Raw genomic sequence first — 72,089 nt, forward strand, 5'->3', positions numbered from 1 at the left:
ATTAATTCGAATTTAAATTCAAATATTATCTTTTAGAAAAGATATTATTTTTATTTTTAGATAATTAGATTTTAAATTAATTAGGATTAGTTATAAAAAGGGGAGACTTCTCTTCTATTAGGTACATTAGATTACATGAGAGGGATTCCATTAGGGAATTCTATACAAATTTACATTCTACATTCCATGAGCAACTAAACCTCCACTGTTAAGGTTAGGAGCTCTGTCTATTTTTATGGATTGATTTTATTACTTTTTCTATTTTAATTTATGTTTTGGATTTATATTTAAGAATTATTTTCGTTCTTTATCTTATGAATTTGGGGGAACGGAAGTATGACCCTCTTTCTATTTGAGTTCTTGTATAACTTGGAAAAACTCTATACTTGAACAACAGCTTGAAAACATATTCTCCTAAATTCTAATTATCTAGATTTAACGGGATACGTGACATATAATCCTTTTATTCTTTGGGTAATTAGAGTTTTTGTGGCATGCAAACTGGAATTTGATTATGTACCCTTTAATTGGAATTAATTGATCAAGGAATTGGCAGTTAATGAATTTTAGAGGAGACTAGGAAGGTTTAAGGAATTAGGGTCTAGTCACATATACTTTGCCATAAATTAAATCCTACATAATTAAATTAGTTAGTGATAAAAGTTAATCCGAAAAAATAGATAACTCTGAAGCTTTAATTGTTTTCTCAATATTTTATTCCCAATTTATTTAATTGTCTATACTTTTGATATTTTGCATTCAAACTTAAACCTTTTAAACATCTCAAAACCAATTTCTGCTTGCCTAACTAAGCCTATCAAATACTATTGTTGCTTAATCCATCAATTCTCGTGGGATCGACCCTTACTCACTAAGGTATTACTTGGTACGACCCGGTGCACTTGCTGGTTAGTAGTGTGGTTGTAAAATACCACACCAGTATGATCCAAGTTTACGACAAAAAACATGAAAGCACAAGGACTACGATATCACTGAAGTTAATGTAACCAGGAAATATAGGCACTACGATCCTTTTATCCTATCTAAAAATGCCCAACATGTGTACTATTTGTGTTATCTGGGTTCATACAAGTCTATTTAGGTGGTTGTATTTAAGACTAACCCAAGAGGTCGCATCGAGTCTGATGATAAGACAGATGGTCAGGAATCTTACCAAATTGATGACCCAACTCCCAAAAATGGTGGTTGATACTGGTGAGCCGATCACCCTTAGGTCGGCTGTTATGGATGATGACATCGTTGAACCTGTTCTACATGCCAACGCACTACAACCAAAGGACGACGATGTTCAAGAAGAAGACGGGGGTCGATGGCAATGAAAATGAGGAAGCCGATTGCAATGATCAGGAAACTACATCAGAAGAGGAGGATGGTGAACCAGAGGACAAAGATAATGAATCTGAATAGCACTAATGTAAATATAGTTCTATAATATGTATTTCTTTACCAAACTTTGAGAACTAACGTAATGTAATTAGCATCTTTTCAAATATTTTAATTACCATCATTCTGTATTTTTAATTTGTATGTTTGATATTTCACAGCAGGTTTAAAGTACTGTTTCAATTATTAATTATCAAGGTACATTACAGATGGATGAAAAGTTTGTAATAAATAAAAAAAGACTTCCGACAAAATACATTGACGGTAACCGCACAGCTAGTTTTTCTAAAAAAAAAATAGAAAACATTTCTGTCAACATTACCATCGGATTAATTCGACGGTAAAATAGCGCGGAGATATATCAAATGGCGCCAACATTATCATCGAAACTTTTTTGACGATAATGTTTAGCAAATCTCGTCTGCTTTCTAACTATATTTCGTCGCTAAATCCGACGACAATTACCGTCGGACAAAAAAATATGAGGATAATATGTTACCGGCAAAGTTTATTCCGTCGGATAAATACCGATACAAAATTCGACGGTAACAAGTATACTGCCGGATTTCATTTGATTTTTCAACGGTAAATCTGATGGTACTTAGCATTTTTCTTGTAGTGTTTTTCCTTGTTTAAGTTAATTTAGGATTTAGTTATTTGTTAATTTAGGATGTAGAGTTTGATTATTATATGCTAATTTAGGGTTTAAAGATACGTTAATTTAGGATTTAGGATTTGGTTATCATATGCTAATTTATGATTTATGATGGAGTTAATTTATGATTTAGGAATTAGTTATATGTTAATTTAAAATTTGATTATTATATGCTAATTTAGGGTTTAGGATTAAAATTAATTTAGGATTTAAGATTTAGTTATCATATGTTAATTTAGGATGAAGTTAATTTAGGAAGTAGGAATTAGTTATATATTAATTTAGGATCTAGAAAGAAGTGCAAGATGCTTGAATTTTGAAGTAGGAAATGTATCAAAAAAATGTTATAACCTTAAGTTAATATAATATAGTTAACTATATATACAGTGTTTAATAGTAGCAATAGTTAACTCTAAGGCTTGTAAAATTTGTAAGTTGAGTCTTTTTTTGCTTCTTATTCAATTTCAAGAACTAATTAACCTTGCTAACTAGATAGCTTATTTTTTCTTGAGGTAGGTTTATGTAAACATATTTTTATGTGTATAGTATAATGATGTCTACTATTTACTCTTGAAGTATAGACTTATTTCTTAAAGGTTAACTAATTTGAAAATATTTATATTTTGACCTAATTTTTTAATTAGATTTTTATTATTTAAAATTTTTTCATTGTCAATAATTTAAACTCTTTAATTGAATTGAATAAATTGTTGTGTTTGACATTGTAATATTATATGTATGACATTGTATATATGGTATGAATTCAAGTATAAAAATAAGTTAATATATTCTGCTATAAATATTGTGAATTTAATTGTGTTTTGACTGATGCTGTGGATTGATGTTGGTTGGATTCGTAAAAATCGTAAAAGTGGATATATATCCAATTTTAGGGGAGATTATGTCAATTTTTTTTGAAATAATCTAAATGTTAAATGATTTATGTAGTATATATGCTGATTAGTGCTAACAATATATTTTTTTCGCTACAAAAAAAACACTTAGTACCGTCGGATAGAATCGGACGGTATAAATCTCGTCGGTAAATGGTTACCATCAGATTTTGTCGTCCGACGGTAATTACTGTCAAATTCTTCAACGAAATACATAAATCCAGAAAATGAAATTGTATGCAACATACTGTCAAAATTTTTCGATGGAAAAGTTGTCGCGAAAAACTGCCATCTTACCGGCGGACTTATCTGACGATAATTTTGATGGAAACGGTTTTCTTTTTTTTAGGAAATTTAACTTGGTTGTTATTGTCAGTATATTCCATGGTAATTTCGACGGTAGTTTTTTTTATTTTTTGAAATAATCTCTTTATGTCCATCTATAATGTATTCTGATAATTAATAATTGAAACAATGTTTTAAATCTAATGTGAAATAAAATATACAATTTAAAAATATGGTATAATAATGGTAATCAGAATATTTAAAGCAATGCTAATCATATTACTTTCTTCTCAAAGTTTGGTAAAAAAAAAACGCATAAAACGATGCTAATCATATTACATTCTTTTCAAAGTTTGGTAAAAAAAACACATAAGATAGTACTATATGTACATTAACGTTATCTAGATTTATCATCTTCTTCCGAAGTAGTTTCATGATCATCAAACTCATCTTTCTTTTCATCGTCATTGATCCCATCTTCTTATTGAGACCATCGTCCTCTGATGGTAGTGCGGCATCATTTATTCCAATGTCAATGATATCATCATCCATAACAGCCGGCCTAAGGGTGATCGCATCACCGGTGTCAATGACCATTTTTGAAGGAGTTGGGTCGTCAATCTGGTAAGGTTCCTGACCCTCTGTCCCATTATCAGACTCAATATGGTCTCTTGGCTTAATCTTAACCACAACCACCCAACTAGACTTGCATGAATCCGGATAAGGCAAATAGTATATCTGTCATGCATTTTGCGGTAGAATAAAAGGATCGTAGTGCCTATATTTCCTGGTTATATTAACTTAAGTGATATCGTAGTCCTTATTCTTTCATATTTCTTGTCGTGAACTTAGATTATACCATTCACATTTAAACATGCACACCTTGTACAAAGTACGACAAAAATACTACAATTCAATTATGTTGTGCAACTCACCAAACCAATCAGAATGACCACCGCCTGAATCTCCATAAACCCAAACAGATGTTATTTATTTTCCTTCTAATCAACTATTGTAAAGAATGGAACTGATATCCATTAACGTTGTATATCGGGTAGCTAGTTACCTTATTCATTGGGCCCCAACTAAGTGGTACTAGTTCTCAATCTGTTATGTCAGTTAGATACACGCTGATGTATTCTTTGAACCAGTATAAAAAATTGTTCAATAATGTATCATGATTTACCTCTTGGAATAACCTATATGATAGAATAGAATAAAGAAGTTTGAATTAGATTACAAATTTAGTATCTTACTGTTTACAATATTAACGAAGACCTAAAAGTCTCATATGAGGTAGGATAAAATTTGGTCACAGTTAAGTAACACATACAGATGTGCAACATCGATCATTCTACTCTAATCAGTAGTTACTGCCCAAACTCATTGCAGCTCCTTCCAGAAAAAAGATTAGATATATTATTCCACTTGACGAGAATTCTCCCCTCTCGTCGTTCTTCCCACCCCTTGTTCTACGTGACTCAACATGAAGATGAAAATAGAATGAGTAAAATGCGGATGTTTTCCTAGTTATGAATGCTTCACAGATGTTGTCCTCAATTCGAGCTCTATTATTTATCGTGCGTTTGAATGACCCAATCATCCAGTCAAATAGGTACATCCACCTAAATTGGATCGACCCACATAGTATTGCTTGGTACGTTAGGTGTACTGCTAAGTTTTCCATAATGTCAAAGAAGAATGAAGGGAATATCCTCTCTAGCTTATAAAGTATGATGAGAATGTTTTTTGTCCATGACTATGAGATCATTAAGGTTAAGTTTCGTAGCACATAACTCCCTAAAGAACTCACTTATTTCTGTGAGGAGTTTCCAAATGTTGGTTGGAAGTTATCTGAACGCGACAGGAAGCAAAGACTCCATGAAGACGTGACAATCATGACTCTTCAATCTAGCAAGCCTACCCTTTGATACATTTGCACACCTGCTCAAGTTAGAGGTGTAACCATCAAGAAACCTCAATCCCATAATCCACATACACACATTTTATCACTGTTCCTTCGTTAGAGCGAACACCACCTTTGGTTTAGCCCACCACCCATTCTCAAGTCTCTTTAAGTTCAGATCTGGCCGCTTGAAAATGTCCACCAAGTCTAACCTAACCTTATCGTTATCCTTTGTTTGCACATCGTCCATTACTGTGCACATAATGCTATCAAACATGTTTTTCTCAATGCGCATCACGTCAAGACAATGTCGAACCAAGTTGTCTTTTCAATAAGACAACTCCTAAAATATACTCTATTTAATCTAATTATGCTCCATGCAATATTTCGGAGGTGTCACACTTGCCTCGTTATCGACAAGTCTTGGTATTTTACTAACATGTTCCCAAACTTGCCTACCACCCAACCTCGCGGCTGCCTCTACTTGTTTAGTTTTATTCTTTTTGAACGAGTCCTTGTTGCACCGAAAAAGATTATCCATGTCAAGGAATCTTCTATGGCAAACCACGAATTCTTACTGTCATTCGTAAATCAGAATGCCTTTGTATCCTCCATACAAATAGGACATGTCATTCTGCCCTAAGTTGATCAACCTGATAACAACTCATATGCAAAAAAGTCGTTAATAGTCTACATCAACACATCATGGAGTTTAAAGTTTGTCTTCGTCGAAATATCAAATATTTCTACACCATGGATCCATAATTTTTTTAACTTATCTACCAAGGACTGCAAGAAGGCATCTATTTTGGCTTTTGAATTGCTGAGATCAGGTATGATGCAAGTAAGAAACATGTATGGGTCCTTCATGCTCATTTTGGGACTCAACTTATAAGGTGTCACAATTACAGGCCAACAAGAGTACGCATTACCGAAATTAGAATTCAGTGCAAAACGTCATAGGACAAAACTAGTCTAACATTTTTAGGCTCGCTCGCAAATGTAGGATGCACCCTATCAAAATGCTTCCAAGCTTCTCCGTGTGATGGGTGCAGCATAATTCCATCTTCTCTTTTGTTGGTGCTATGCCAGGTCATCTGCGGTGCCAAACTAATCAATGCAAACAATCGTTTTAGCCTAGAAACTCTTTTTAACCATCATTTACTGACCTGTTCACTCTTAACATGAAACCTTGATGACTGACAAAATCTACATTCAGGTAGGTTTGCATCCCTCTTGTAATACAACATACAACTATTCTGACAACAATCAATTTTTACTGAATTTAGACTCAATTTTGAAACTAATTTTTTGCTTTATAGTGGTTTCGAGGGATGCCAATGGTCCCGACAATACCAGTTCATTGCAAATGGTGACCTACTTATAAAAAGAATCTTAGGTATGATTTGACTTAAACTTGATACTCGTCATTCTAACACATGCGGACAACTCCAAATGAACGGATCCCTCGAATAAAGGTTTCGACGTAGATTCTAACAGATGATAAAATCTCTTTACCTCCGGGTGTAGGCTCTTCTTCAACGTCTTCCAATTTCATAATACCTATTGCATCAAACACCATCTCGTTGAATCTCTCTTGGTTACCCTCTCAATTCATTTCTTCCATGTTTAGTTTCGCACCAACCGAACCCTCATTGTTTGACGATCAAAACTATTCACGTTTAAGGTAGACTAGTTAATTCCATGCTCGTCCATTTCTTTGTGCTCCGCCCATATTCAATACCCATTCTTGAACCCATTACGGTGGATGTGAAGCGTTATATTCGTAAGACCTGACCACTTAGTCAGTTGACACTTATGATACAGACACCTAGATACCACTTCAGACCTAAACGGTTTAATGTTGAAGATACGCAACAAACACGTCAACCCCCTCAAAGAGTTCAGGATTTAAACCCTCCGTCCACCGTTATTCCTATCATACATCCGTAGACGATGATTTGGAAGCATATTGCAACACACGTCCTAGAATCCAACCAACAACACCACTTATTAAGAATTTTAGAAAATTCACCAGAGTTTACCCTATAATTAGAACCTCACACCAAATACAATTATTATTTTCTGACAAACCAAACATGTTTTAAACAATTTAAACGATAATTCGACAGAACTTCTCCTTAATTCAGAGACATCCATCGAATAAATATAACAGTTTCATAGAGAAAACAACTGTAGACATAAATTATAACATACAGGCATTCAATAAAACATCAAATCCTAACTGTTCTAGTGTGCAACCTCTTATAACTCTACAATTATCCAGCAAACAAGGGTTTCGAGAAGGTGCTACTACGCGACCTTCTCCTGCTTCCATCCTAAAATTCTATCATAGAAAAAGTAAGGCAACATAAAATTTAAACAATTTATTATATTTAGAGATAGAAAATCAACCTGAAATATTATAGCACAGACAACAAAAGAAGAAAACTCTAATTGAATTTTAAAAAAATAGCACTGTCTTAAACAAAATGATAACTTATTAAATTCACAAGATGAAACTAATTCAAAAAATAATTTGAAAGAAAAGATACAACTCATTATTCCAATTAATTAAAACCTAATTCTTAATTCAACTAACAAATTAACACAACAACTCCTAATAATATACTTAATTAAATAACTATAACCATTGCTTTAACAAAAATCCTAACAAAATGTTAAACTCACAAAATAATCTAAAAAAAATATAATAACCATACCAACAAACCAATCTGATGATAAATGGTTGCAATTTCTCTTTAATATGGTGGTGATAGAGGCGGCGGTGACGGCGACGTAAATAACAGCCGCAACGAAAGATGTGACAGGGATAGCAACAGCACCAGAATCGACGACCACGTGCAGCGGCGATGATAATGGGTGCTCCACACGCAATGGCGATGACTACGGCCTATTCTAGTGGTGACGACGGTGAGAGCTGCACGGCAAGGGAGAGAGCGGATGAGAAGAGAGAGAGAGAGCAAGTAAAGAGAGAAAGACATCGCACAAGTGAGGGGGAAGAGATTTACGTTTGAATTCAGCCCTACATTTACCGTTTAATTTACCATAGGATTAATCCGACGATAAATTACCAAAACGACGCATTTCTCTAAACCGTGATATCGTCAAAATTTCTCAACGGTAGCATTGGTGCGCAAGACTTCTGTTTTTGCACCAATAATTACCATCAAATTTAGCGACAAAAAATCCGACGGTAATATTTTACGGCAACAAATTTCTTTTTCTTTCTGCCGTTGGTACAGGTTGACGTTAATTCTAACGGTAAATCTGATGGTACTCAGCATTTTTCTTATTGTGTTTGCAGACATGACGATAGGTAGTAAAGATAGATCGAGTGGGTCTTGTGGTCATGCTAGAGGAAGGATTTTTACCGAATCCCCAAGGACTATCGCTCAATCATCTCCCTCTACCCCGACTACTCTGTCGACCCCTGTAATGTTACAGGCGGGTCCAGCGGACCAGCAATTCATCATGATCTTAAACCCGAAGTATGTTCCTCCTTCTGCTACGTCTCCTATAGATCCAGCGATAGAGGCCACGGTGGGTGATTCTTCTAATGCGTCCCAGCAGGATGCCTCTCTACCACCGCCCGTTATCTGACTGAGGATTTGGCCTAATGGCATGTAGGCGAGTACATACTATTTTAATGTCTTTTATCCGCAATCTATTTTGAATTTATTAAGGTTTATATGTTTCTATGTGTTTGTTAATCTTAAGTTTTTTCATTGATAGGTTTGCACCAAACAATAATGCATGTACACAGGAGATCTTTGAGGTGATTAAGTCTATGTACGACTACATGTGGCTGAACTACACGAAGATCCCTGCTAAGACCATAGGGCAATGGTTTCAGAAGTGGGTAGTAAGAACCCAATGTTGTTAAATTAATCATATTTGAACTGTATTTTATTTTGACTAACTAATGTTGTTGAATCACTTTGTATAGTTGAAATTCATATGGGATACAGAACATAATCTCATGATCAAAAAGATCTATGACCACCGAGCAGCTAAACGACTTCATAGATGATGAGACTTTTGTCAGGGGCGCGACCACCTAACAACCTGAATCTGTCCATCTATCAAGAAGGAACTGGAAGCCCATTTTAGAAATGATGATGGGTTCAAGTGTCGCTATCTGACGAACGTCGCTAACAAGGCTTCTCCGAGGTCATCGAAGTATACGGGTGGGTAGGCGACCTTCATGAATACGAAGAGCGGACTAGTAAAAAGTTTTGGTAATGTTTGTTAATAGTTACTTGAATTTGTTATTTTTTATTTATTTTATTGTTTGATTTGAATATGTTTAGTCTAAGTCGTTAGATTGTGAGGCACCATCGTGAGGAGACACTGGCAGAGACCTTCAAGTATACCCATACTTTAAAGGCCAACAAGGAGAAGAGATTTGCTGACGAACGGTCTGCGGTCCATTATGTGAGTTTCAATTAATTCTAAGTTTTAAATTCATTTGGTTTGAAGTTAATTAACTGTTTTTCTAATCACAACGTGTGTGTTACAATAGGACTACACGCAAAGATTGGAGGCCATGACCTAGCAGTCTCAGCTTCCTAGTGGGAATGACGAAGTTGGCTCCGAGACCTCAGTGGTAGATCCTGATAGGGTTTGGCACCATACCGCCTCTGAATCCCACAAGAATTACCGCTTTGGGTTGGGGTCGTTCTTCGTTAGTGGCCTCCGCTCCTCCGCTTCCTCTACCGCTGCCTCTATCACCAGCCTTGCCGATCCCCATGAAGTTGTCGACTTGAGAGAGGAGATGCAGAAGCTGACACAGGAGGTTCACCAACAAGCGGAGCAGGATGGGCAGAGATACAACTACCTTCTTGCATGCGTGAGAGGAGTCGTTGCCATCAGCTCGGACCTGGCGGAGAAGCTGGAGCAACTAGATCATTTGCGAGAGCAAATGGAAGTATACAACGAGTAGATGCGCATTGGAGGGACTCGACATTAGCACCTACTCCGTCGCCTCAGCAGGGAAAAGACGATGACGACGACGATTATCAGGATATGTACAGTTTAGAAATTTAAATTTTTTATGCCTACTTCATTGTATTCTACTTTTGTGAAATTTTATTATATTCAGACCATTTATTTTTAATAAAATAATTTGTTGCTTCTGAAAATTTTGAATTTCTGCCCTAATTTGTTAACAAAAATTTTAATTTGACTACTAATTGCAGCTTAAGTGTGCCAAAAATAAAATTATCGTAGGATTTATTGACGGAGAAATCCGACGATAACTTGGTACCAAAATTACTGTCGGAATAATCTGACGGTTACCAGTAACTCATTCTTGACAAATTCATTGAAAAATTGACAAAAAGTTTGTCAATAATTTGTGTCAAACGAAATAGTCTGCTAGTAAACAATTTTCAACGTCGTTTATATCATCAACTTCAGGATGACGACGGTAAATTCGACGGTACTCAACGTTTTTCTTGTGGTGATTGATGGGTCAGATCAAATTTAATATATATATATATATATATATATATATATATATATATAAATTTTATATATTAAAATAATATTTTTTACAAAAAAATTAAATTTAACAAATGTTATATCATATTTATATCAAAATAAATTATTTTAAAATAAAAATAATATTGTATAATATAAAAAATCTTAATTAAAGTATAAAAATATAATATGAGTATATAATATTACTAATTTCATTCTAAAACATATATATTTTTATTGTAAAAAATTGCTTCAAAATAGATTAGGTGACTCAATATATATAATTCGAATCTGATCCAAAAATAACATCAAATAAAAACGACAAATTTAAATCCAACAAAATATACTATTCATTAAAAACAATGTCTAGGATATATTAGTAGCTTTTAATCTTTTCATTATTAGTTCTTTCTTATTTATTTATAGTTTACTTTTTTTGTTTATAAATATTTTTTTTATTTTGTTTAGCTAGTATTATCTAATTTACATTACATAATAAATATTTTTTATGATGAATAATAAATATTGTATCCATTGTATGTTGTTATCGGATTTCATTGACTAAATCAAACATAATAAATTTATTGATTTTGCTAATTAAATTGTTCTAAGAAGCATTGACCAAAAGTGCAAGCTTATAATTTTTTAGTCAAATTTATTTATTAAAGTATTTGAAAATTTTTATTAATAATAATCTTATCATACATTCTAAATTTTTTATTTAATATATTTAAAAAAACAATTCTTTTATAAAAAATTATTTTTAATAATCTTAACAGATTCGAATTTGTATATACTGTATATAATAGCTATTATATACACCTCACATTACAAACTTTATAGCGAAACTCGTCCTTATTTCACCTTTCAAACTGCTAAAATGATGATTTCTATTTCCTTTTAGATGAAAAAATAAAATAAAATAAATGTATTTAGCTAGCTAGTTTGGTATGTAGGAAGCGAATCTTTAATTATTAGGTTAGGGTAGCAATTGAATGGCGACCATTTCTTCATTAATTGAAAATATAATAATTAATTAAGTAATAATTTCATCTTCTGTCATTGTATTACGTTTCCATTTGAAATGTGAACCCATTATGTATTATAAATGTCTTATAATAACTTGACTTTTATATATATATAAATAACAGTCAATGCATGCTGCTTGTACTGATAGGTCATAATAATATTATATCACATATATATTACTTCTGATTAATTATGAAACTTTTTCTTATTATTTTTTGTATTATATATAGTATTTGGATAATAGCAAGTCAGCCAAGTCTAATGGATCACTTTCAAAAGGAGACTGAGCACCATAAGCTTACTAAACCGGTGTTTCACATTGACCATGGTAATTAATTAGATCAAGAAAAAAGAAGGTTGTATATATGTTCATATGTACCAACTTTTGCAAGCATTATTTCAGAATTACAAAAATTAAATTTGAATTTATAGTGACTTTAATCAGTCCCTTTAAATGGTTCTTTTGAATATAACACGGATTCCGATCCTTACTTGTTACATGCCCCACCACCAAAAGAAAGACACTAATATATATAGCTTCCTTTACTTACCTTCAATATGAATAAGAAAGAATGAATAATAAGAAGGAAGATATCTTAGGTTGTTCTTTCAATTTGAAACAGATGGAACTACACCATCAAAGTGTTGAATATGAAAGTGTCGTTGTCGGCTTAACATTGACTGTGCATTAAAATATGAGAAAATATTAAAGTCGACACTTTTATTAAAATTTGGTCAGAAATAATTTTATACTATTGAATATAATTTTACATTATTAAAAATATTGGTAATAACTAATTAATGATTATAAATCACAAAAACTTCGAGTGTTTACCATTCCTCTTAAAATATTATATTGTGATTGTATGGCGGTCCAGTATGTAAATCACCAAGAAAATATTATTGGTTTTCCCTAGCTAGTAAACCAAAAATCAAATACTATACCGCAAATGAATCACATGCACTTCTACCTAACTGGTGGCTTTGAGGTCTCATCTTAATAGAATGATATATATCCTCCAATTCACACGATAAGCACGACATTATTGAGGGAAATTGAACTTGTGTGTGTATGTTCAAACTTGCGGCGCCCTTAGAAAAGTTTGGAACAAATTGATGATCGATGGATGGTTATAAGGCTAAGAAAAGGGGCAAAACTCTGGTCTCCGTTCTCCGCAAGGAAGCCTATAAATAATTAGGGTTGAAAATTAAATAATATAAATTATAAACAGCAGTTTTATAACGTGGTTTCAACTTTTACGTTTCCTTCTGTTTCAGATTTCGCAGTTCAGGTGGCATTAGGGAGGTCAAAAGAAGCAAAACATTGTTCGAAGAAAGATCGTTATGACAAATCCTCCTAATAGTTTCGGATGGTTGAGTCGGTTGGAGTTTGAGTTGAGGATGGAATGGTATCCCTCCCAAGTCTACAAGGCATGACGTAGGAATTAATGGGAAGAAGAAATAGAAAGACCAATTCAGATAGAAACAAATAAGACGACGAATTGCATGACCGCAACGCGCCACCATTTCCTCACACTTTTCACACTGCATATATACACCGACTCTAAAGTCCAAATTAAATAATAGAAAAAATGATAAATAGATTTTTGATCTTTTGACTCACATACATCTAAGATCTAGAGGATTTGAAAGTATATTTAAGTTTTTGACTTTTTTAAAATTTAAATATATCGATTTCTTAGATTAATTTGGCCCATTTCAAAAACACTCCTACGTGTCCATCTGTATATCGGCCACGTCAATACAACGAAAGTCATTTAATTTTTTTACTGAGTCTAATAAATCCAAGTGAACACAGAGATAGATGGGTTTAGATTTTAAAAAAGTCAGAGAGTTAAATATATTTTTAAATTGTCGAAAACTTAAATGTTCATGAACCAAAAAGTTAAGGACCTATTTATCATTCTCTCTTAATAATAAGATGAATGTAAATATGTTTTTACCAAACAACTTATGTAAATTGAATGGTCAACTCATTCGTTCTTTTAAATAAATGTATGAAAGTTTAAACTTGTATATACAACAATTTATTAGTTAACGGCACTTTTATTGTAATTCTTAGAAAAAGTATAAGGAACCAAAAGCTTATCAGCAAAAAACTAAACAAAACTATATTAATTTATATCAATAATTAATTAATTTAAATTTTTTAAATTCAAAATTTAAAAAAATTTAAATTGATTAAGTAAACCTAATTAAAACCTATAAAAACCTTCCTCTTTTTTCTCACATTAATCTATCCACTTCTAACAATCACAAATTCGAAAAATATATAAAAGAACATCCATTTAATATGAAAAAGAAACATTCTAATATTTAGTAGAAAAAACATCCATATATATTAACTCGTAAAAATTTTAAATTCATCCAAAGATATTTGGCTGGGTTTTGACTGATATGCTTTTAGTTCCCTAGCTTTACTCTTCAGATTATGATAAATTAATCTTTAACCTTTTAAATTAAAAATTAATACCATAAAAAACAAAAAATATATCTTTGTGTAAGTATAATAATAATAATTAAAATACTGAAATATATTATATTAACTAATTTAATTAAATATATTATATTATATAGCAATTCATAATTATTATTTTTATATAAAAATATTTTTACTTAAATAATCACTAATCACTCTATCGATATCCCAATATATTTATCTTATTATTTTAATTTTGTATTTCGGCGAAATTTGTTTCGCTTCAAGGAAAATTTATTGTTGTAAGCTTTCATGAGTTAGTGATTGGATGAATGCAATGGTCCTCGATCGCTCTCTGCTGGTGCAAGTAGGATAGAACTATTGGGATCTTGGACCGTCAAATTTAACTAAAGCATTTTTTATATATATATACTTTGACCCTTTGATGATAAGGATTTATTTTTTAGAATCAAAACTTTTCTAACTATTAAAATTACTTTTCAAACCTTATTATTATTCCACAAGAGTGTCCACCAATGACAGCTTACATATATTCTGAGTTTAGACAAATTAATTTGTGGCAACCACAAAAAGTCGAGTCGTGGTGAATAGTCTCATTGGTAGGTTACATTATTGCTCACTTTCAACTCTACACAGCTTGCATGTTCTTATGGATCAAGCTCAAAATTATCGAAGAAAACAAGAGTTTCCTTTTCATTTATGTTTCAAAATTCAACATGCGTGTCTATGCATGTATTCAAAAGAACTTTGATGCCATTTCTATCAAGTGTTATGTGTATTGATCACACGCATTTTGACTAGCTACACCTCAATGCAATTTCTATATGTTTACTCTAGCGGTCTATCCAGGTTCTTGTGTAATGTGTCTCCATTTACAATGTCGACAAAGACGTGTGAACTTTTAGAAAAGTAGTTCTAAACGATAATGTATAATTTATAACCAAACAATTTCCTTTTACATCTATAAGGATAATTTCTATAAGAAAACAAACATATATAAGAACTAACAATTTTAAGATATATTGATTTGCAATCTAATACTTTTAGTATAGTAGTCTATCATAGTCATATTTATAGTCAATATTTTTAAATATTTTTTACAGATTGCTAATAAAAAATAATAAATTATATTGGTCTTGTAATATTGTTCTTTTTATAAATTTAAATGAATCTAATTTAAAAAAATATATATAGAAAAATTAAAATTGTTTTAAAGCTTATTATCAAGAACTTATAACTGTTTGGTTTATATTTTCTATTTTTAGAATTTTATAAAAATTATTAAAAATATAAACTATAAATTAATATTAATTAGAAAAATACCACATTGTTTTAATTTAAATAAGAAAAAATTCAAAACAAAACAAAAAATGTTAGAGAGATTGTTATTATTAAGAGAGTTTATAATTCCCTTTTTTTTGTCAGGTATAATTCCTTATTTAAGTTGTGATAAGTGATAACTGTTAGAAAATAATTTTTGGCCTTTTGTGGGTTGTTTTTTGGTAACCTTGGGGTTTTGGGTATTTATTGGTTTTATAAGTGTGGAGAGAGGTTTACACTGTTTTTTGTTATTAGGTATTTTGGACTGATATAGTTTTTTTTTGGATGGAGAATGTTTTGATTCAGCGCAAATTATAAAAAGATAAAATATATTAATCAAGTTGGATTGGTCTAGTGGTTAGCTTACTAGTTCTTAAGTAAGTGTGCATAATATTTTTTAGGTTTTAGAACTTACAATTTAGGTTTTATATTTGAAAAATTAGGGTTTAGGATTTAGAATTTAGAATTTAGAATTTAGAATTTAGAGTTTATAATACTTTTTAGGTTTTAGAACTTACAATTTAGGTTTTATATTTAAAAAATTAGGATTTAGAATTTAGGATTTAAAATTTAAAATTTAGAATTTATAATTTAGAGTTTAGAGTTTAAGATTTAGGATTTGTAGGTATTGGACGTTAAGACGTAAAATAATATAAGTTAAAATTTTTTCCATAATACTGTCTAAGTAAAATTTTTTTGAATAAAAGTGATATTTGATAATTTATAATTGGAGGATGATATTTTATATGAATAATCTTTTTTTATACGTTGCGCGTTATGTTTAATTTTTGAAAGATAGTGGAGTAGAGTAGCGTTTAACAAAAATGAATAATTGAACTTCAATTTAAATTTAAAATTGTAATTAATTATTTTTATTTTGGGGGAAGCAGTTTGCAACTGGTTGTGCTAAATGAAGTTTCATAAATTATATTATTGTTAATTAATTTACCTAATTACTAAAGGAACAACAGGCATTAGACATTTTGGTAATATGCAATAAGTGTGCAAATAAATGTAAACGTACTCATATAATTTAGTGATATTGATAATGATGTGTATTTGATTTTGAAAAAAAATGGTGATTTAAAATTTTCAAATTAAAAAAATTAGAAAATATTAATTTAAATTTCAGAAAAAATATAAAAAAAATTTGAATTTGTAAATTGAAAGAAAATAAAATACATTATATTAAGTTAGTTAAATTAATGATTTTTTGTTTTATTTAAAAAAATAAATTATTATTTTTACCTACAAAAATTTTAAATGCCAACAAATTTACTCACAAAAAAAATAAAATTACAATTATATTCTTAAAAGATGAGTTTTGTATGACAAAATTATCTAAATGTTAAAAAATCACTTAAAAATCCCTAATTACCAATTTTTTAACCCTAATCTCAACACTCCTCTTCCAAATCTCAACCCTCCCTTTATTCTTTTCGTGAATTTTACCACTTCCTTTACCAATATCACCACCACCGCCATCAACCGCCAGCCTCTTCTCATTCCTCCTTCTCCACTATCATAACAACAATAACAACAACAATGATGATCCTTTGTTTCCTATAACCTTTATTTTCTGCAACTGTTTCTCTGCTATATGCCTTGCGTTCTTCTCTTCTGCCAGCTCTGATGTGAAATGATACACATCTCTGTGGCTCTTTTCAATCTCCAATTCCATGAAATGAGCCCCCACCCTGATTCGAAAGGCGTTGACCTTCACAAACTGGACAACGGAGGAGTGAGTCGTCAACGCAGCAAAGCTGGTCCTAGTCGCGGTAAAAGAGTAAGTGTTGGTGCAGGTGATCGTCGAAATTGAATCGATCATTCCACAGTAAAGTAATTGTTTTTCTGCTTTGAAACTATGCAATCATTCTTTTTCGTGGTTCGAATAGCGCTTTCCTTGTCAGTTTCATCTTTTTAGAAGAAGATATCTGATCTTCTTTTCCATTTTCTTCGTCCTCTTCTTCCTTCTCTCTCTTTTCTTCTTCATCATCTGTAAATCCAATATGCAGAATTGGAACAAAAAAAAAATAGAGACAGTGTTGATAGTAGTGGCACAACTTGGTTCGATTGGAGGTCCTATCGCAATGCCTTTTTTCGTTTTCATAACTTCTTTTTTTTGAAAAAAAAATAGAATGCTTTTGTGATTTAATTACTTGCAGTTGTTTATGATTGTGATATTGGAGAATGAAAAAGGTGAAGCTGATTATTGGCGATGGTAGTGATGATGGTGGTGTTAGTAAAGGAGGTAATGAAATTAATGAAAAAAGATAAAAATAGAATTAAAATTTGGAAGAGGGGGTATTGAGATGTTAGGAAAAATATAATTTAAGATTTTTTAAATAATTTTTTAGCATTTAAATAATTTTATTGTACAAAATTTATTTTTTATGGATATAATTATATTTTTTGTTTTTGGTAAATAGATTTGTGTTTAAGATTTCTGTGAATAAAAATAATAGTTTATTTTTTAAAAAAATATTGATTTATTTAAAATCAAATAAGTAAAGAATGTTGTTAATATTTGGGAGTGGATACAGCGGCCAAATAAAATATTTGAGAGAGAGGTTGGAAAAAGCCAAAAATGCATTGGAGTTCTAGGTGGAAAAATATAGGGCAGGTGGCGGTGGGAAAAAGGCATTGGGAATTTGGGATTCACCACCGAATGAATCCTCTCTCTGCAATTTCTCCTTCAAACGGATGAACCCTACCACTTGCTTCTGTTTTCTTCTATTATTATTATTATTATTATTATTATTATTATTATTATTATTATCGGATCACCCAACAAAGACTAACGAAAGCTCCTGACACCATGCAACTCAGCCCATTCCATCTATTTTCCATTACTAAAAAATTACTGGAGATGCCAAAAAAGAAAACCATAAATTAATCATTACATTATGCTTTCAATTAATTCATGGTAATCAAAGAAAATTGACCGAGATTTCTATCACCTCTGCAATAACACCAGTTTATGTCTTGACCTTTGGAGATCATAACTACACGTATCTTCACTTGCTGCAGCCACGACATTTAAGCAGATCAGATGAGAAAGAAAATTGCACTCGTCATAATAGCATGACCCATAATTCAAAAGATTTGAATATTCTGTGATGATGACTCTAATGTTTGGTTAATGGTTAACAATTTATTTTTCGGAAGAGTTCTGAGTATTGTCTAAAGTCTAAACAGTTCATCAAATTTGGACCGTGTGATGTGTGGAAATCTTGAGACTTGCGTGCTCTTTGTTCTCTTTGGACTATATATCGTGTAAGAGTATTGAGATTCAATAATTTTTTCGGTATGTTTTGTCAGGCTTTGGGAATGATCGCTTATAAGCCAATATATACTCTTGTTTCCCGCTATTGGGCCGTACTTTACCCGGGGTATTACTAATGACGTTTACAGCACTCGTTAAATAAGTTGAATTTGTTTAGTAAATTCGATTTTATTTTATACATGCAATAATTTATTGGCCAATAACAAATTTTTAAATAAAATTTTGATCCGTAACAAATTAATTATTGACTATCGAATTAGAAGATATCGTAAGTAACAAAAATAATAAAAAAAAGTTTTACAAACGAATATTATATACAAGTAATACAACCAATATCATTGTAATAAAAATAATTTTTTTAACAAAAAAAATCACTTTTAATAATAAATGTTTAATGGATATAATATAACAATTATTTTATATACTTTATTTAATTTATATTTTTTTGGCAATTATATATTTTTCGTTACTAATATATATTATAATGATAATTATATATTTTTTGTGATAATTAAATTTTTTTTATTAAAAATTATATAATTATCATTAAAATTTTTTAGTAATAAAATATAAGATTATTAATATCTAATAGTTGATAAATATATTAACAGCTATTTTTATTATTGTTAAAAGTAAAATAAATGATGTTAAAAATAATTTTTCTAGTGAAAAATATTAAAAAGACAATAAAATTTATTATTTTTTATCAGCAGTTAGTCACTAATATTTAAAATATAATTTAAACATATATTATTAAATTATTAGTCTAAAAAAATTAAATTAATAACTAAAAGTGATTGCAAATAATATAAATATTCGAATATAAAATTCAATTAAAAGAAACATCTAAAATTCAAATTTAACAAAAACTCATTTTTAGTAAATCCCATATTAGACTTATTTGACAATCTGCTATAGTATTTACTATTAGCTAAAATTGGCTACTATAGTATTGATTTTCTAGTATTATTTTAACTTTCAATTTATTTAACAAAATAACTATTAAATATATTTTTTTAAGGAATACTAACTTTTAATTAAAATTAAATATTTATAGGTTCTTAATCATCTAAAAATGAGATATGTAAGTTTTTTTAACCTATATCTGTCTCATTTTTTAGTATTCAGGAATTTATCGGTTATTGTTAGAAACTTAAGCTTAGGTGCAAACAATGGTTTGGAACCTATTTAAGTTTTTCTCTTTATATAATGTATCAACTTCTTTTTTCCAATAATGTAATGTGTTAAAAGTTAAAACAAAAAAAATTAAGACAATTTTTAAATAAGTACTTTTAAAACACTTAGAAATGATGTATGAACACTGACATGAACATAGAATACGATACGATATGAGACACAAAAATACATGAATTTAAAATTTTTATAACTCGGAGACAGGTCATATATATAAAATATAAAGTATTTTTTAAATAATTTGTAATAATATTTTAGTATTTTATTAATATTAAAATATAAATTAATTTTTTAATTATTTTTATTTTTTATTATATAAAATATTTAAAATATATTTTGTTTTAATAATTAATAATATATACTATTTCGAAACTCATTTCAAGAATACATGTTAAGAATAAAATTTAACACGTTGACACGTGATGATATTTAGGTGTGTTCAAATGTGTCTGGAGAAGAATTTTTTATTTTTTATCAAGACACGGTTGGACACATCCAGAAGACATGCGTGTCGGAAAAATATTAATATATGTCGTACATGAAAGTGGATCCTCTCCAGTGAAAAAAAATAGATGGTGTCAATTGTGATCTCTCACCTTTCATTATTCTCTCTCATATTTATTTTTAGTCCCACTTATAAATTTAATGGTGAGAGATCACACTTCATTTCCTCAAGTGATAAAAAAACTGGAAGGGATCCATTTCCGTCGTACACGACGAATCAAGAAGAAAGTGTCGGTGCTTCGTAGTTTATGGAAAAAACTGTTTGAAAAGAGATCTGGCAGGTTCTTGAGAGAGAGAGAGAGGATATTTGTGATTGAATGCCCAATGAATTTTACACCAGAATTTGGTTTATATATAGCTGTGATAAACCTCTCTTTTACAACGGACTTGACTCTACTCCCAGCGTGACACTATTCACTAACAGACTTCTAACTTGTCTAACTAAATCCAACTTAACGCTTTTGACTATTACTTACTCTTTATACTTTCACCCCCCCTCAAACGAAGGCATTGAACATCTTCAATCCTGAGTTTGCTTCGAAAGTCAAGGAACTTTGTGGAGAAAACTGATTTAGTCATTATGTTTGTAATTTGAACATCACCAGGGATGTGTTTCACTGCAATTCTGCCAGCTGCAACATGATCACGAACAAATGCCAAGTTAACTTCAAAGTGCTTTGATCTAGAATGCCAAACCGGGTTGGCAGACATGAGCACAGCGCCAGAGTTGTCATAATATACTTTTAGAGTTGGACCTGTGATGTGAATTTCACACATAAGCTTTGTCAGCCATAACAATTCTGCTACAACAGCCGCAATACCTCTATATTCCGCCTGTGTGCTTGATCTAGAGACAGAGTGTTGTTCCTTAGAGGACCAAGAGACAAAATTCCTCCCCATATACACACAATAACCAGCAGTAGACTTCCTATCTTCAATATCTAAAGCGCAGTCTGAATCAGTGTACCCAGTTAGAGACAGGTCAGAGCATCTCTGTAAATACTGGCCCAAGGAAGCAGTTCCTTGTAGATACCTTAATATCCGTTTCACTGCCTTCCAATGTGATTCCCTTGGTTACTGCATAAACTGACACACTTTATACACCGAGAAAACCAATTCGAGTCTGGTGATAGTAACATATTGCAAACTCCCCACTCTAGAACGGTACAAGCCAGCGTCACCAAACAAGTTGCCATCTCCCGAGGTTAATTTCAAATTAGATGTCATGGGAGTAGGAGAAGGTTTACATCCATCCATTTTCACCCTCTTTAACAAATCATTGATGTACTTTGTCTGAGAAAGAACAAGACCACCAGTGATATTCTTGGTGACCTCGATTCCCAAGAAGTAAGATAGTTCACCCATGTCTTTAAGAGAAAACTTGCTATTAAGCATTGCTGTGACATCCCAAATTGTTACTGAAAAGGTTTCAATTATGATAATGTCGTCAACGTACACCAGTAAAAAGGTAGTGAAATCAGAAGAGTGCCTGACAAATAGCGATACATCAGACTTCGTGGAGGTGAATCCCAACCCATGCAGTGCACTAGAGAGCTTAGTGAACCAAGCTCTTGGCACTTGTTTGAGCCCATATAGTGATCTGGTGAGTCTACAAACCACATTTGAGCCTCTAATTTCAAATCCTTGAAGCTGCCTCATGTAAACTTCTTCATGAAGGTCGCAATTTAGGAACGCATTGTTGACATCAAGCTGCCTAATGCTCCAGTCTTTTGATAGTGCCAGTGTCAAAACCAGTCTTATTGTTGCCGGTTTAATCACTGGGCTAAAGATTTCTTTGAAATCAATTCCATCCCTCTGACTGCACCCTAAAGCAACCAGTCTTGCTTTATATTTGTTGATTGAGCCATCCGTATTATATTTGACTCGAAATACCCATTTTCTACCAATAGCATTTCGGTTCTGTGGCAATTCTTCAAGTCTCGATGTATTGTTTCTCATTAGTGCTGTATACTCTTCTGTCATTGCTTGCCTCCACTTGGGGTCACTCAATGCTTCTCTTGCTGATATCGGTTCAAGGCTCTTTTGAGTATTTGCTTGAAAGGCCTTCGAATTTTTTATTTCATTTTTCGATCTCGTAATCATGTGATGGCTACTTGATGGAGGTTCCTGTTAGTGTAAGGGTGAGGGGTCAATGCCAGATTGCATTAAGGATTGAGAGTGGTCAATGGATAAACTAGTGTTAAGTGATGGTGACGGTGAGGGAGTAGGGTGGGTAATAAGAGAGTTGGGAGCAAAGTTTGTTGGTTGGGAAGGTGGAAGGCACACAGTGGAAGGTGGTGGCTGGTTTGGAAGAACAGGAATGAAAGGCAATAGGTGTGGGTAGGAGATTTCTCCTTTAGTGGTGGAGATGGTAGTGAACTCATGGGATCCGTCTTTGAAAGGGAATAAATCTTTTTAGAACTGTACATTTCTTGTAACAAGAACCTTTCCTGTTTTTGTTAAGCATTTAAATCCTTTATGATGAATTGCTGGACCAAGATACATACAGGACTAAGATTTGAACTGTAATTTATGAGTGTTGTAGGGTCTGATGTGGGGATAGCAGAGGCAACCAAATACTCTGAGCATGAACAAAGAGGGACTCTTTTTAAATAGTTTTTCAAAAAGAGACCTGAACTGCAAAATTGGTGTGGGAAGCAAGTTTATAAGCTGAGTAGCTATGGTGAAAGCATATCCCCAATACTTGATAGGAACACTGACTTCAGCTAGTAACGATAAACCCATTGTAGCAATGTGTTTATGTTTTTTTTAGGCAGCATTATTCTATTAATAAATATGTGGACAAAAAAAACGATACAAGATACCTTCTTGTTTGAAGTAATTAGACAAAGCAATATACTCCTTTGCATTATCCGATTGTATACATTTGATCTTTGCATTAAGTTGGAGCTCAACCATTTTCTTAAATTCTTAAGTAGTGAATGTGTGCAGGAAGCTTATGGTGAAAAATATTTGATGAGGGATCCTTTGAAGTGTTCCTTGTGTTGCAAGAAACTTAAATAAAGCAAGAAAAGACAACTAACTAAAGAAAAGAGTAGTCTACTGAAAAAAGCAACACAACCAGCATCATATATTATTTTGTTGACTACTGCTTTTGATATTCAGGAAGTAATCCAAGTAATTGTCCCATGCCAAATTCCCATGTTCATCAATTCATTCTCTAATGAAAACAACAATGTTACTATAATTACTATTCCTACTAGTATTCAATATTCATCACTTGTGACACTGCTAGCTATCTCTGCAGGCACATGCCGGAGTGTTCTTTCACTATGAGTGACAGTTCTTGCTGTTCTTATTCTCCTAAAGCAACTGATCCTTGAGGCTGATGCTCAAGTATTGTACTAGTTACACTAGTTTTTATTGGAGAAATCTTGGTTCCCCTCAGCCTTATGATGGTGTTCCTCAATATGGAATCAGAATCGATTTTGATATTCCGGTAACTAAAGGGTATCTTGTCACGATCTATTCAAAGGAGGTGGAACTTGTGGATTTGATACACAGACAGAGAATTTCATGTGCTTTTGTGAGAATTTTGTCTGATATATAATTCTCTTTTTAAAAAAAATTACGTTGTTAATATATAAATTCTTTATCTTATTATAATGTATAAAATTTGTTATATTTTTGGAGATAATTTTGACAATTCATATTTTAGTACGGTAGACAACACCTTATATTATACGCTTATATATTTGTTTACGCTTTAATTTTCCGTACCACCTTTATGTATGCATTTGACGATCACAAATACATTGAATGAAAAAGGACTTTGGTATACGAATCGTTACAATTTTTATCCATTTTCTTGATATCTAGTTACAAATACAGGCCTCAAAAGGAGGAAATGTTAATGAAACTAATTAACATGCTCGGCCAACAACACAACTTAAGGGACCTGCATTGAGAGTTATTGTTGGCACCATGTACGCTCGGACAGCACTAAAAGATTGAGTATTTGAATAATTTGGGGCACAATTCCCATATCCAGATGGTACAAAATATGCACCATTCACGAATACATCCTTGGAAGATCTCCATTTCCAGTTCTTCCAGTTTTGCTTCGCTTCTCTCTTTGTAATCTGTCATCCAATGACCAATAATATAATACTACTCATCAGTTAATATATTTATTGGGTTTTGGATTTCATGGTAATGCTTAATTCGTTTGCTACCTGTTTTGCGTTATCGTTATTTGGTGCTATATAAACGTTTCCTTCGCTTAAAATGGTTGGATTAGAACTCCCTCCTATGGCATACATTTTCCACTCATCATATTGGTTGTTGACCACATGGGCGTAACCAAATCTTACCCTGCATATATGTATATTCATCAACACGTCAATATATATAGTATTTGGAATTTAACATGCTGACTATACTTAAACGAAGATGATAACTAAAAAATCGATTGATAATTTGACATGTTTTACTAAATTATTTAACATAATATATGTTAATATTTTAACTATTATTTTTTTTAAAAAGACATCTTCGCATAGTCACCATTTGAAATTTCTTTCATAGTATATATAAAAATTAACGATTATACTAAGTGTACATTAAAATTAACTAGCAAAGTTGTTATCGGTATAAAATATATATTTAAATATAAATACACTTTAAAAATAAAATAAATTACATATGTATTTATACACAAATACATTAGTGATTAATTTTAGTGTATAAATAATATTTTTTTAAAAATAGTTATTCTCATCATCCATCACCTTGGCATTCTTTCAGTTAGGCCACTAGCAAACCGGTTGAAGGCTATTGTTACCTTCATTATTTTATCTGCCGTGTATTCATCATTGTGTCCTAGTAGCATAACCTTCAATAATAAGCACCTTATTGTTAGAAAAATTATTAAAGAGAAAAATGTAGGTAGATTTGTTGGGTTTTTCTCTCCTTTGTGAGGCCCAAGCCCAACATTTTGGGGGTGTATTCTTTCACCCTAGTGTCACAACCCTAATTTAGTTTTTTGAGGTTTTTTGAGAGAGAGAGAATAGCCACCAAGTGAGAGAGAAGAGGGAAAAACAGAATTCCCGGTTTTGCCCAAAGCAGTAAATTTCAAATGGCAGTTTCTCAGTTGTTCACCGTTGGATCGGCTTGAAATTTAAACTGCATATTCCTATCATCTTGTTCTTCATTCTGATCGGTGGAGATGTTGATTGGAGGCTTGCAGTAGGAGAAATTGGTTTCGCAAGAGAGAAATTAGGTTTCCCGTTTTTACACAGAGAAGAAATTTTGGAACAGCAGTTTCTCATTCTTTCACCATTGGATCGACGTGAAATTTGAACTGTAGATTTTTCACATCTTGTTCTTCATTCTGAACGGTGGAGATTTTAATTGGAGGTCTGCAGAGGGAGAAATTGGCTTCGACATCAGATCTGTTTTTTGGGTATATTTCATCTTCTTGCCTATTATTTGTGAGCTTTGGTGCATTGATGTTTTGGCTGGTTATTTGCACATTTTTTTGTGCTTTGTTTGAGACTCTCTTGTACCTCATTTGATTATAGTGGAGTTATTTCATTGGTCTGGACGACCCGTGGTTTTTACCTCTCACGTTGAGGGGGTTTTCCACGTTAAAATCTCGGTGTGTTCTTCTTATTGCTTTACTTGCTATATTTGCTTGTTATAGTTGCTGCCATATTGTGTTGTGAGTGCTTCCATATTGTTTTTGTGTTGGACATTTGTGTCGTTTCCGCTGCTAGGCTCTTTCATACTGGTATCAGAGCTTGTTGGTATTTTTCTGGGCTTGTGAGTTTGTGAACAATGGAAGCTAATACTAATACTAGTAGGATGATCACTCTTAATGGTCCTAATTATGATTTGTGGAAGTCAAAAATGGAAGATTTGCTTTATGTCAAGAATTTTTATCAACCAGTTTTTGGTACAGAGAAGCCTAATGATAAATCTGATGATGATTGGACTTTGTTGCATAGACAAGTCTGTGGATATATTAGGCAGTGGGTTGACGATAATGTGTTGAACCATATTATTGGAGAGACACATGCTCGGACTCTTTGGATTAAGCTTGAACAGTTGTATGCTCGAAAAACTGGGAATAACAAGATGTTTTTGATTAAGCAGTTGTTGGCTTTGAAGTATACAGATGGGACATCAATGACAGATCACTTGAATAATTTCCAAGGAATTATGAATCAGTTATCTTCCATGGGTATCAAGTTTGATGAAGAGGTTCAAGGATTGTTACTTCTTGGCTCCTTACCAGACTCGTGGGAAATTCTCAGAATGTCATTGTCCAATTCTGCTCCTGATGGTGTAATCTCTATGGATCTTGCCAAGAGCAGTGTTTTGAATGAAGAGATGAGAAGAAAGTCACAAGGTACATCGACTACACATTCAGATGTTCTTGTTTCTGAGTCTAGGGGGAGAAGCAAAAGTCGAGGTCCTAAAGGTAGAGATCAAAGTAGAAGCAAGTCTCGAGGAAAGTATAAGAATATTGAGTGTCATCATTGTGGTCAAAAGGGACATGTGAAGAAATTTTGTTGGCAGCTAAAGAAGGAGAAAGCCAAGGCAAGTAAAGATAAGAGCACAAATAAAGATGATGGTAGCAAGGAAGACAAGGTTAATGTAACTCATGATGATTTTCTTGTTGTTGAAGAGTTTGAATCTGTTAACCTTGTTGATAATAGCACTAGTTGGGTGATTGATAGCGGTGCTTCTATTCATGTTACATCTAGGAGGGATTTGTTTACGTCCTATACTCCTGGTGATTTTGGTGATGTAAAAATGGCTCATCAAGGTGTTGCAAAATGTGTCGGTGTTGGACAGGTTTGCTTGGAAACCTCCAACGGTACCAAGTTGACTTTGAAGCGTGTGAAGCATGTTCCAGATATTCGGTTGAACTTACTTTCTGTTGGTAAGTTGTGTGATGAAGACTTGGATAGCTCATTCTCTCGTGATAGTTGGAAGCTCACCAAGGGTTCCATGGTTGTTGCTAGAGGTACTCGACACTCTACTCTTTATTTAACTCAAGCAAAGATTGTGAAAGATGTTGTTAATGCTGCTGAGTTTGTTGATGAAACTGATTTATGGCATAAGAGATTATGTCATATGAGTGAGAAGGGCATGAATATGTTATCCAAGAGGAATCTTTTATCTGGTTGTAAGGTTGCTTTGCAAAAGTGCAATCATTGTTTTGCTGGAAAACAAAACAGGGTCTCTTTTAAGAGCCATCCACCTTCAAGGAAGCCGGAGATACTTGATTTGGTGCATTCTGATGTATGTGGGCCGATGAAGACAAGAACACTTGGAGGGTCTATCTATTTTGTAACCTTTATTGATGATCATTCCAGGAAATTATGGGTTTACACTTTGAAGACCAAAGATCAAGTTTTGAATGTGTTCAAGCAATTTCAAGCTTCTGTTGAAAGAGAAACTGGGAAGAAGTTGAAATGCATTCGTACTGACAATGGTGGTGAGTACTCAGGTCCATTTGATGCTTATTGTAAAGAGCATGGTATAAGACATCAGAAGACTCCTCCAAAGACTCCTCAGTTGAATGGCTTGGCTGAAAGGATGAATAGAACACTGGTTGAAAGAGTTAGGTGCTTGTTGTCACAATCTGGATTGGCAAAATCCTTTTGGGGTGAAGCTTTGAGCACTGTTGTTCATGTCTTGAACCGGACACCATGTGTTCCCTTGCAATTTGAAGTGCCAGAGAAGGTATGGTCAGGTAATGATGTTTCTTATGATCATTTAAGAGTCTTTGGATGTAAAGTTTTTGTTCATATTCCTAAAGATGAGAGATCTAAACTTGATGTAAAGACTAGGCAGTGTATTTTTATTGGCTATGGTATGGATGAGTTTGGTTACAGGTTTTATGATCCTGTTAACAAGAAGGTGATTCGGAGTAGAGATGTTGTCTTTGTTGAAGACCAAACATTGAAGGATGTTGATAATGCGGAAAAGCCAATGGTTCAGCCTAGTGATGATTTTTCTGACTTGGATATTACTCCCTCTATGCCTATGGTAGAAGATGGTAGAGTTGAAGCTCAAAATAATGAGCATGATACAAGTGCAGGTGAAGATGGAACAGTTGATCCAATACTTGATGAAGTTGGTGATGATGATCAAGATGAAGAACCAGCTTTAGAAATTCCTGCAAATGCACTTAGAAGGTCTACAAGAGAGAGAAAGCCTTCGTCAAGGTATTCTCCACATGAGTTTGTTTTGTTGACTGATGGGGGAGAACCTGAATGCTTTGGAGAGGCTGTTGAAGATGAAAGCAAAGCTCAATGGCTTGAAGCTATGCAAGAAGAAATGAAGTCCTTGCTTGAGAATGATACCTATGAGTTGGTGAAGCTATCGAAGGGTATGCGAGTTTTGAAGAACAAATGGGTATTCAGAATCAAGAATGAAGAACACAATTCTAAGCCTCGGTATAAGGCTAGATTGGTTGTTAGAGGCTTTAGCCAGAGAAAAGGTGTTGATTATGAGGAGATCTTTTCTCCTGTTGTGAGGATGTCATCCATTCGTGCTGTGCTTGGATTAGCAGCGTCTCTTGATTTGGAGATTGAGCAAATGGATGTGAAGACAGCTTTTCTTCATGGTGATTTAGACAAGGAGATCTACATGGAGCAACCGGAGGGCTTTGTTGTTAAAGGAAAGGAAGATTTTGTGTGCAAGCTTAAGAAGAGTCTTTATGGGTTGAAGCAAGCTCCAAGACAGTGGTACAAGAAGTTTGAATCTGTTATGGGGAAGCATGGTTACCGTAAGACAACTTCAGATCATTGTGTATTTGTGCAAAAATTTTCTGATGATGATTTTATCATTCTTTTGCTTTATGTGGATGATATTTTGATTGTGGGCAAGAATGCTTTGAGGATTAATGAGTTGAAGAAACAGTTGAGTAAGTTCTTTGCTATGAAGGACTTGGGTCCTGCCAAACGGATTTTGGGCATGACTATTACTCGTTATAGAGATTCCAAGAAGCTTTATTTGTCACAGGAGAAGTACATAAAGAAGGTGCTTCAAAGGTTTGGCATGAATGATGCCAAATGTGTTGCTAGTTCTTTTGCTCCTCATTTTAAGTTGAGTACCAAGCAGTGTCCAACCACTGATGAGGAGAAACAAGCAATGGATGAAATTCCTTATGCCTCAGCTGTTGGAAGCTTGATGTATGCTATGGTGTGTACTAGACCAGACATTGCTCATGCAGTTGGTACTGTGAGTCGTTTTCTCTCTAATCCAGGTAAAGAACATTGGAATGCTGTTAAATGGATTATGAGATATCTCAAAGGTACAACTAACTTGAGTTTGAGTTTTGGTGGTGAGAAACCTTTGCTAGTTGGCTTTACTGATGCAGACATGGCAGGAGATATTGATTCTCGAAAGTCTACTTCAGGTTATTTGGTCAAGTTTGCAGGGGGAGCTATTTCATGGCAGTCAAGGCTACAAAAGTGTGTTGCACTTTCTACCACAGAGGCAGAGTTTATTGCAGCAACTGAAGCATGTAAAGAGTTGTTGTGGATGAAGAAGTTTCTTGCAGCACTTGGTTTTAAGCAAGACCGTTATGTCTTGTTGTGTGATAGCCAAAGTGCTATTCATCTTGCCAAGAATTCTACTTTTCATCCAAGATCTAAACATATCGATGTTAGGTATCACTGGATACGGGATGTGTTAGATTCTAAGTTGTTGGAACTTGAGAAAGTTCACACTGATGACAATGGTGCTGATATGATGACAAAAGCATTGTCAAGAGAAAAGTTTGAAACATGTTGTTTGATCGCCGGAATGGCGAGGGCCTCCACCTAGTCGAGAAGGGGGAGATTTGTTGGGTTTTTCTCTCCTTTGTGAGGCCCAAGCCCAACATTTTGGGGGTGTATTCTTTCACCCTAGTGTCACAACCCTAATTTAGTTTTTTGAGGTTTTTTGAGAGAGAGAGAATAGCCACCAAGTGAGAGAGAAGAGGGAAAAACAGAATTCCCGGTTTTGCCCAAAGCAGTAAATTTCAAATGGCAGTTTCTCAGTTGTTCACCGTTGGATCGGCTTGAAATTTAAACTGCATATTCCTATCATCTTGTTCTTCATTCTGATCGGTGGAGATGTTGATTGGAGGCTTGCAGTAGGAGAAATTGGTTTCGCAAGAGAGAAATTAGGTTTCCCGTTTTTACACAGAGAAGAAATTTTGGAACAGCAGTTTCTCATTCTTTCACCATTGGATCGACGTGAAATTTGAACTGTAGATTTTTCACATCTTGTTCTTCATTCTGAACGGTGGAGATTTTAATTGGAGGTCTGCAGAGGGAGAAATTGGCTTCGACATCAGATCTGTTTTTTGGGTATATTTCATCTTCTTGCCTATTATTTGTGAGCTTTGGTGCATTGATGTTTTGGCTGGTTATTTGCACATTTTTTTGTGCTTTGTTTGAGACTCTCTTGTACCTCATTTGATTATAGTGGAGTTATTTCATTGGTCTGGACGACCCGTGGTTTTTACCTCTCACGTTGAGGGGGTTTTCCACGTTAAAATCTCGGTGTGTTCTTCTTATTGCTTTACTTGCTATATTTGCTTGTTATAGTTGCTGCCATATTGTGTTGTGAGTGCTTCCATATTGTTTTTGTGTTGGACATTTGTGTCGTTTCCGCTGCTAGGCTCTTTCAAGAATTATTTTTATTTAACTAAAATTATTTAATAATTTTTAATTATAAACTTCACGTGAGTTGTAACCATTGAATATGATGAGAATAAGTAACTAGGTTGTAGTGTTGTTTTGTGCTTACTTTGTCATGCTGGGTGAAATAATTGTTAGAAATGGTAATGGAAGTTGAAGCATGAATAATATCAATTAAGCCATCAGCAGAACGTGCGAAGAAGCAATGATCAACCCAAATATTGGATGATGAAAATATGCTGATGGCGTCGCCGTCGGAGCCTCGACGGTGGCCAACATGGTCAGGGCTACTTCTGACGAGGCCAACCGTACCCGGTTGACAATCATGGATGCTAATGCCATGAATAATCACGTTGCTAACACCTTGTATTGTAATGCATGGCCCGTTTGATATCTCAACTTTGGCTCCTCTTCCATCAATGGTCTTGTAGCTATTCACTATGAGCTCATTCTCAAGCCTAATAACCATGTCTTTCTCGAACATTATCCATAGTGGCTCCATTTGAATTGCACCATAACGAAGCGTGCCTTTTGTTGGATTCACAGCATCATCTGAAGGATCGGTTACAATGTATAAGTTGCCATGTTTGCCTCCAATGGCGCCTTGGCCGAAACCAATAGCGCAATCGGCCAAGGCGTGTGGATTGGAGGCCCAGTTTGTTTGGGCTAGGCGGCAAGAGTCTATGGTGTTGAGGAATGGTTTATTCTTGGGAGGGTTGTGGATATAGTTTGAGAAAATTTGGGTTGTGTTGTATGTTGAATATGCATTAACAAAGGTTAAGAGGATTGAAGAAACTAAGAGGAAGGTTAAGGTGGCCATGCTCTTGTGATCTAAGGTGTTGAGGTAACAAAGGGAATGAATGTCTTTGATTTTAATAGGTGAAGGGAAGGTTGTGCACACACTTTAAGACCCTTACACTTCAAATATTAATTCTTTTTTATTTTAGTTAACCAAAACGTGCGGCCACGAGCTTGGCTTGTTGCCTTCATTGACTCGCAAATAATAATAAACTTCTACTTAATTAGAGATGATATAATCATTAATCAAAGCTTCGGATTTCAGTAGTATATGATGATTCAATAGACATGCTATGTGAGGATTTCAGTAGTTGACAATGTTCATGAGAAAATCCAATGTTTTGGACGGCTTTATAGTGCCGATGAAGCACGCTTTATCTTCAATAGACATGCCTAGGACTCAACATATATTTAATCAAGTCAAAAACTAATTAAGTATGCTAATTCGGGATCAAATACTACTTTAAGTGGAGTTGTAGTACCTATAATTATAATAACTACGATGGTTATACACTTATATTATTTTAACAATATATTCTAAATTCTAAATATAGTTAAAATTAAAGTTTTATTTTTTTAATTTAAAAATATTATTAAACAATAAAAAATTATTATTTTAATTTTAGTATTAATTTTTAAATATCGTTAAAATTATATAATCACCGTAACTATTATAATCATATATACCATAAACTACTTTATTTTTATGTTACATGCATTACAAGTTTGTCTAGTTGTTACTTTGTAAGCTCTGCTGTGAAGCACTCAGGTTTAGGATGAGGGAAAGTACTTGATTTAATTTGTGAATGATAGAAGTTCAAATTGAAAATAAGTCGAGGACATTTCTTGTTTCTAGTTCTAAATTCTATCAACTAGCTTAAACTAAGTTATTCCTTAATACGATTAAATCATATCTAGTGCTTCAACACCTAATATTATTTAGAATAAAATACCTTATAATTCTACGGCTAAACCCATTGTTAAACAAACTTCGTTTTATTTGAAGTTTTAGAAGGCCCATACATTTTAACCAAAGATGGGCCACACAACAACGCTTTTTTGGTTTGGGACCAATGTTTCTGTTCCTAAGTTCGAAACTCACGGAGCTCAAATTCGTGACGGATTAGTCTTTAATCTGTCGAATTAGGGAATACCATAAAAAATTAAAAAAATATTTTAGAGATTGAAACAATTTAAGTTGATCTAGTGGTTAACTTACTAGTCCATTTAAGTAAGTATGAATCAGAAATTCGAATTCTGCCTTGTATATATATAATAACTTATTGGCCAATAACAAATTCTTAATAAAACTTTGATGAATTAGTTCTTAGTTCGCTAAATTAAAAAATATCGTGAAAAAAAATATTTTTAGAAATTGCTTTGCCTTTCGGCTTAATTTGATAAGATCCCACACTTTGGAAGTAATTAAGAGGACACTGTTACGGAGAAACCGTTTGATTGGGAAAGGAAATGTTGATTAGCACATTAATCATGCCATAAATGTGCCTCCCCTCAGCACGTGCTGTGATCTAAATATCTAATAACTTGCATAGTAAACAAGTGATCAGATAAAGGTCCACGAAGTGCGTCTATACCAACAGATAAAAAAATTCGGCTATTGAATCCTCATATGATAGCAGAGTATCATTAAATGATTTGATATGATTGGCAAAACTACTTGACATAGCACATATACACATCTCAGCTATTATTTTATTTTCAGGTGAATACAATTTGATGTAAGTAACCACCAATTTGCATTGATAGTTTAATAAGATGTTTGAATTCGCTTTCATTGTAATTCCATGTTGGAGCATATGAATTTGTATGCTAACCAATTGTTGATAACTATAAGGACATATCAGAATTATTCAGAGCATCCAGAATAATATCATATTATTCCACAGAAATATATATATAAACAGCAGGAAAAAGCAAATTTAGAATAAGAATCAGAATTGAAATATTGATGTTACTATTAATAATTATGCATAGTTGCACATTCCATAAGCACAATACTCTCCCTTCCTGCACTTCTTGTAGCAGCCACCACAGTTTCTTTTGTCATAATATATATTGACACATTTGCCCTTGCAGCAAACCTCAGTGTACTTGCACCTATATCCACACATTCCACAGTTGAAACGGTCACTCTTCACATTCACACATTTCTTCTTGCAGCAGTCAGGGCCAGGGCTGTTCTTCATCCTGCAAACACTTGGATACTTGTTGCATGTCATGTATGCCGTCCAGTAGTGTGGCGCAAGGAACCGGCTGAATCCCCTTAAAGATGATTCACTCTCTTCTTCAATTTTAGATGATGCATCAGCCAAAGAAGATGTAACTATGGCCAATGCTATTGTAGCTGCAGAGAGCATAAATAATGCATTGAAGAGCTTCATGGCTATAGTTAGTAAGACAATGAATTGAATGGTGGTAGTGGTGGTGGTGGAGGAGGAATTGTTATAGGAAGTGTTTTTATACAGAAAAAAAGAGGTTGAAATGGAAGTGGAAGTGGAAGAGGCGTTGACAAGAGGAAACTGAAGTCATAAGTCTTGCTTTTTCTCATTGCTCTAAGTTCAAAATACTGCATAGAAATTAATGTAAACCAGTTAAGGAAAAAGAGAGAGAAAAAATCTTTTGATTGCTTTTAAAGAAAAGGTAGCTCTCCAAAGGAATCTATTACTCCAGTTTGAAGCTAACCATGCAAATGCAATGAATTAGACCACATAATATGTAATAACTGTGGAGTACTCAGAATTAAGAATTATCCTAGTTAAATTGGTGCTACCATTTGAAGTTTAACATTGCTAGAGCATGGAGGGAAAATAGAAAGGTTCATTGAAACTTGAAAGTGGAAGGTTTAACTTAAGAGAGGAATAATATCCGATTGTGTTATTGTGATTGAAGCAAGTCAGATATTATTCCTTTTAGTTTTCATAAGGAAAGCATATATTCTTGCAAGTACCACTTAAAAAATTGAAGGTCATGGTGTCTTTTCCTAATGATATCTCTAATTAAGTGATTAAATTTAATGGTATTTCTTTTAAACTAGAGAAGTAAGGAACTGTTTGCCTAAATTAAATCTTGGGGATCACATTTATTGATGTGTTAGCAAGTTGTGTGTGTGAGGAAAGAGCTAGCATTTTGGATGTTACAATCACTTCACTTTTGTTTCACAAAGTTGAGAAAGTGACATTAAGACATTGATATTGACATATATATGCTATGGCAATATCAACCTGTAGCCTTATTCTTGTAGGTATATTTGTTCCCTACCTCCCTATCTATGCTCAAGTTCAAAGTCAAAGTCAAAGAACAATTCTCTCTGATCTTGACACCAAAATCAATGAAGTGGAGGTTCAGATGAATGCCCTTCATCTACAAAGGCCAGAAACTGCTGAAACAACATATGAAATATCACACAATAATGGCCATGCTCCCCCACATCATCATAAACGCCACCTCCAAAATGTAAGGTCACATATATTCCCTTTCTTTGTTTTTATCAGTCTAAGCTTGTACATCTTTAAATTAATGTATCTAAATTGAAAGAAGAATTCATAGGTTACCATTTAAGATTAATTGTCAATTGATATACTATACTATACTGACTTGTGTGAACATTATCATAGGTTTATGGGATTCTAGTCCTGCTAGGGTGGGGTATTTTGCTACCCATAGGGGTGGTCATAGCAAGGTATTGCAGAACATATCCTTTGAAGTTTAATGAATGGTACTATTGTCACATAATGTGCCAGATTCTAGGATATATCCTAGGTTTATTGGGATGGAGCTTTGGTCTTTGGCTTGAAAAATCATCAAAAGAGTTTGTGCCTAAAACACAACATACTCTAAGCATCATTGCTTTCATATTCATAAACATACAAGTGAGTGGTCTCAAGTTTCTTAAATATACTCTAATGTTCTAATGTTGAAAAGGTCTTAACATTTTTTCTCTTACTGGGATGCTATTGATGATGTTATTCAGATGCTTTCCATTTGTATAAGACCAAACAAAGAAGCTGGGTATTGTAAGTGCTGGAACATATGCCACCATGTTCTGGGGTATGCCATAATTGGAATTGTTGTAGCAGACATATTTGAAGGGCTAAACAATAATCAGAGTCATGCTGAAAAGTTGAAATGGGGTTATGTTGGAGTGCTTGGAGTTTTAGCTCTCATAGTTGTACCAATGGAAATATTCAGATGCAAGTCTATGATAATGCATCTCTCTTTGCATTTCACTCGCAGCAAGTTTACTAATTCACCTGAAATTAGTTAGACTGAAAAAATGGATTGAAAACTTAGATTAAGTTACACTTTCAACAAGTTACTCGTTTAAAAAGTTAAAAATAAAATCAGAAAGTAAACTATAAAGAAAAGGGAGGAATTCTAATAAGAAAGAGATAGCTGTCAATCCCTTTGCTTTGGCTTTGGTTAATAACAAGGAACAAACCTTGATACCCACTTAAAGGGGAAAATAATGATTAGTTTGAGGGTCTGTCTCTGACATGTTTATCATGCTCTAATTATTATTTTAATTAATCTCTTTAATTAGTGGTGGTTGGCACGAAATTAATCAAATTATTGTAGCATTTTTTTTGTTACTGCTCTGTGCTTAGAGAATTTGTAATCTGTGTAGTTGTCTCGAGGGAACTGTATACATTATACAACAGTTGATGATGTTACTATTTACAAAAGCATAAACCAAATTGAATTGAACTTCCTTCACAAGAGGAGCACATGTTTTTAGACACGTGACACGTTCATGATTTTGAGCCTTGACTCCTGTATTTGGACTCACTTCTCATGATGGTGTAATTGATAAGGTAAATAAAAAATTATATATACACCTTAAAAATTCAGTTATCAAATTTATTATATATTTATTTATAAATATATGTGTTATTTAATTTATTTTTAATATATATTTTATATTTTAATATATCATATATTTATAATTAATTTAATAATTGATTTTTTTAATACACTTAACATAATTAAAAATAAATAAATGCATCAATAACTCGTAATATATTAACCTTTTTTTAAAGGTATATTGCTTATTAATCAGAATTTTATAATCGCACATTAGATTCTTCTATTATCAATTCAGTTAATAATAGAATATTATTACTCATTCGCAATGTCACTAAACTGAACAAATAAATATTCTATTAAGTTAATGACAAGAAAATATACTCTCTCAAATTTTTTAATTATTTTATTAAGTATAATTTTTTATTATATATTTTTTAAATAAAATTAAAAAAATATATAAAAAATATTAAATAATAAAATATTATATTTGATAAAATAATTGAAGAAATTTTTTTTTATCTTAATCCTTAACTATTATTTAAAAGATTTGACACTCCCTAACCATTATAAAATAATAACGCGATTTTTATTTACTTATTATGTGTGATCAAAAGGCAAAAGTCCCTATAGTAGCTCTTCCGTCAAATAGTAACCAAAAAATTTTACGTGTAAAAGTAACTCTCTTATGTGGACTCAAACCATTTGATGAGATAATTAGGTTTCTGCACAATCATAAAAATATGGTGTTTGTTACGGTATGATAATAAATTTATACGTACTGATACGTTTAAAATATGGATAAATAATAATAAAATAAGTGGAATTTATTTTCCACGTCAGTATTTAATTTTTTTCTTTTTTAAATATATAGTATATCACAATTTTTACTAAAACACCCTTTTAATTAAATAAAAATAAAAAATATTTATTTATTTAATTTTATAAAAAGACTTAAACGTACTTCCTTTATTTGATTAGACAAAAATACCCTTTTAAATTAATCAAATTTTAGAATTCAATTAATCCTAATTCTATAGTTTTAAATAATTGAAACAATAAAACAAAAACATATTAAAAAAATAAAAAATCAAAATTATTTTTCATATATGTTAAACATATTAAAAAAACAAAAAAATTAAAACTGTTCTTCATCCAGGTTCAGAAACCTTCTCTTCTCTCTGCTCCTCGATCTGTCTCATCTGTCTCACTGTGCGTCGCACAAAGCCATCGTTTTGGTTCCTGCACGGATGACCTTTCCTTCCCCTTACCTTCAGTCTTCATTCTAAACCCCTGTCTTAACAGCTTCTCCCCAAATCAAAAAAGGAAGTTGAAACAGGAAACCCTAACTTTTCTACCACCGCCGCAAGAACTGCCGCCGTCCGTCGCTCTCAGGCACTACCATCGTCGTCTGGTCGTCCGTGCTTCTTCCTCCTTCAAGAATTGTAGCTTCTTCTTCCTCGAGCTCGGCGCGTCAGTTCCTGGTATATCATCTGCTCCATCGCGCTCCTGCCGCCGTCCGTCAGGCGCTCAGTCACCATCGTCTTCGTCTGGTCGTCGCAGATTCTTCCAACCCACCACCGTCTTCTGAGTTGTGTTCGTCGCCTGGCCTTTGTCTCCGTCGCGATTCTGCCCCCCTCTTCTCAGACTGCTCAGAAGAAAAACCCATCTCCATTCCAGTTTCCTTCTTTCGAGTTCAGAGAGCAGAAGCCCAACCAAGAAAAAAACCTTAGACTTCGACGGTCAGTTCACTATTGATTTATCTAATTTTTTGAATTATTTTCCACATCCAATCAATTTTAGCATATAAGTTTATCGAAGTGATTTAGAGCCACGCGCTTCTTCTTCTTTCCCGCGCGCTTGTTTCAAATTCAGGCATACGTATTTCTTCTTCTTTCCTCGCACTCAAATTCACACATGCATTCTTCTTTTCTTATTCTTCATCTCTGATGCTACATCTTCTTTTTCTTCTCCTCCTTTTTTTTATTATTTTTCACTTTCGTTATCGTTATCACCACCACCATCACCACCTCTTCCTCCTCCTCCTCCTCCTCTTCTTTTCTTGGTTGGGCTTCTGCTCTCTGAATTCGAAAGAAGGAAACTGGAATGGAGATGGGTTTTTCTTCTGAGCAGTCTGAGAAGAGGGGGGCAGAATCGTGACAGAGACAGAGGCCAGGCGACGAACACAACTCAGAAGACGGTGGTGGGTTGGAAGAATCTGCGACGACCAGACGAAGACGATGGTGACTGAGCGCCCGACGGACGGCGGCAGGAGCGCGATGGAGCAGATGATATACCAGGAACTGACGTGCCGAGCTCGAGGAAGAAGAAGCTGTGATTCTTGAAGGAGGAAGAAGCACGGACGACCAGACGACGATGGTAGTGCCTGAGAGCAACGGACGGCGGCAGTTCTTGCGGCGGTGGTGGAGAAGTTAGAGTTTTCTGTTTCAACTTCTTTTTTTGATTTGGGGAGAAGCTGTTAAGATAGGGGTTTAGAATGAAAATTGAAGGTAAGGGGAAGGAAAGGTCATCCGTGCGGGAACCAAAACGATGGCGTTGTGCGACGCACAGTGAAACAGATGAGACAGATCGAGGAGCAGAGAGACGAGAAGGTTTCTGAACCTGGATGAAGAATAGTTTTAATTTTTTGTTTTTTTAATATGTTTAACACAGATGAAGAACAATCTTGATTTTTTGTTTTTTTAATATGTTTTTATTTTGTTGTTTCAATTATTTAAAATTATAGAATTATGATTAATTGAATTCTAAAATTTGATTAATTTAAAAGGGTATTTTTATCTAATCAAATAAAGGAAGGATGTTTAAGTCTTTTTATGAAATTAAATAAATAAATGTTTTTATTTTTATTTAATTAAAATGGTGTTTTAATAAAAGTGGTGATATACTATATATTTTAAAAAAATAAATACTGACGTGAAAAATAAATTTCACTTATCTTATTGTTATTTGTCCATATTTTAAATGTATCGGTACGTATGAATTTATCATCGTATCGTAGCAAACACAAAAAAATATTGTCATTTTGATACACCTTCAAACCAACTTTTAAAAGAGACTTCTTATTCTCTCTCTAACACATAAAACACTCTCACACTTTGCCCTCATTTCACACAAACACTTACCTTAAGCCTTAGAGGTTAGTTTCTATTCTTCAACCATAACAGTGTAGTCCTTCGTTTATTTATTTGAAGTATTTTTGTTGTGAACCACCATAAAGTATAATATATGTATTTTTTTGGACACTTGTGAAAAACGATCACTTTCATTAGGGTTGACTTCTTAAAGGAGAGATTTTTTTGCTCCATTTCAAGTATATTGATCTCTGGTAGTTATAATTTATTTGTGCTGTAATAAGTATACTTTTATATTTTACAGATGTCCTATAAAATTATTCCAATATTTCACCATGGAGGGTGGTTTGAGAGAGACAGCAATGGAGTGCTCTGCTACCTTATGGTAAGGTGCATAGATTCACGAAGTTGGATATTGACTTGGTTAATTTTAAGGATTAAAAGGAGATGTTTAAAGGTCTCGGATATACAAAATACAAGACTATGTATTGGTAAGACCTCATTGTTCCCAATCTAGACTATGGCCTCCATATTCTGAAAGATGACAAAGAGATTAACCTAACAAGATGGCAAATTTAAAAACTAATGAGTTGTATTTATATTTTAATCTTTCTGTGAGTCGGCTAGTTGTGGAGTTAAGGGATATTTTTGTAGAGTTGAGTGACTCTTTCATTAATGATGGCTATGAGAGTGCTAAGGACAAGGCTTATAAGCCTCCTCCACCTGGTTATAAGATACTCAATAGCAATAATAGTGAGAGTTGAGAGCAAAAAGCAGGGCTAAAAATAAGAATAAGAAGGAGACATCTAAAAAGAAGACAATGACACTTAGGAAGAAGACAACAATACTTAAGAAGAAGAGTGTGACACCTATAACCAAAAAAGTTAATGATAATGATGGCTTATCTCCTAAAACTAAGAAGACAAAAAATAAAAGATATATAGGGATGACAAAAAGGCATATATTTTAGAAAAGGATGAAGTTGTGAATGGGTCAAGGTAGGGACAACATGCTAGGACAAAGATCCAAATTATGATGACACTATGGATGAGATTAAAAGCCCAAATAAAGTGCCTGAAGCAAGGCCCAATGCTGAGCCCATAGTAGAAGAAGTGGATTTTCATATTGCAAGTCATATCAATATGAGTTGGAAGCATTCAACTCTCTAATTTCATCTTATGATGAGGATAGGAAGTCTAGATTTCACAAATTTGATGGTGATATTGGTTATGGTGAAGTAGATTTTTAGGTTGGAGAAATATTTAACACTATAGCACAATTCAAGCAAGCATTGAAGGACATGTTTGTTTTTGAAGAGGAGTTAGAGTATATAAAAAATGAAAAACATAAGGTGAGGGCAAAGTGTGCTAAAAAGGATTTTCCTTGGCTAATCATAACTTCCTAGAACAGTCAAGAACTATGATTTTAAATTAGAACATATGTCAAAGAGCACACTTGTGAAAGGAATTTTACAAACAACACAACAAGTAGATCTTAGGTTACTAACAAGCTAGTGAAGAGGCTGGTGGCATAACCACTATTATCACCTAAAGAAGCTTTGGAGCATATGAAAGAGGACTGTAATGTCTATATACACCCGAAGATGATTAGCAAAGCTTTGAAGGAAGCTAAAGAGTAGGTTATAGAAAATGAAAAGGAGCAATTTGGTAAGATTAGAGATTACTTGGGTAAGCTTTATAGGAATTTTGGCAAGCATCATATACTCTTAGGCCAGTGGCACCTGCCATTAAGAGACTAGCTAGTCGTCCAAGAAAAAAAAAAACTATTGGTCTTGTATCTGAGAATCAATTAATAGAGAACAAAGTTTCCAAGTGACATATAGCAAGTGCAAAAAAAAAATGTCACTACTATAAGACATGCAAGGAAATTTTAAGGGACTAATTGACAACCAAAAAAGAAGAAGGTAAGACAAGTATAGGTATAATAGGTTTAGATGTCTTATATGCGTGTATTGAAAGAGTTTATGTGTCTTATAAATAGTTTAACGAAGGATTTATGTGTCTTAAATTTTAATGAGAATTTTGTTGTCAAAATTTCATTATTGTTTACAGGTGATAAATCAGTTAATATTGCATCTAAATTTGGTGCTACTCCATTTGAATTTTTAAAGTATTAGATTCTATGATTAGTTCATCACTCATTTCTGTTGTGAAATTATAAGGTGACTTAAAAGTAGGATCCATAACACACTGCAAAAATTATAGACTAAAGCAAAGAAGTATAAGAAGAGATACCAAAAATTGTTACACCAATGACAATTCTACAAATAAGAGAAGAGATTTCATTGTCTCAGTCTACTTCTACAAATGAGGTAATATGCATAAGCTTAACATTTTATTGTGAAAGAATTTGTGTCAAGTTCAAATTGTAATTCACATTATGTTTCATCAAAAAGGAGGCTTAAGATGTCAATGGAAATAGCAACGAAAATGGCAATGTCAATGCCAATAGATCAGTTGCACTAAACCTAGCCACACCAAATCTAGCTGCACCAAGCCCATCCATACCAAATCCAACCGCACCAAACCCAGCCACAGCTGCAAGCGAGCATGTATTGCAAAATATGATTAATGGTCCACGGATTTCACTTCAATTCAGGAAGAAGCAGCCTATTCGTAGGCCATTCACACCTGAAATACATGGCCCCATTCTTCCACCCACTGTACCCACTACCCACAAAGTCACAAACCAAGCACCATCAACCCAATCAAACATTGCTACAAGATCAACAAGACCCATTGGAATATCTCCTGAGACCTAAGTAGCAATTAGTGTTAGCACAACAGTTAGGATGTTCCAATTCATCCTAACAACATGACTCAAACAAGGAATCAAGGGATCAGACTTTGGAGTACCACTAGGTTTTAAAAAACTAGGCTCCACTGCACCACCTTTCAAAGCTCTTAAGGAAAAAATGAAGACTTCGGATAGTTATGGATAGTATTTTGTGGTTTTATCTTAATGCAAACTATGCATAGTATTGGTTAAGTATTTTGCAACTTCTAAGAGTTGAACACTATATTATTTGTGTTGTTTAGTTATTAGGGGACAATATACATAGGCATGTAGGTGTTGCCTTTGCCTTTGTGAGATATTATTACATGCCTTAAGTATTTTGTAACTTTCTATATATTAAAGCTTAAATATTTGTATTTCTTGTTAATATCGGTAATTTTTCTTGATAAATTGTTACTTCATGTCACTAGAAGACCTAAATTACATTCTTAGTTGCAATTTAACTCACAACAATCTTTTTAGCATCAAAATCAAACAATTTTTACATTTGAGTCACCATCTCTAAGATGTATCTAACTCACAGCAGTAATATCTAAAATCTAAAATAAGTTATAATTTTTTACATCTTATTCATATGCAATACAGTAAAAAAGAATCCAAGAGCAATGACAACGAAGAATGCCATGATCATACATCCATTTTGTGTTATGTATCTTTTCCTTTGAACTCCATTATATAGCTTAATCTCCATTTTTTTAATTTTGTCCTCTAATTTTTTTAATCTATCATGAACTCTCATCTTCTGTACTCCCGAGTTATGAACTCATCCAACCACTTAAAATACTTGCAATGTGTTGAAGGAGTCTGTAATTATGGACAATTATTTTTTAATCAACCTAATTATAGAAAAGATCATAAGATAGAGTGAATACTAATATATCTTGAAGTAACTGAAACCAAAGAATAATCTATTTGGGTTATGTGATGTGATAGGTTCAAAAAGAATCCCATAAGCTCCACAATTGCATATTAGGTGTTTGACCTTCTTATTAGGTGTTTGACCTTCTTCTTCGCCATGCCAACGTTACTAAAGTTGTTGCTTGCAAATCCCACCGACTTCTTCATTGACTAACTGATGATTGCTCTGCCATATTCATCACTTCAAATAGGGTTCGAGATTTAGGGTTGACAAAAGATTAGCATATATATATATAATATATATATATATATATATATATATATATATATATATATATATATATATATATATATATATATATATATATATATATATATATACTCTTTTTACCAACAGTGTGCATCAAAACGGCAACATTTTTTATAACTTTGCAAGGACCTCTTTGTCCCATCAAATGGATTAAGCACGTAGAAGAGTTACTGATACACGCTGGATTTTTTGGTTACACGAAGTGAATGGATAAGAGTAATGTCATTTTTTAATGGTCAGGAATGCCTTGTCCTTTAAATAAATGGTTAAGGACCGGAGTGGGATTTTACTTGAAAAAAAAATTGAAAAGATTTATTCTCAGTAACCAACTATTATAAAACTAAGTAACCAAATCAATTATCGAATAAAAATTTTCGGACAAAATCGAGGTTTTATGTATGTAACCTTTTGTATAAAATTTTTTTTGGTTAACATGTTAAAAACTCTCACCTACATCAATGAAATGCTATATATGTTGTCTTATTAATGACTCGCTTGGTTTTCTACAATGTTACTGAATTGACTCATTTGATCTAGTATACATGTAATCACAAATAAATAGAAAAGAAATTACTCTGATTTTCCATCTCACGGATGCAGGGCAGTTAAGTTCTGAGCCCACGACAAGCAGTTAGTTGCAGAGTAAATGCAGCAAGAGGAATGGGAATTCCGAGGTTGAATGTTGCTTACCGCAGATGAAAGTAGGCTACTTACTACTGGACAGCAACCTTTGTGTTTTTCCGGTCCAAAACAACGTTCAATATCTTGCCAGGAACGTATATTCTTTTTCTAACAGATTGACCATCTAAATACTTGGATAGCTTTTCATCCCTACATGCTAACCCAAAAGCTTCCTCCTCTGAACATGTTTCTTCCACTTGAATGGTACCCCTCGTCTTGCCATTAATCTGAACCGGTAGTACTATCGTTGAGTCCTTCAGGTAAGCAGGATTTGCCTGCAGTTGCAAAGTACAACAGACATGAACAATTCTTAGTGTATAATAAGAATATTTAATTTGGAACACATAATTAAAACCAAGTTCAAAAAGCAATGGATAAAAGTAATGAAGGGGCAGAGGACTTGATAAGCCTTAAAGGTCTAGGAATGTTTGGATATGGACCCAACTTCATACCTCAGGGAAAGGCTCATAGGCTAAGGATTTTGTGTGGCCAAGCCTAGACCACAGCTCTTCGGCCATGTGCGGTGCATAGGGTGAAAGCAGTAAAACAAATGCCTCAATGATTGACCTTGGATGTTTATCCCACTGAAAATATAATGCCAAGAAAACAAATGCTTCAAATTTGATTGACATGGATGGATTTATTTTTCTCTCATCCAAATCAAATCAACCCAATTATACCCCAAAACAGATATTGTAGTGAGGTGATAAAACAACGAAAGCAGTAAACAAGAGGATACCTTATATGCCGCATTAAGGAACTCCATCATTGCTGAAATTCCGGTGTTGAACCTTGTGCCTTCAATTTCCTCTGTTACCTGAATACTGAAATTTAACCCTCAACCCAAATGTCCAAGCCAAATCTTCTTATAAGCCAAATCTTCCTATAAAATCATAAGAAGGTAACTATAAAAGGCTATTAAGAATTGAAACAATTGACCTTAGCAATGCATTTATGAAGAGTACGAAGTTGGTCTATGGTAGGCTCCTCATCAACTGATATGGTTCTTTCCTTAAATGTTCCATCAGACAACGGTGAACCAACAATCAGCCTCCAAGTTCTTCCTAAAAACCGATATACACCTTCAATGCCGCTAGTACTCCATGTTTTTGAGTCTCTGGTAGGTATTTGAAAAAATGAAGGATAAAATGGGCATGAAGTCCATATTAGAACAACATCCAAAATGTAATCACACCGTGTCATCCCTAGCCCAAACAATGAAAAGATAAAAGGGGATAAAATAAAAACAAAAAGCAGTTTGATTAAGGATCAACCGCTGCCACACGCCATTACAATTAATATTGTGATCAAACACATACCTCAATGGTCCCATGAACATTTCATATAAACGAAGAGAATCTGCACCGTACTCTGCAATAACATCATCAGGGTTAACAACGTTTCCCCTACTTTTACTCATTTTGTAAGCGCGAGCAACTAATCGTATGTCAGGATTTTCTTTCAGGACAAAAGAATCCCCGGATTTCATGACCTACACACCAGGAAAAGGGAATGAACTGTCAAAAGAAAAGGAGGCTTGGGCTCATTACATTAAGTCTGACAAGACAATCAATTAATGGATTGAGAGAGTGGGAGCATAATTCAGAAACCTTTTCCTCTGGAATTTTTTCTAGATTATGTTCATTTGAAATATCAGCAACATCAGCAGATATCAGATTGCCATCTTGATCCCTATAAGCCATATATTGAACCTGCCACTCAATCCATTAGAAACTTATCATGATAAATTTAATTTTCGCCCTCAATTTTCAAGAACTGAATTTACCTCCCCAAGGATAATACCCTGGTTAATGACACATTGGAAGGGCTCCTTGGTGGATACAACACCGATGTCATAGAGGACCTGAAATAGAAAACTTGAATTAATTATCCACAAATGTTGCAGCAACACTGAAAATATGTCAGGTTGTCAGGGTATTCAAAACTCTGTTTAACTCGATTCCAGTCCCTAATTGTAATTGGTGGGGTTCACAACCCTATCTTACAGTGTTGAGGTTTAGATTCATTCGGTTAAGAGTGATACAAATCACAAATCAATATAAACCAGATTGAGGCAAAAGTCTAATAGTAAATACAGACCTTGTGCCAGAATCTGGCATATAGTAAATGGAGAACCGCATGCTCGGCACCCCCAACGTACACATCAACAGGGCCCCAGTATCTGCAGATGAAGAATGGTTTTAAAGTTACGAATTGACTAATTTAGAAGCTTCAAACAGAAAATGGATATATCTACACAATGTTAGACAATGTCGAAGAGTTATACCTTTCTTTGGTCTTATCAACCAACTCTTTGGAATTTGTTGGGTCCATAAATCTCAAATAATACCTGGGAAATAAAAAAGAAATGTGAAACAGAACAGAATTTAATTTTTGAAATGCATAAATGCATGAAAACTCCTGAATCAATTCTACTAAAGACTTGACCACAAGAACGCCACTTGGTGCTTGCTAATAAATCTATAATAGAACTTAAGATCATTCCCAATGCCTTACCAGCATGAACCAGCCCACTGTGGCATGGTATTTGTTTCCCGAGTGGCTGGTCTTCCGGATAAACTATCTGTGGTTTTAACCTAAAAAGTTATACAAAATGAGATATTAAAATAAACCACAAGAAAAACTACAAAAAGCCAAACAGAAAACTCTGAATTATATAAGTAATATGAATTAGGCCATGGCCATCGATGGAAAATTTAAAATTTACGAATTATATAAAAAGTCAATGTCAACGTAAGTTCAAATTAGTAATAAAATGCCATGATATTTAAAATGATGAAAGCAAAGCATTTATGATGGTAAACTTACCCAAGACACTGCCTTGGACAGTGGAGGCTCCCCTGTTCCAGTGGGAGAAAAATTATCCAATTCAGGTAGTATAAGGGGAAGTTCATTCTCATTCAGTGGGACAGTCTCACCACTGTCATCCAATATGACAACAGGGATGGGCTCACCCCAGTAGCGTTGTCGAGCAAAAAGCCAATCCCTTAACTTGTAGTTCACCTGAAGGATTATAAGAAATATGTTCAATATTAAGTACTCCGTAAGAAACCGCATTCTAGAAAAGCATACAAACTTATTCTAATTTGAAATATGAACCTTCTGCTTTCCATTTCCACTTTTTTCAGCCCATTCAATGACTTCTAGAGCAGCTTCTTTGCTAGACAAGCCATTTATGTCAAGCCCCACAAATAAATTTGATGAATTTATTATGACACCTTCACCTGGGAAAGCCTTTCCAGATTCATTGATACTTTTGTCATTGGGCATCACAACCCAATTAACAGGAATGTCATATTTCAAAGCAAATTCATAATCACGAGAGTCGTGTGCAGGCACCGCCATGATAGCTCCTGTTCCATAACTGCATGAGTAATACATAATATTCTGGTGTCATGTGAACTTTTGAAATATCATTCACAACTCAAAGGATTCAATATCAATAGCATTTGAGCAAATAATAAATGCACTCTGCATACTAAAAGATACTTTGTGTATACACACCTTCCCAAAACATAATCTGCCACCCATATTGGAATAGCTTCCCCATTTGCAGGATTTTTTGCATAACAACCAGTGAAGACCCCAGTCTTTTCCTTCTGAAGCTCAGTCCTTTCGAGGTCACTCTTCCTTGAGGCAAGTTCTACATAATCCTCCACCTAAGACCAAAGATTAACCATCTCCTTATTATCAGCACGCTCAAGAGCTTTGTAGGACTATTAAACATGGAAACAGCATGACAACTTACATGTTTGCTCTGGGCAGTGGAAACCAATGATGACAATAATGGGTACTCTGGGGCGACAACTAAGTAGCTGATAAAACAACCAAAGTAAATAGGAGGTTTATAAGAGTTGCTTTTAAAATGGTTCTGATTCATAAAATTTATGAAACATGTAAGAAAGTTGTATGGACAATACGTTGCTCCAAAGATCGTGTCAGGCCTTGTAGTATACACAATAATCTTTACATCTCTCTCCTTTCCATCACTGTCAAGGACACAAAATTCCATCTCAGCCCCTTCTGACCTCCCTATCCAATTTCTCTGCATTTCTTTGACACTTTCTGGCCAGTCAAGGCCATCTAAATCCTCAAGAAGACGGTCAGCATATGCAGTGATCTTGAGCATCCATTGCCTCATCGGCTGCTTGGTAATAAACAACGACACTGTAAAGATTATGAAAACATAAAGAAAATATAAGAGAAAAACCAAATCTGTCAAATCCTGTTTTTCAAACCAGAAAATATAGTTGCTTCCAACTTGCATATCTCTCACCACAAGGCCTCAACTACCTAAATTTCAGATTGGAGACTCTTAACTCACCTGCTATGCATTGGTTGCAACCAAGACAGCCCTGGCAGCCCATTTTCTTTCCTATCTTAAAAATATTAAACGATCTCGAAATCGCACAAATCTTATATTCACGTGACCATCTCGGACTAGGCTTTCCAACAAACTAAAGATCATAATTTTCTGACCACTCTAGTTCCAATGAAGGGAAAAACGAGGGTCCCTTTTCTATCTGCAGCACTACACCTTGTTTCCTTACAAAGTTTCTAAACGACGCGTAACGAACGCGCACTAGCCTGTTTCTTTGATATAGGTATCCGAAGGACACTAAGCTTCGTTTTGGTTTTGGTCCCACATAAATCCAAGCCTTGTAGAAGTCATTACAAATTTTCAAAGTATTGTCCTGTTTCTAAAACCATATCAAGAAAACCAGTGAGACAACCCATATTCAATAATTAGTACTAAATTCTACAATTATCAAAACCACCTAAAATTTTGTACCATAACACTAGACACAGCCATCTTTCACTCCCTTTTGATCCCACTAAATTCTAAGTTGAATTGAATTTTATGGGATTTTTTCAAAAAGAGGCTGCCACTGCACTCTCCTGACAGCAAAACAGCTACCTGTACCCTCATTCCAAAAATCCAACTCAAATCATCTAGCCATAAAATTTGGTGAGACTAATTTAGATGTATTTCTCTTCCAAGCCTAACTGGTTTCAGATCCATTGCTGTCCTCAGGTGGGAGACATGGACTTTGAAAGTTGAGTAAAAATCTGTCAAATTCTGTTTTTCAAACCAGCAAATATGGTTGCTTCCAACTTGCAAAACTCTCACCACAAGGCCTCAACTAACCCAAATTTTGAACAGGAGACTCTTAATTCACCTATCAACAACTATCCGTTGGTTGCAACCCAAAAGCTATTCAGTTCTAGGAGTTATGAGTACTGGAAGTTACTGCAATAAGTGCTGAAAACTGATTTTCCCTGTCTTAGATTTTCAAAAATTCATATCTTCTAATCCTCAACTCCTAAAAATCTGAAATTCTAGGGCAATGAACTAGGTTGAGCAAACTTTTAATTTCATTCCAAAACTCAATTTGTGGAGGTCACAGAGAACAACACGAGTTGCTGCATCAATACAGAATTCTGCAGCAAACTTGTTATTGCCCAACTCACAACCTATCATGCTAAATCATGGTTTACGCCATTTTAAATGCTCAAACCTCTTCCATCAACCTTATTTTTCCTATTGAAAGTTGTGTCAAGGGTCAAATTGGTTGGCTCCGAGTCAATAAAATGAATATTTTTGAGCCTTTAATTTATTGGTGGCTTGTATTGCAAGCTCAATTGTCAAATAAATGTCTCGGGGCATTCTGACCCTTCCAACAAGTTTCAATATGTAATTGGAGGTTGCCTAACTCTATTGGAGAGGTCAATTGAGCTTGTAGCCTAATTTAGCCTCTAAACCCCCACTTCCCAAACTAGACAGCAACACTTCCTAACTTTACAAGCTAACCAATTCAATTTTTCTATAACTTTAATCTATTCCCAATTAAACACCAGCCAATACATTCATCAATACCAGCAAACACACAACCTAATAATCACAAATAACCAGAGTTTCAAGCAGTGTACCACATGCATCCCTCTAATAATCAAAGAATCGACATCAATTTTTCTTACAACTCCACTAATTATAAAAAATTATTGAAACTGAATTAATCCAAGATTCAAGAAAGATAATCAAACTATTAGACAATCATTAACTCACGTGCTTATTTACTAAAACTTCTTAAGGCATTCATATATTTGAAAAAACTGATGTAGTAACTTGTGCACTTCACTACTACCTCCAAAAATTGAGTAAAAATAATAAAAAAAAAAAACACATACCTTCCTTATTACAGGATGACCACCCCGTTCACTGACACCATCAACCACCTCCTCATTGGCCAACACAGTGCCAAGCGCGGGACACCAATTGACTGGAACTTCAGCCTTAACATTTTATAAGTACACAATAAAATCTTCAATACTAAGGAGTTAACTGAAATAAGCAAAACTTTGAAGCAGTTATTACTCAACCTGATATGCCAGCCCTCTCTTATAAAGTTGTAGAAAGATCCATTGAGTCCATTTGTAATAGTCAGGTTCTATGGTAGATATTTCACGATCCCAGTCATAAGAGAAGCCTAATGATTTTAACTGCAGACACATAAAAAAGACACAACATGAAGGGAAAACAACCAATTTCAATATCAATTGTCAGGCTAATGACTATGAGAATGGAGAAAATGATCTTCCACCCAAAAGACTATTGTCAATGCACCCAAATCTGATGCACTCTCAGCTTTTCTTTGGAATGAACACCGTCGACAGCATATTTTATGCATTATGCATTTTAAAGTTAGTTTAGTTGTGCGATCAAAATGGAAGACATAAAGCGTTGATTGTGATTCCAACCATAGGTGTATGGCTTGTTTTGAAACGTAAGCCAACGTCACAAATTCACAAAAATTTACCTTCATTTAAATATAATTATTTAATTAAAATGTCCAGTATTCACACTTAGAATTAACGCAGTAAACCATAGTTTAGACATCTTAAAATAGCATAAAATGAGAAGCATGGAGAATTGAAAACGAGATTCTTGAGTAGCTTAAAACTAGCAGCAAAATTTATAATTCTCAGACATATTCAATCCGATAATATAATGAATTTGACGAACAAAGCATCAAAGGTGTTGGTTAGAGTAAAAATTGTGTCATCATAAGCTTACCTGAGAACGAAAGCGATCGATATTCCGAGCTGTAGTGAGCTTCGGATGAGTTCCCGTCTGCAACACGCAGCAACAGCATAAAAAAAGAGAGAAGGACGAGAATCACGAAGAAACTTGAGAAGAACACAGAGAAGCGAAGTGAGTGAGAGTGAGAATGAAACCTGAATAGCATATTGTTCAGCAGGAAGTCCAAACGCATCCCAACCCATTGGATGCAACACATTATAAGCCTTCATCCGTTTATACCTTGCAAGAATGTCGGTGGCGGTGTACCCCAGAGGATGCCCAACGTGTAGCCCCGCTCCACTGCAAAACCATATTTCATGAGAAAAAAGAATCGAGCTTGACGCTCGGAGAAAGTGGCTAGAGTCAAAGAGTTCAAAACCTGGGGTAAGGGAACATGTCGAGAACGTAATATTTGGGCTTAGAGGTGTCAATGTCGTCATCGGGGGTTCGAAAAGTGCGATTCTGCTCCCAATAGCGCTGCCACTTGGGCTCGATTTCATGGAAAGGGTAAGCTCTGTTTACTTGCTGGTTTTGCAGCTGCAGCTCGGTTTCGTTCCTGATGATGGTGCGGCCATGATTGAAGCTTGTGCTGCGGAATCTGAGAGAGTAAGAATTTCTTCTTGATGTGGCGAAGGGGAATGTTGGAGAGTGATAAGGGAAAAGGAATGGAGTGGAGTACGATGAAGGCAAGTGGAGATGAAGATGAAGATGAGAGTGTAGCATCTGGAACTGGAAATGGAACAAGGGAAGAGTCGAGAGTGTGGGTGGTGTTGTAGACAAGTGAAGAAAAGAAAGGAGAAGAACAGAAATAGAGGATAACGTCAACTGTCAACACTCAACAAGAGAGAGATGGCGCCACGCTCTTCTCTTTCTCCCCCATTCGCCCCAATTTAGGATTGGGCTTCGTGAAGCCCATTATTAAGTATGTAATGTCTATAGCGTCATTGCAATGGGCTTTCTACACAAAATAGTGAAATACAGTGAAAATAAAAAAAATTCACTTACAAGGCTTCTAATATTATTTATAGAGTTTAATTTTGCGTACCAACCATAAAGAAATTTTTATACAATCATCAAGTTATTATTATGTTTAAATAACTTTCAAGTAATAAAGGAAAAGTCTAGAGGACCAGCAATTTTATTGAATTTTGGTCAGCATGTAACCAGTAGAAAAAGGTGAGCCATTGGATGAAATTTCACACCAATCTCATCCCATCAAATTATTATTGATGGCTAGTTGATGGCTAACAATCACAAAAATTGCTGGCCCCCTAGCATTGCTCAGTAATAAATTTAAAAATGAAAAAGTCTCAGCATTTTCGTTAAAATCTAATCAGTATTTAACCATTAAAAAATATTAATGATAACTAATTGATGACTACAAATCATAAAATGTGCTTGTCTTCTAACACTACTGTTTAAAAATTAATGATAATATATGATTGGTTATTTATGTAAAACTCTTTTTATAATGAAAATACAAGAAAATTATTTATAATGAGTAACCTTTTGATTGGTACGAGTAAAATTTGAAGGTTGTGTGTTATCCGAGAATGTACTCAAGGGAAGGAATGGGCGTCTTTCAGATAAAAACGGTGCTCAATCTAAGGAAAAAACAAACATGAAAAAATACAATAAATATTTGTATAGGATAATTTACAATATACAGTATCCCCGTGGAACAACGTTATTATTTATGCAATTGAAGATGATCAACAAGAAAAGAATCTAAAACCATCAAGCAAGAAACTCTCGGCCGTACAGCATGCAGTCACTTTTCATCCCAAAACTATGCTGCTTACAAAGAATGTTGCATTGTCACTCAACAATTCAGCCTATGCTGCATGCATGTGTGCAAACATGTCCTCATCGTATATTTGCACATCCATTTCTTCTGGTCTCTATGGTCAGCATTCAGCAACACCAATGATTGTTGGAAACCTCAAATGTACATTGATGAGATGTGATTCCTACTTAGTCCATGTCATGATTTGCTTTAAGGCTCTGGAGGGCTGCGAAATGAGGAATCAGGCAGAGAGGGAGATGATGCACCACTAACACTAATTTTGCTGGGCACAGGTGTGCTCCTTCTAGACTGGCGTTCAGGCAGAGAGGGAGAGGATGCACCACTAACACTAATTTTGCTGGGCACAGGTGTACCCCTTCGAGATTGGCGTTTTGTCGGCACAGGAACACTCTCAGTTTCCCATTTCTGACTGTCTCCATCTTCGTCGTCATCCTCGTCAAGGCTCGCCTTGAAAACCCGGTGAACATATGCATTCTGGAGGTATGCTTTCAGGTTTAGGTTTGGTTCTGTTGCTCGTTCTAATGTGTCTTTCATCATTGCTTCCTGTGTCAGTGTAAAAGGTTCACAAAAGGCAAATGATATTATGGTTCAATGGTTCACCTTTTGACATTTACATCTCAATTTTAGGATAATATCTAACAAATCAGTCAGCAATAGTTGATTTATTCTTAACCATGAAAACAATTAAGACATACCTGTAAGGGATATTTAACAAATGCAGATTCGAAACGGCCTTTGCAGTATCTATGGAACCATATGGTCAATATTGGCAGTGCAATGAGAAAGGGAGTTGATTGAGCAGCCTTTTTGGTGGTCAGAAGTCCCATTAGAACTATCTGTGAGATTATCAATGCAATCACGATTCGAACATGGACATCAGGCCAGAATGCTGCGCCACTCTCATACTCTTGATTATAAACATTAATTATCTGCAATCAAGTGGTAGGAGTAATATATGAGAACAAATCACAAGGACTATTATAGTCAACCTTGAAATGGTACACAAGCCGGTACCTGATGACGAAACACAACATAGGCCAGACCAAAGAAAACTATTATGAAAGGAAGAACAGTAGGGGTCACTGGAGCATAGACTAGGCCCAACAAAAAGTACAGTTGTATACGAGGCTCTCCAGTGTTGAAACCAATACTTCCAGCATCCATGGCCTCTTCCCTGTCCTTTTCTGTCTTCACCAGGAAGAAATTTTTTAAATGATATATGATAAGTGGTTTCAACATCAAAACCTCTGCAGCTATCCCAGCCCATCCATCAACCATTATGTAACTAATGAAGAAACTTGCTTTTAAGGGAATTGCAGTGCCAATTGTTATAGGATATCTGACAAGAAAGAAAAGAAGAGGGGGAGATCACACTTTGAACAATATATGCATCCAAATTTAACTTTAAAAAGAATGGTTCTTAAATGGTTAAAGCATCTCTAAACGTAAGATTTTCTTTCTACTCAATTCATATGAAGTAATCTACCAATTAGATCACACATACAAGCTAACCACAAAACACAAACAATTTTAACACTGATTACAAACAAGAGAGAAAAGCAGTTAATTCTGTGGTCAACAACTTACTCATTGGCTGACTGATGAAGGAAGGTGTCCAGCTGTTGAAATGCTGTTCCAGTAAGTAAGTTCCCCAGAAATATATTTACAAAATTGAAGATATAATATCTAGCAGCTGCTCTCCTCTCTAGTGATGATATTGATCCAAATCCTTCAAATTTTGCCATGATCATCAATATTGTTGGCAAAAAGATGAGAAACAGCTTCAATGCAATCCCAGGTAGAAAACCTTGAATGAATGATTTAATAAAAGGACTGCACAATAAAGTATGTCCAAATAAGTACTGAAGCATGTGCAAGGCATTGTATATTCAGAGGTTTTCTAGAAGATTAGACTTACACACTAATGATCGGCTCCAGCCACGGTGCTGATTTCCGAATTCCATCAAGACTTGCTAGAGTTTGTACAAATGCAATGGGAATCATAAAAAAGAAAGTGAGAAAAAAGAATGCAACAGCCATGATTAGCCTCCTGATAGTGAGAGAAACATATGGAATTGCCAAGTTTGACCAATAGACATCCCGTGGTTCTGGAGCCCAGTCGGTCAACCAACTTGTTGGGTTTCTGGTTTGTTGAGTTTGTGCACAAACTGCCGCACCCCACCGAGATTTAAATGAAACAAATGCAGCAGGCATGGTAGATTTGGGGTCATTAGTGACCTTATCCCTCTCCAAAGCTATCTACAAAAGGTGATAAAGTTGGATCACTGAAACCATCATGAAATGACCCAACATAAGGTCCATAATTTCTAGGGATACCATCCTAAGACTGAGATTTTGTGTCAGACAATTTCCTTCAGCATCTGTTAAGGTTCCAAAATTTAATTTGCAAAGACTATAAAGTGAACAATCAGAATATAATCCATTGCAACAATAAGCAAGGAAACCAGTCATGAAGCAGTTACACAAGTGAAAAAAAAATCTTAAAAGCATCATAATCATAATACTTACTTCTTTTGAAAGCCTATCAATTTCAGCATTGTGATGATCAATAGCATCCACTTTTGCTCCACAAAGGCCAAGGAAACCAGTCTGGTAAAAGCATGCAAAAAGAAGAGATTGTGATAAATCTGATGGTGGTTATGACAATTTTGAAGGGATTCTAAATTAAACTTAAATACCTTAATTTCAGGCCTTTGTGAAGTTCTTTCAAGTTTATTCTGATAATAAACAAGCCAATTCTGCAACTTCTTCTTCTTCTTAACCAACTTTGCTAGCGTGTTGGCATTGTAAACAACCTGCATAGAAGCCACAATAAATAGGTTAGCACATACTATTGTTTCCCTCTGAAAGGCTCAAGTGAAAGCAGAAAAAATAATTTGATATGATATATCAAGTTAATAATGCTCTCCACCTTTCACATACAACATTTCCGAATATAAAAAACAATAAATGAATGTCAAAGTGCAGCATAAATGGAATATTTAAAAGCAGAAACCAGCAAGTGCTTCTTAAATTGTTGAGGTCAGAATCAGCAAGATGATTAATGAATTCAACATTTCTGACAATGCAGTGAACACGGTAGGAACCAACCTGGTGAGTGAGATAGGTATCTGGATGATTAACTAGAAAAAAGTGCTCCACAAGCTCACCAACAGATTCATCAGGATCTGGTGGAATATTTCGGACAAGCACCTAAACATAAAAATCTCGTGTGAGCAAAATATGCACAATTGAGTACCTCAACTATCTCAAGAATAAAACTAGATAATTTGGCCTAAAACTGCATTTCCACCAAACAAATAAGTATAAAGCTGCTTAATTTGAACAGAAAATTCATACCTAAAAATAGAGAGTGAAAAAAATTTACCGTGAATTGATCGGCACGACGTTTTTCGGATGCAAGAAAATGCAGTCTCATTGCGGCAACTTTTTCATACTCCTTTAGCAAAACAAAGCATGTCAAGAAGGTAAATGCATAAGCAATTACTATGTGTGCCCAAAACCTGAAATAGAGAACAAAAGCTTTAGTAGAACACAAGACTCAATGCAATTTAACTGAATATGTAATCACAATATCTAGACCATATATATTCATATAAAGCAATTTAGCTTTTCCCGGTAAATTAAGGTAGAGCCCAGTCAATAAATACTAGCCCAAACAGCCAGGAAAACATGTTAGCATGGGGTTAGTCTTGAATTTGAAAAGAATTTAAATGAACATCAAGAAGCAGCAGCAAATCAATAAACTGAAAGGAAAGGAAGCCACTTTGAAACCTTTGAGATCCGCTTTGGACATTTGAAATTGAGATTCTGTCAATGTCACTAGAAGTTAAGTTTTTTAGCTTCGAATTTGCTAGCCCGTCACTTGTCCAATTCACAGGAACCAGAACCGCCCATGCCAAGAATGCTATTGGAACAAAGATTTTAAGCCTGCACAACAAAAGCAGAAAACATCAAGATCATATCCTCCTTTTTCTGATACATGCGATATTCAATTATTCATAATTCTCTGATTGTTCATACCCTATCAAGTATATTCGCAAGTAAACAACAGAGTCCAATCCAGCATGATCAATGAGCTCCAATTCTGGCATTCTAATTGCAGCTGGCATCCAATTCAAGAACCTAACGTATGATTTCCAATCTAAATTGACGAACTTGCGCATTAAAGTTCCTCCGTGTACGGGATCTGTTCTTAACCCCTTCAGATACCATTTTGGGAAGTATACTCGATCATTAAAAGGTTGAAGCCTCAGAATAGCAAAGGCAACAAAGAAAATAAATGCACTCAAAATGTTTATGGCAGCTGCTAGCGCAATATCAGAAAGTGTAGCCATCTTCTTTCCTCTCTAGAGTTGATGCACCTCTTCCTGTAGACAAGTTTAAGAAAAATGGATAAAGTTGGTTTCATCAACACACAACTAATCTAAACCAATTTCTCAGTGGAAATACCAGATGATCATGCTTTTTCCATAAAACATAAGGTTACATGAATACTATTTTTTAATTCTGTTTACCGCTTTCTGTTATCAGATTGCCTGAAAAAACAAATTCAACATGGCTGTGGCTAAAATAGACACAAAAAGAAAGTCCCTTTTTTGTTTAAAAATGCACCAATACCCGGAATCACATCAAATCGCTTGAAATTGCATTCTAAGGTATGGGATATGACTAAAAGAAACGAAGGCGGGGAAAAGAGGGGTGTTACCTGGAAAAGCTGAAGATCCAAAGTTGAATAAAAGGGTGTTAGGATATCTTGGAATGAGAACGAAGGGAAGTAGATTCGTGTAGAGTTTTGCAGTGAAATCTTCGTAGAAGACACGCCACGTTCAGAGATGGCACTTTCCCAGGTTACACACAAAACAGAAGCCTTCAGTTAGACGCAGATAGAGAGAGAGAGAGAGTGTGTGTGTGTGTGATGAGATTGGTTTGCATAGAAAGGGAAATGAGGAAGAAAACAACGTTGGTGAACATAACAATAATCTCTGCTCCTTTTGGTTGCTACCATAGTGTACACTAGCTTAATACAAAGTGATGCGTGATTATCTGAAAGTGACCAATATTTTCATATTAGATTTGATATCAAATTATCAATAACCAATAATAATAAAAATATGCGAATAAAATTAGAACTTGAATAAATGAATAATAAGCTAAGCTGGCTCTCAGCTCCAAGCGAGGACTCCAACACCAACAGTGTGTCGGCAAGGTGCCACGTGGACAGTTGGCAGGCAACGGCTACTTTTACTTGGTTCATTGGTTGTGTGTTGGGTGTGGTTGTTGCTGGAAAGTATTGGATTCACGCGCTTATTAGGGAGCGTGAAAAGGGACATATAACCTGAAGCTGAACGGGGATTTGTTAGCGACGGCGTACCCGCGTTCAGAACCGTGTCTCTTTTGGGGCAATGGCACACGTGGCAATATCTCCTTACACATAATGGTTAAGAAGTGGTCCCAAAACTTTTTGGTTAGGGTAACCACTAACCACTAACGAACCACAATGGCAATTGGCATGCATAGAGGTTTAACTTTTAACTTTTTAAGTGATTAATAGTTTTTATTTTTACTTTATATTTAAATTAATATTAACCATTTTTTTATATTACAAATGTTAATGTCACTATATTAGCCAGTAGCCAATAGACAAAAGCTAGGAGCTCCATTATTATGATTTGACCACAGATAATCCTTAGTTAAGTGTGTGGTCTGCAATTCGCACATCGCTAATCCCACGTTAATTACTTCTCAACGGCCAATAGGAGAAGGACTGTAGAAATTGTGTCAACTCAGTTATGATATTAACGACGTGAGTGGGGTCAAAGCACCTCACTATAATCATACATTAAAATACAAATGAAACTAAAAGACAATTGGTGGAATAGAAAATTGGATGTCACTCCCCAAAATAGTAGTAGCTGTCCTTTTCTTATTAATGGAACAAGGAATGCGACCCTACTTAGGTTTGGATTGCTTTCTATTTTGATTTAGATACAGCTAGATATTTTTTTTTTTTTATAAATGCAACGATGACGTTTGATTCCATGATTCATGAAGAAGCAATCCTCGTAACAGAGCATGAATAATCAAACGAAATTGCCTTCTATATATTAAAAAAACGATAGAGAGCACATATACATGCTGAAATTAAATGAAGCAATATATATAAGGAAAGTTCTTAATGCGATTGAGCCTTGGTACGAAAATTTAACAAGTGAAAACTTTTAAATTTAGAGAAATCTTGGAATTAATAATGGGTAAGTAAGATTTAATTTTTTAAAAAATTTATTTAATATTTAGTCTAATATAAATAAAAGTTCAATTTAACTTAAATATTAATGATTTATAATATTTAAAAAATAAGTAATAATATTAAAAAAATCTAAAAAAGATATTATTATTAATATTTTTTAATTAAATAAATTTTTTTAAATTCTATAAAGTGAATTCTTTTTCTTCTTATGATCGTTTTTCTTGATTCTTTTGGTATTAATTTTCTCTGTTTCAATTGTTACAACTAACTAAAAGTTTTTTTTTAACTATGAATATTGTGAAGAATGTCTCAAAAATAAAATGAAAGATGGCTTTCTTACTAATTGTCTTTTAATTATATTGAAAAAAAATTACTAAAAAATTTAACACAGATTCTATTATCGATAAATTTTATATATGATACGAAGAATTGGCCACTTCGTTAATAAAAGGTACAACATATTTTTTATACTTTAAAATATATTTTCTATGAGTATATTTTTATAATACATTTTATCTTATATAATTTTTTATATAAGTTTTTAATATTATATATATTATTATGTAATAACATGTCTTTGGATCCGTCCATAGTATGATAGTAGTAATAGCATAGTTTTTTTTTTTAGTTTTTTACGGTATTCTTTAATTCGACAGGTTAAGAACTAATTCGTTGCAGTACTGAACTTCATTTAAGAGTTTGTCGGTCGCCAATGAATTAAGTGGACCAATAAACTAACCACTAGACCAATCCAACTTGGTTAACAATGGCATAGTTAAATCGCACCATTTCATTCAGTTCTATTGATGGTTGCCGTGTAAAAAGTATAAGGGCCCCATAGAAATTAGAAAACGAAAGATAGTGAATTTGGATTTTTTTTTTTTGGATCGATACTTCTAGTTATTGAATGCGTTATCTATAAGACGGTTGGCAGGTGGGAAAGCCAATAATTCACCTATACAAGGGGAAATATTATGGGCTTGCATTAATCACCTCTCTCTATATGATTTTGTTTCTAGCTAATATGATAAGATTAACATTTCTATTGTTATTAATTCATGGATGGATCGGTGTGAATAGCTCACTCACCTTTGTCTCGTTTGATTTACATCAATATTTGTCTAGATGCATGCATGACAAGTTGACAATTATTGTTTGCTTAGCAGATACTATATGATACATATACATAACTACGTACTCTGGACTTTGGAGGAAATATCATCTTTACGTGGATGTCTGCCAAAGAAATGTTACATTTTGGGTCAAACTGAATTTGATGACTCTTGAACCTTAAGTTAGCTAGATTGAAAGCATGAAAGGACAACTTTTCTCCTTAGTTTAATTTGTATTATTAGTATATATATATTTGAAACTTGAAAATCACTAAACTAAACCTTACTACACCTACCTTGAGACAGGATATCCTAATGTACCAATAAAGACCCGTCTCCCCCCACGGCCCCACCCACCACCAAAACATGCCATACTCAAGTAAAAAATTGTGTATATATATATTGAATTTAAATATGCCTGAAGTATTGTTAAAATTAAAAATATATTTTTTTATAGAGCAATGTTAGGGGCCAGCAATTTTTGTGATTGTTAGCCATCAATTAGCCATTAATGATGATTTGATGGTGTGAGATTTCATCAAATGGCTCACCTTCCTCTGCTGGTTACATGCTGGCCAAAATTTAACAAAACTGCTGGTCTCCTAGACTTTTTCTTTTTTATATTTTAATAACATTTTTTAGTAGTTTTTTTTTTAAATATTATAGTCATCGTAATCACTATTACATATTTGATTTTTACTAACATTTAAAAAATATTATTAAATCATATTAAAATGTTATCTATGTATATTAGTAACATTTTAACAAATGTTAAATGTATTCTATGTTATTAAAGATTTTTTACTAATATTTTTCTAAAAATTTAATAACATTTAGTAAAATATCACAAAAGATACTCTATAGTAATATTATGAGAAATGTTAGAATATACCATTCATGGTAACATTTATATAAATGTTACAATAGATATTTTTTTGTAATACTTAAAAAAATGTTATCATAGATAATTTTTATAACACTTATAAAATGTTACCATAGATATTTTCTGTAACACTTAGAAAAATGTTACCATAAATATTTTTTATAACATTTAAAAAACGTTACCATAGATATTTTTTATAACACTTAGAAAATTTCACAATAAGTCTTTCTAAGAACACTTTAAAAAATATTACAATAGATCTTCTATAGCAATACTCTAATATAAATGTTACAAAAGATCTTTGTTAACAATATTAGAAAAGTATTATCATTAATTTAAATGCACAAAATATTCTATACTCACTATACAAATTAAACCCAAGACATATAATTTGAATGATTTTTATATACATAAGCATACCTGGCTACAATTAAAAAACTGATTAAATAGGATTACAAAATAAAAAAACGTGATATATAAATGATTGAGACACTCAATTATCCATAAATAGTAAGAAAAAGTATAGGGAGCCAATGGTCTAAGCGTATAATGTGTACAATGAAGGTTTATGAAATATTAGAGATATGATCATTAGTGTTACATTATCCTGTTAGATTATGCTTTTGGAATGAGTAATTTCATGACATAGTATTAGAGTTCTAGATCCGAAAGGTCAAGAGTTCGATCATTGGTGAATCCCAAAATCAGCTTAAGATTTTGGGATGAGTAGTTTTATGGCATGAGATGTTTATTATCCCTAGTATCGATTTAATGAGCATGAGATGTTTATTATCCCTAGTATCGATTTAACCCATTATATACATTATACGATTAGGCCATTGACTCCCTAGCAGTACCAAATAGTAATTCTAAGATTAAAATACACACCCTTCTACTGGTATTCATGGGTAATTATTTAGGAAGTCACTGTCTCCAATATATGTAATTAAATATGATAAACAGATTTAAGTATCTTTTTAGATCTTACTCTCAGGTTTGTACAAGTGCAAACTATATTAATACAGTTAAGAAATAAGGTGTCCCTTCCCAGAAGCTACTTTCAGTATAAAATATCCTTAGTTCACACTAAATAAAGACATCAATACAAATATGAGCCATAAGAACTAGTAACATAGTAATCCAATAAAAGGAAACGCTGTCACATGACTCACATTAGTATCATCAATAACAGAGTCATGAGAACAGAACATAACAGTTACCATATAGAGGAAAAGATGATGTCTTGGTGAAAAGTCTCTTGACTCCACAACACCAGATTGAAGGGCAACAAGGAATATCCCAAAATAAAAAAGTGTCGTGTGTTGTCTCTTTTATTGGGCAAGAAGCATTGAGAAATGTTGAAATTGTGCTTAACCCTCCTCGATGATTGTTGCAATACATGTCCTCATTATTACATGTTGTATTACTTCGGTTGCAGGCTTTTTGCCAGCATATGATTTTCTATTCTATAAAAAACAAGTACCAAAAGTCACAAGCAATCTGAAAGAAATAAGAACAGCAATAGCCAAATATGCTGGCAACACTATTCTGAGATTTCATGAATATTATATATTTTATTAAAAAATAAAATAATATTTTGCCAGATTTAAAAACGCATTATCAAAAAACAAACTTAAATGGCACAAACCTGATAGCTATATGGCAATTAAAAAAAAGAGGAATACGGTATGCATTGTACAAATAGGTAGCCAAAAAAAAAATTTGTCTTGTAGTGAACGCTGAATAGACAAAAGTAACCTTGGCAAAGTACTTGAAATGTCATAATTATCCAGCTCAAAATAGCTAATAGGCCGTGGCTAAAATAGAATGGTGAAAGAGGGCTTAGGCCTTAAGACTTGTGTTGAGTAATGGGCATTCACACTCCCACCCCTCTTCTATCTGAAATTGAAAGGAACGAAGAATTGAATCCCTAGCCACCCGGTGACCCAGCCCTGCCACCGTTAGTCACGTCCACCACCGTAGCCACCTCAACCCTGCAGCCCGATCGCGTGTGGGAGTCCGGCGCCGTCGCAAGAGCGTGAGGTCATCTCCTCTGTTCGAGCGCGCTCTCACTTTGTTCACCGTGCGTCTGTCACCGCCAACGTGCCCCCCGCCACCGTCTCCTCTGTTCGTGCTTCCCTCGCCGGCGTGAGGTAGGTCTTGTCGTTTTCTCCATTTTGCAATTTTTTAATTGTATATTCTAGAAAGAGTATTGCGGTTTTCATTTACGGGGGGTTTACTACTTCTGAAATTTCTGATTTCATATTGTAGTAACTATTGGTGTCTTCCTTACAATGTTCATGACCTTTGTGATCTTATATTCTATGCTATATTCTGTGACTAGGAATCATTTGGTTTGGTTAATTGCTTAATTTTGAATGTTGTTTGTTGTGACTTGGAGTCATTTTGTTTGCTTAATCTCACTGCAAGGTCACTATGTGTTCGCCGTTCATCTCTCGTCATCTTTCCGGTAGGCTGATGCTTCTTCATTTTCATCTCGTTTTGTAATTAATTTTTAAGATTCTTCCGTTATAATAGTCTTAGGTCCCTACAACTTGATATTGAACATTTTCCTCTGTTAGATACTTAGGTAGTTGATAATTATGACAAGCTAGAATTATCAACATTCCAATTTGAGGTAAAGGCTGTAGATTTCGTTTGTATGCCAAAGTTGGTGACCTTGCCCAGTGGCTTCAAGGATCTATGAAGCCGTTACAGTATCTATTTGTTGGAAGATGCATCAATTGTGTGGTGGTTGTTGAGTGGCTACCAAATATGGATTCAATTTTATTTTTGTTGCTGATGTGTATGTTGATTCAGAAATCGAATTTATGGGAATTGTTGCTGATTATGAGAATTTTTGTTGATTTTCTAATGCATTGATGTACTGAACGAGGCACTTTTATTGTTGCAAATGAAGCAACAGTAACTGTTACTTTTAGTTTTTTGTTGAGTTAAATAAAATAAATTTAATTTCCTGTTAGTCTAGCTTGATGGTGTTTATATATTTTTTTTCTATGTGCTTGATCAGTTAGTGAATTTAATAGTATTTGTTATGTGTATGTAATTATAGGTTGTTTTGTTAAGTTATTTTTTTTGTTATTTAAATATTTAATTATGATTTTGTATTATTGATGCTAAAATGCTAGCATTATCGTTCTAAATGTTGAATATCTTAATTTGAATTGAAATATTAATTTTATATTTCATAAGGATCATATATTGTAATATAATTTGCACTTCTTGATGAGGACAGCATCAATTATAAAAAATTGTTTAGTCACTTGAAATATGGTCCCCCTAAATAATTAGTGTACATGCGCCCATGCAGGAAACGTCACTGGACATTGGCATGGACGAGGCGGCCTCTGGAACAGGATATTTAGATGATGGTGGTGACCTGGGAAATGATGTACGTGACAGCGGTTTAGTACGGTGGGAGGAGGTGATGGAGATGTTGTTTAACTCTCCCGACGAGGCTTAACAACGTCCCTGACACCAACGATGCACTCCACGAACGTATATTCGACCTTGACCAGCTCCGACATCACTTGACAACGGTGCCAGTTCTAGTAACCCATGATGGACGGTCTAGGCACCAGACCTGCAACCAGAGACCGCCCCTCATGACGTTTCCAAATGCCAATCCAGTAAACTTATCATTGAAATTGGCTTTGTGCTTCTTGTGTTTTCTTGACTATAATTTCTAAGAGGTGAAGATGGAACTTTCCCTGATTTTGCTTGTCATGATCCGTTATATTCCGATTTTACCTAATTTAATGTAGCATTGCAGAATCTAATCTTTTGTTTATAAATATTGTATAGAATTTGTCTAATATAAATCTTTCAAATAACAAGACACGAACAAATGTTGTGGATTTTTTGCATATACAAAATTCGCAACATAATTCGCGAGTGACACAATGCCGCAAAAATTGCATATAATTTTTTCAACAAGTTTCGCAAGTAATGAATGCCCAATGATAAGTGAAACTAAACCTTTTACGAATCTGGCAAGTAGTTCCACTATAGCAAAAACTACTTGTAGATACCAACATATTTTGGCTTCATGTTTAACATTTCCAATTATATTTAGTTGTATATGATTCTTAACTACAATCTGAAATAAAAACTGCAACAACATTCACAATTAAGAGGTTAAAGCAAAAACTGGTTAAATATATTCATTGAAACTATTCTTATATAAATAACTACTGCAATGTCATGTACATTAACCAACTCAGATAAAATGAAAAGTAAAAAGGACTAATTCACAGTTTACATAGCCAATCAAGTATTCTTCATAAACTATCTTATCAAACCTTTAAATATTACTAATCATGACTCTTCAAGGCACATTTTATTAATCATTTTCATTTTCATAACTTTGATCTTAAGAATTAAGATGTATATCCAAGGCTATAAACTCAGCAAGCGCTGCCTCCTATGTTCCATCATTTGGATGCTTACAATCGTATCCTGCAAATGTAAAGACAACGACAACATACAATTGTTCAGCCAAACTCAATGGAGATATTTCAACCTTTACATTTCTAGATTTGCTTTTTCATCAATAATTAATAGCTTACTCATTTCAACCAAAAATGCGTAGTAAGAATACATCAGAATTCAAAAAAAAAATTATTGAATTCAACCAAACCACAGATTTTTAAGGCCACAACAATGTCAATTAATCTAAGAAAAAGGTCAATTATGCGAAAATAAAGGAAATTCAATGGATAATAGAATAACGTATAGAATATAAATAAAAAGAATTGAAAAATGAATATAATCTCCTGCCCCCAAAAAAATCATGCTCAAGAAACAACTATAAGCTAGAGTGGAAAGACATAATAACATCAAAATTCAAAACTTGCATCAAAGGTAAATAAATTAACTCTTGGGCATAATGAGAGCATAAGCACTTGATGACAATAACCTTAATCTTACTATATGTTCCATCTTGTCCATGAAACCATTGCCCAGAGAAGACAAAATCCTGCTTTGCATGCTTCGTAAGGCAAAAAAAATTTATCAGAATGTAGATTAAAATAATTTGATTATAACTTGCTTTCTGTTCATTGATTGAAAAATATTAGTAAGGCAAAAAACTCACCTTCAGCTCCACAATGATTGTTCTTTATCCAATATTCTAACAAACCCACTAAATCAATGTAAAAGATACACAAATCACTAAATTAGTGTTTAAAAAAAATACAAATCCTCAATCTAAAATCACATTATTATCAGAAAACTGCTTTCTACGCAAAACAAATCAAATCTTAATCTCCCAAAATTGTTAAATTAATAGATGCACCTTGAAGGAGGTAGAGATGGGAGGAAGAGTATGACGATGGAGAGACATGGATGCACAACGAGCCCATGACAGAGTGAGGCACGACTAGTCCTCAACGGAGAGAGGCCAATGGAGCCGACAGGAGAGGGTGGGCAGAGGGAGACTCGTAGGCAGTGGGGGAGTGCTGGTGAGAAAGAGGCAGTATGGAGGCTGAGGGAGGGCGGAGACATGGGCGCAGAGAGTTACATTGAGACGATTTCTGTTAAAGCAGAGGCAGAGAGTTAGAGAAAGAGGGTAATAGAGCTGGAGAGAGAGAGAGAGAGAGAGAGAGAGAGAGAGAGAGAGAGAGAAATTCTTAGTGAACGAACAAAATATTTGTAAAAAAAATCCAAAAGCAGCTCAGCTCGGCTCAACATTTGGTATTTAAGCCAGATTCACTTAAAGAGAATGGCTAGTTTGGCACCAAGTTGGACACACACGACATGCTCGATGTTCATACACTGCAGAAGGAATGAATCGGTTGCATGCCTTTCATGCACTTCTTGGCTTCATGTCCACAATAAAGCTCTTTCTTCAATCTAAACCCTTTATATATTTTAAATTAAATCTGATTGGTTTTAAAAGAATGGAATATGATATTTCACTAAAGCAAATGACATACCAGAACCGCTTCCTAAACTACAATATACATAGTGCTTAAAAACATGAACAAATAGGGCATAATATCAAAATTATCAATATTATTTATTTGACCATCAGTATAATTTGATGACTACCAAATTCAACAAATAAATCAATCATCAAGGATCAATATTTATAGAAAGAGAAATGTTTAAAAATAAGAAAGGAATAAATAACAAGGATCAAGAGTATGAAATTACCTAGAAGAAAGAAAATTGTGGGGTTGATATATTTCTATGACTAAAATTAAGATTATTTTGAGACTCTTTTCTTATTGGTTGATTATCTAAGATAAATGTATCAATTGTTATCCCAAGTATATCATCCCTAATCCAATTAACATCATCTTCAATTCTTGTAGATTGATAAAGTATAACATTTGTTATTTGAGGATCATTCTTGAACTTTTTCATGTCATTATTATCTAAGTCACCGTATATAGCAAACAAATCTCTTGGAATGGTGTTGATAACAACAAATGACAAGTATCACTTGGATATCTTCTATGTAATAAACTTATCTCACTTGAGTTGCACAGGCTCTGATGGTGGCACAGGTGCTGTTCTTAACTCTTTTATACTGTCGAAACTCTTCTTGTCCTTTTGTCACTAATGCTTTTATGCTAAAAATATTTGATGTCCCATATAACACGTTTTTTTTACTATATTTCAAAAATCTAGAACATGTGTCATAATTACAAACAAGACATGCCAATTTTTCACTTGTATGCCAACTAGATAACATAGAATAACCAGAAAAATAGCATGTACACAAAATAACTTTCCACTAGAAGCATCATATGTCTCAAAGCCATTCTCATATAACTCCTTTAACTCTTCAATTAAAGGTTATAAATATATGTCAATATTTCTATTAGGAGAAGAAGGACTAGGAATAAGTAAAGACAACATTATAGAATGTTGTTTCATGCAATTCCATGGAGGTAAGTTATATATCGTCAGAACCACCGGCCAAATACTGTATCTAATACTCATTATTTTATATGGGTTAAAATCATCACTTGCTAAACCCATCCTCACATTTCGAGGCTCCAATGCAAAATCTGAATGTAATGAATCAAAGTTTTTTAAGCTGGTAAATCTGTCGGATGCCTTAGTTTTTCATCATTTTTATGACCTTCATTGTGCCACATCATCAGATCAGCAGTTTTTGAAGATATGAATAGTTTCTTGATTCTCAGTTTCAAAGGAAAATACCTCAAAATCTTTGCTGGAATCAGTCGAGAAGTTACCTTGCAAGAAACTTTTCTTTTAGCACTTTGGACCTTTTTTATTTTATACCTAAAAGCACCATACTTTGGACAAGTAGTATATTCGTTAAACTTCTTTCAGTATAAGATACAGTCATTTGGACAAGCGTCAATTTTTTCATAATTGAAATCTAAGTCCTTGATAATGTACTTGCATTCTTCATATGTTGATGGTAGACACGAGCCTTCGGGAAGCAATTCATTGAGTAATTGTAGCAACATATTAAATGATACATTGCTCCAACCATAAAGGTTCTTTATGTGGAGCAACCAAACAATGGTTGATAACTTTATAAAATCTTTCCAGCCCAGGGACAATTCTTGATGAGCATCGTATATCAACTTGTAAAACTTCTTAGTTTTTTCACTAGGGTCTTCATTTTCATCCTCATCCAACGTGTCATCAAATTGACTCATTTTAAATTGCCTCGATATCATGAAGGTCTCTTTCAACAATTTATCCTGGTTATCATGTATTTCAGATTTATCCTTCTCTGCAGATTTTGAAGATCCACATTCTTCGCAAAATATCCACGTATTATATCCCTTATCAAACCCATCACAAACTAAATGCTCATAAACATCCTCTTGGTTTCCCCAAGAACAATTATTGCAATTCTTACAAGGACATAAAATCTAAGTTCCTTCAGCTACATTATGAAATGCAAAATCAAGAAACTCTTTTAACCCATCCAAGTACTTCTTAGAAGTTCGCGGTTTGAACATCTAACTCTTATCTATGACTAACTTATATTATAAAATTTAAAATGACTGCAAAATGAGAAAGAACAAAAAAAAACTAAAATAAAGAGCATTTTATTATACTATTGTTACAAAACAAGGCACTATATAACATGCATTCACTTATTAAGATATAAACAAAAAAATTCTACTTATTTTGAAGCTCAAACAATTGTTAAAATGGGGATTAACAATGATGACAACAAGCAGAATTTGGGGAGCAATCCAGCAGTGTTTTATAACTTACATGTAAGAACAAAAATACAAATACAAATATTAATTAATTTTTTTTACTGCTAACTCCTAATATTTTTCTTTTGAAAAGTTGGAGCTTGAGCTAGCGCCAATATAAGACTTGTTTCTCATCCCCATGCATAGCAATACTCCAAGGAAGATAAATTAAATCAAAAGTTTAAAGAAATAGAAGAAGGGGTTCTAGCTAGAAATAGAATGAATTGGATGAGCATGTGAATGCATGATTTTACAGTTAATTAGGTAGTATAGATAATTGTAATAGAAAGTGGTGCACGAATTTCCACACTTCGTACAACTGTACCAGCAAGTGCACTGGGTCGTCCAAGTAATACCTGAGCAAGTCAGGGTCGATCCCACAAGGATTGTAGTTTGAAGCAAGCTATGGTTATCTTGCAGGTCTTAGTCAGGCGAAATCAAGAGGTTATTGGTTTGAATGCATATGAGAAGTAGTGTATAAAATACTTTGTGAATTTAAAAGGAACCAGTGATAAGAAAATGGTTAAGGATTGGAGTTGCTTTATTTTTCTGAATTAACTCTGGTATTATTGTCTCCTTTGGTTGTGAATGATTTCTTCTATGGCAGGTTGTATGTGATCAACGCCATTGGCCGTGATCATCAATCTCCTCTGCTTCAGATCAAATGCCGTATGGCTACAGTCATTCAATCTGAACGAGGGTGAAGGTCTAGCAGTTCATTCTCTTTGGTGATCCTACTCAAAACGCCACAGACAAGGTCGAATCTTTCGGATCAGAGAATGCTGCTTCTTTGGGTTCTAGTCTCTACCACAGAGACCCTAATCTTCCCCTAAATCGGCTGAACTGGTGTCTCGAGAAGTCCCTAACGAAGTCGTGGATCAGCCGTCTGAGAGATGTATAATCAAGCTGGCGGTTTGTGCTTTTCAGTCACGTATTCACACGGACCCAAGTAGAAACGGGTGTTTGTCAGGCATGCGGTCTTAGTATGATGAATGAAGATAATTGTCACGGATCATCCCATTCACCATGTTGAAGAACGAATATACATCTTAGAATTAAATCAAACACGGATAAAAGAGATACAGTAATACTTTTATTAATTCATATGACTCAGCAGGGCTCCTCCCCTCAACCTAGGAGGTTTAGAAACTCATACTGATAGAAAAATACAATGATAAATGAAATATGGTATGCATCATCCTCTTTGATGGAGAATGTAAAAGTTCTTTAAATATTAAACTGATAACTAAGGATTACATAAGAAAGGGTGAAATAGTCTCTTTAGTGCTAAAATCCACTTATGGGGCCCACTTGGTGGGTGTTTGGGCTGAGCTTTGATGAGATCCACGTGTTAGGGGGCCTCTAGGGCGTTGAACGTTAGCTAGGGGGTCCTCTTTGGGCGTTTGGACGCTGGTCTCTTCTCCTTGGGCATTGGACGCCTGGAAGGGGAAAGGGGGCAGGAGGCTGGCGTTGGACGCCAGTTATGGGCCTTCTAATCCGAAGCAAAGTATAAACTATTATACATTGTTGGAAAGTTCTGAAAGTCAGCTTTCCATATCCGTTGAGAACGCTCCATTTGGACTTCTGTAGCTCCAGAAAAGCTCTTCCGAATGCAAGAAGGTCAGATCCAGACAGCATCTGCAGTGCTTTTTCTGTCTCTGAATCAGACTTTTACTCCAGCTCCTCAATTTCAGTCAGAAAATATCTGAAATTACACAAAAACATACAAACTGATAGTAGAATAAAAAAATGTAAATTTAATACTAAAACATATAAAAACTTAATAAAAATTAAACAAAATATACTAAAAACTATATGGATATAAAAATGATGCCAAAAAATATATAAAATATCCGTTTATCAAAAAGCATGCACTAACATATCTATATTGAACCTGGATAGATTAACTAAAACAATGAAATAAATAAAGTGTTTCAATGGCGTATTCATTAAAAGAGGAAAATATTATAATAAGAATTAATTAAGTTATTGAAGTAGAAAATGTGAATTTTGGTTTGTTAATAAAGTAACGCATAGAGACTAGTTGGGGAGGTGAATGTATGTATTAGAGAGAGAGGTATGCAAGTGCTAGTTATATGAAGGCAAAGGGGAAGGAAAAGGAGAGACAAATAATTTAGGTGTTAATTATTATTATTTTGGAACAAAAATGATAAATAACTCTTCAATCTTATGTAGCACTGACAATGAT

At 34.0% G+C, this 72,089-nt stretch overlaps 4 protein-coding genes across 8 annotated transcripts; 1 reads left to right on the top strand and 3 right to left on the bottom strand.

The window, feature by feature from the left end:
* Positions 1-24,305: 24,305 nt before the first annotated feature.
* Positions 24,306-31,997, bottom strand: LOC112779769 (probable pectate lyase 16). Its single transcript, XM_025824144.2, has 4 exons — positions 31,219-31,997; positions 25,194-25,297; positions 24,639-24,777; positions 24,306-24,545 (listed from the first exon to the last, which is right to left on the bottom strand). Exons 1-4 carry the CDS (start codon positions 31,927-31,929, stop codon positions 24,327-24,329), a joined length of 1,173 nt encoding a protein of 390 aa, XP_025679929.1. The 5' UTR covers positions 31,930-31,997; the 3' UTR covers positions 24,306-24,326.
* A 3,047-nt stretch (positions 31,998-35,044) lies between these two features.
* Positions 35,045-36,600, top strand: LOC112779942 (cytochrome b561 and DOMON domain-containing protein At4g12980-like). The gene is made up of 3 exons (XM_029289039.2): positions 35,045-35,381; positions 35,543-35,797; positions 35,899-36,600. The coding sequence occupies exons 1-3, from the start codon at positions 35,136-35,138 to the stop codon at positions 36,190-36,192; spliced, it is 795 nt and encodes a 264-aa protein (XP_029144872.2). The 5' UTR covers positions 35,045-35,135; the 3' UTR covers positions 36,193-36,600.
* Positions 36,601-44,260: 7,660 nt separating this feature from the next.
* Positions 44,261-52,475, bottom strand: LOC112705963 (leucine--tRNA ligase, chloroplastic/mitochondrial). 4 transcript variants are annotated; one of them, XR_003155619.2, is made up of 20 exons: positions 51,968-52,475; positions 51,744-51,888; positions 51,583-51,639; positions 50,889-51,008; positions 50,697-50,801; positions 48,428-48,651; positions 48,256-48,322; positions 48,012-48,166; positions 47,607-47,871; positions 47,316-47,510; positions 47,004-47,083; positions 46,774-46,836; positions 46,587-46,668; positions 46,273-46,350; positions 46,097-46,198; positions 45,806-45,978; positions 45,426-45,603; positions 45,226-45,310; positions 44,939-45,070; positions 44,261-44,761 (listed from the first exon to the last, which is right to left on the bottom strand). XR_003155619.2 is itself a non-coding variant. In XM_025757013.3 (20 exons), the coding sequence occupies exons 1-20, from the start codon at positions 52,309-52,311 to the stop codon at positions 44,519-44,521; spliced, it is 2,886 nt and encodes a 961-aa protein (XP_025612798.1). In that variant the 5' UTR covers positions 52,312-52,475; the 3' UTR covers positions 44,261-44,518. The 4 variants fall into 4 exon arrangements, 2 of the variants coding, with proteins under 2 accessions (XP_025612798.1, XP_025612808.1); XR_003155620.3 differs by having other exon boundaries at positions 44,939-45,099; positions 51,968-52,442; XM_025757013.3 differs by having other exon boundaries at positions 45,226-45,303.
* Positions 52,476-53,210: 735 nt separating this feature from the next.
* On the bottom strand, positions 53,211-58,721 carry LOC112705980 (calcium permeable stress-gated cation channel 1). 2 transcript variants are annotated; one of them, XM_072201673.1, is made up of 13 exons: positions 58,550-58,666; positions 58,125-58,462; positions 57,440-57,786; positions 57,191-57,346; positions 56,784-56,919; positions 56,507-56,608; positions 56,095-56,211; positions 55,925-56,005; positions 55,314-55,654; positions 54,983-55,228; positions 54,410-54,734; positions 54,091-54,324; positions 53,211-53,938 (listed from the first exon to the last, which is right to left on the bottom strand). In XM_072201673.1, the coding sequence occupies exons 3-13, from the start codon at positions 57,751-57,753 to the stop codon at positions 53,585-53,587; spliced, it is 2,406 nt and encodes an 801-aa protein (XP_072057774.1). In that variant the 5' UTR covers positions 57,754-57,786; positions 58,125-58,462; positions 58,550-58,666; the 3' UTR covers positions 53,211-53,584. The 2 variants fall into 2 exon arrangements, with proteins under 2 accessions (XP_072057774.1, XP_025612827.1); XM_025757042.3 differs by having other exon boundaries at positions 58,125-58,721.
* Between the last annotated feature and the right edge of the window lie 13,368 nt (positions 58,722-72,089).

This window comes from Arachis hypogaea, chromosome 1, assembly GCF_003086295.3.
Source record: "Arachis hypogaea cultivar Tifrunner chromosome 1, arahy.Tifrunner.gnm2.J5K5, whole genome shotgun sequence".
NCBI lineage: Eukaryota > Viridiplantae > Streptophyta > Magnoliopsida > Fabales > Fabaceae > Arachis > Arachis hypogaea.

Coding starts and splice junctions, on each gene's coding strand:
- LOC112779769 (XM_025824144.2), bottom strand. CDS start 31,929: ATGGCCACCTTAACCTTCCTCTTAGTTTCTTCAATCCTCTTAACCTTT. Junction 25,298..31,218: donor ATTTCACCCAGCATGACAAA/GTAAGCACAAAA, acceptor TTATTATTGAAG/GTTATGCTACTAGGACACAA. Junction 24,778..25,193: donor CTAACTGAAAGAATGCCAAG/GTGATGGATGAT, acceptor ACATATATGCAG/GGTAAGATTTGGTTACGCCC.
- LOC112779942 (XM_029289039.2), top strand. CDS start 35,136: ATGGCAATATCAACCTGTAGCCTTATTCTTGTAGGTATATTTGTTCCC. Junction 35,382..35,542: donor ATAAACGCCACCTCCAAAAT/GTAAGGTCACAT, acceptor ACATTATCATAG/GTTTATGGGATTCTAGTCCT. Junction 35,798..35,898: donor TCATATTCATAAACATACAA/GTGAGTGGTCTC, acceptor GATGTTATTCAG/ATGCTTTCCATTTGTATAAG.
- LOC112705963 (XM_025757013.3), bottom strand. CDS start 52,311: ATGCTACACTCTCATCTTCATCTTCATCTCCACTTGCCTTCATCGTAC. Junction 51,009..51,582: donor TCGATCGCTTTCGTTCTCAG/GTAAGCTTATGA, acceptor ATGTGTCTGCAG/TTAAAATCATTAGGCTTCTC. Junction 48,652..50,696: donor GTCATCCTGTAATAAGGAAG/GTATGTGTTTTT, acceptor ATTACCAAGCAG/CCGATGAGGCAATGGATGCT.
- LOC112705980 (XM_025757042.3), bottom strand. CDS start 57,753: ATGGCTACACTTTCTGATATTGCGCTAGCAGCTGCCATAAACATTTTG. Junction 56,609..56,783: donor GTCGTGCCGATCAATTCACG/GTAAATTTTTTT, acceptor TTTTATGTTTAG/GTGCTTGTCCGAAATATTCC. Junction 54,735..54,982: donor CTTCATCAGTCAGCCAATGA/GTAAGTTGTTGA, acceptor CTTTCTTGTCAG/ATATCCTATAACAATTGGCA.